Consider the following 71,555-nt stretch of genomic DNA (forward strand, 5'->3'; position numbering starts at 1 on the left):
AACTTGTAAAATCCCACCACCTGTGAAATATCACTACTGAGGTTGTTTGCATGTAGACCAAGGTCAGAGGAGTAGTATTTTGGAAACAAAGCTTCCCATGAGCATGCGATAGTGATGTCTATTTCCAGACACGCAGTTCTGTGTATACAGTGTGTATGTACAAAAAAAACACTCCAGCGCCAGCGCTGTTTGTAGCACAGGCATGACATAGATCAGCTCACCTGCTTCTCCCTTTGTCCCTGTGTAACTTTTTCCTATGGGCTTCTGTCGTGGTCTGTGTCATGTAATTCACAAACATGACCTCGCTGCAACTCAAAATTAGTGAATTCAGCCTTTCAATTAATAGACCCTTATCTTCAGCATTAAAATATTTTTTAAAGAAACTTTTTGCATAAAAATTTGCTGAATATTCAGAAGGAGATTTGATCAGATTTGGTCTGTTTTCTATTATGCCTTCAATATATAAGCTTGATTTCATTTTAAGAGATTATTCTGCTGAAATAGGCCTGATATATTTAGTCTGTGTTGATGAAAAAAATATTAAGTGAGTTAAATGAGGGGATTAGGATATGTGGTTCTTGTTCACTACATTTAATGCATTTTGAAGACCTATTGGTCTCTAACTTAAATATTTAAGTCTTGAATAAAGTTTCAGTTCCTTCAGTTTTTTTTTACTTATCAACTAATTTGCTTTGAGTAAACTTACTTCTGGAGTACAGTACTGTTAAAGTAAACATATCTTATATTTGAGGTTATGGAACCAACAAATTAACTCCAAAAAAGATCCCCTTTTGAAGCTTTCAATTCTGTAAATTAATAAAAAATGGCTTAACCCATTGCTGGAGATTTGCATTCAAGCGTATTGAAGACCTGCAGTAGCTGAGATAATGTGAAAAGCCCTGCTTGTTTAAAAAACATGAAAAGTGCAAAGTGTCATTAAGAGGGCTTCTGGAGTAGTATGGTAAATCAGTATAAATTGTGCCTTAACGTCTGCCTCAAAAACAAGAAGAAAAAGAGCTTCTCACAAATCTTTGATCTCTGTAACTGGGGCTTAAATAATGCAAATTAAAAGCAAGGACAAATCTAAAATGGCAGATTTACAACTGCTAAGCTTCAAGGCATTGCTTGAAATATTCAATACGTCTCTGAAGGTGTATCCAGGGAGTGAATGGCTTTTATTGTAGGCAGAGCTAGAGTGGATGTTTTGTGTGGTGAGAAGAACAAGGTGAGCTGAAAGTTTCTGTTTGCATAAGGGAATAAATACAGGAAACCAAGCAGACTGTGTCCTGGACATCTGAAGTATAAGTGCAGGCATTATAAATAAGTAATACAGTCTTGAAAAGGAGATTAACTTCTCTTGTCTTTATAAAACCTTTCATCATTTTCAAAAGCAGCACCTCTGATACCCTGAATCTTTTCTTTTCAGAATTTTTCAACAGTTTGAACTGAGTCAGCTGTAAGTGAGATTTTCAAAATTCAGACACACAGATAGATATATCTACTATATGATGTCAATGTATAAGTATGTACTGCAAAAGTGGTTCCACAGAAAGCTTCCACTTATCCTAATGGACACCAAGCCCTGTAGATAATGCTCTAAAAATACTGATATGCTGAAAATGGTGTGAGGACTTTCCAGATCTTTACTAGGGTGATTGACATGTTTTTGTTTGTTATATTAAAACGTAGTTAAAAGTCCGGAATATCAGTTTCCATGTGTCCTTGGCTGGGAATAATGGAAAATGACACATTCCAAAACAGGTAATAAAGATTTAAAGCCACCCCTGTGGATATACAGCATGATACATTATGTATTTGTATATTTCAAATTATTTCAGAAATTTCAAACTGTAACAGAAAACCAAAACAGTAACAAAATGTAATAATGTCTTGTCAGGGATTTCTTTATTTAACACAGTGACTGTGTTATTTTAATGCAAAACATTGAAAGTCAGTAGTCACATAATATTAACCATGAAAAGTAACATTGATTAATCCCTGTATTAAACCCCTTGAACCCCTTGAATCCTCAGATTAGATGATGTTAATTGTTGGTGTTCATTCACAGAATTCTTTGTATCATTGAGATAGAAAACAACACATCAGGACAGACTTGCTGTTTTGAATAGTATACATATCCCACTGTTTATTAGATCATGATAGGTGATTAAAACGCTTATGTTCTCAGTAATAAAGGAAAGCCCTGCCTAAAAATTATCCAAACAATACGAAATCTGGACCTATTAATAGATGGACTCTCATATTTCCTAAATACTTGTTTTAATCTGAAACAGCTGTTATCTTTTGCAGGAAGTAGCTAAGATATGTGTGTTGCTGTGGTGGAGCTCCATTGTTATCAGAATGGGATGTTATGAATACTTCGTGAAGTGTTTGATAAGATAAAGTGTCTGTCTAGCATCATGCAGTTAGTTCAGAATGTTTAATTGCACCCTGGGCCTAATTTTGTTTCCTACTTAGAATGCAGACAGTGACTGACAGACCTGAAATAATGCATTGAAAAAAGTAATGGGGACCTCTCTCTACAGATCTCTCTTACTGAGCACTGCAGGATTTAGTGTTTCGGACTATATACAAAGATTTACGGTAAGAAATTTTTTTTTACTGCTATTTGCATATTTTGTGATGTGATTAATTGTAATAATATCCCAACACTTTACTGCTGTTTTATTTCTGCTGACAGTAAAACTGGTTTATATTTGTGTGTACCTATTACTGAAGACAATTGTTGGAGTGATTTAGAATGGATCAGTAAAAGATAACTTTTTTGACTTGTACTGTATGCACTTTTCATTTTTATCTTCCATTTACAGAAATGTAGAATAAAGCAGAAAAACAAAACAAACAAGTATGAACTTAAATTGATTTAAGATTTTAGTTAAGAGCCATCTCCATGCAGGCATAGTAAAATAACATCTTTGGTAAGAAGGGTTTATTCTGATTATTGAACCATAAATCCCATGTGACTGAGTTATCAGATTCATTGTATTGTTACATTTTTTATAGTTATCAGTGCTACACTACAATCTTAATTACATTTTAACTTGACTGATACTTAAATTTAAAGGAAGGAAAGATCAAACAAGAAATCTGTGTTCAAGATACAGTGGTCAGAATCTGAGGAATGTGTAGTATGAAGTACAAATAAACAGAAACATTGCCTTAACACTGCCCCATTCTTGTTATAGCAGTTGGCATCCGTAAATGTATACATGACTGTTCATTTGTCTATTGTAATAGCATTACCAGTGCTAGTGATGTTAAATTCCAGTTTATTTTCCAGTCTTTAATGTAAACAAATAACGGTTTTTACCATGTAAAATATAATCGAAGCTCAAAATTCTAGATTGTTAATTGCCAAATTGCCAAATAAGTTCATCTTAGTTTAGGATCTTGTTCGGAATTTGTATTGATCAGAAGACTGAGAATAATTTTGCAAGTGCATACATATTAAAATGTATCAGTGGTTTTTAAATTTAGTGCAAACATTTATTTCTATTTCACCCCTCCCATCTAGTTTTGTCTTTCTGTAGATGATTTGACCTATAATCCTATTTTTTTATTGAAGTACAGTTTAAGGAAGCTCAATTTGCCATCCAGACTGAAATATATGTATTATTAAAGTTTACCATGTTAAAAAGTTTATATTATTTTTAGTTGTTTCCTCTGCTGTATATTTACACTGCTTTGTCATGGGTTTTACCATGATTTATTATACCTCCCTCAATTTTGCCATTTTTATAACATGAACCATGTGTTATTAATTCATTGTGTCTACTCTGTGCCTTTACCATAGTATTTTTGTAGTCTTTCTAAATACAAGAAAGGCTCATTAGGGGTATTGATGACTATCATTTAAACATGGTAACATAGTTCCAATTATAACTACAAATAGAGAGGTCTTACTGAAGTATATTAAACTATGTCTGAATTGTTCACAGTGTTAGAAATCATTTGTAGGTTAATACCACAGTGAGTGTTTAATTAATATAATAGCTCACAAGTAGCCATTTGCTGAAATTTATTAATAAAATTTCTTCTGGTAACCTTCATTTCTGCTAAATATGCTATGAATTATTCTACATGAATGTAGTCTTAAAGGAAAAAAAATATTTATGATAAGAGGTGAGGTTATTGTGGTGTAGGAATCTAAACAAATGATTTTCTTTTCTGAGTCATTCTGTCAAATGAAAATCAAGTAAATATTCTGTTAGCCTCCGTGGCTAAAAGGCATCTCTTTATGGCCTGAGACTGGGTAAGGGAGCATATTGTTAAGAATGTTTGTGTTTTTTGTGTACTGTGCATTTCAGTTCAGATATTCTTTACCTTTTAAAAAATGGCATTTAAAACCATTTCTTAAGTTAATATGTTATTCATATTGTAGTGTGGGACAATATCAGTTCCGTCAGGCGGCATTTTGTAGGCAGTTACTGTAAGTGTTTCTTAAATGTAGGAAGCCATTGTCATCTTCTACAAAATAGTTTGTGTAATTATTCACAAGACTATCATTTCAGAAGAAAGGAGAACAGAAAGTTCAATGTATTTTATGGTTTATGAGAGAAATATCACTGTCACGATTCCAGAATACAAAATGCAACCTGCTAGATGATTATAATAAATGTTTCAAATTTGGCTGTGTCCCCTTTGGATGCTCAATGAAGGAATGAATTACATTTCCACTAAGGCCTTTGGACAAATAGTGAGCCATGTTAAATATGTACAAGGACAAGTCATGAAAACAGTCAAGGAACATTGCTTTTCTCAGACCTAGCCTTTGTTCCAATCAATTTGTTCCTGTGAACAGTCCAAAAAGCTTTAGCTCCTTACTAACATTATCTTGAATCCTGTTTTCAGTTATTATTTTCCCAACTGCCCAGCTGTATACAGTCTCTACAACCTATTTGTAAATGTAGATCTGTAATATTTTGAGATGATTGAATTGATTTTTTTCTTTCACAAGTATCAGAGATAAATTTATGATTTTTAGGATGACAAAGGAGGTTTTCCGTTTCCTATATTGACACATTAATTTGCACAGCCTGGCCTTTTCATATTTGAGTCTTACAGGGACAAAGGTCTGGTTAAGCATGCAATTATGGAATTAATTATGTAACTGAGAGCTCAGCTGGAATGAGAAGCAGAAAGCACAGCAGTCCTCCAGGACCAGGGTTAAAAGCCCCTGCTCTAAAGCAATGCAGCCAATGCTTGGTGTCTGTGATTGACATTTCACTTTAATGCCAGGGGTCATTCATGGACATTTTAAAGGTAATAAAATGTATTCATGAGGTATGTTTTGCTTCTCTAAGCAGCCCAAATATAAACAGATTGGACTCCAAGCACAGTAACTGCAATTTGCCAAGATTAAATGCTGCCCATTTATATTGGGAAAGGAATAATTCACAATGACTGTTTTTATATCCACTTTAAAAAATGGACAACCTGTGATAGTTTAATACTGGTTTAATACTTATTATGTTTTACATGCAGTCTTTCCTGCATTTAATGTACACTTTCTTACAATATTGCTGACTAGCTAACCTGGGGGATATTAATTCTGGAACACATATATTCCTCCAGGTTCTGTCCATTTGATCTATGCCCCAAAACAAACCTAGTAAGAAGTACACTCTGTGGAGACAGCAAATGCAAAAAGTAGTGATGTTCCTTTTATTTTTCAGTGGAATACAATACTTAACAACTTCCCAATTTTATGTTCCGAACAGTCTCACTTTTTCCTTTGAATAACAATGATAGGGAATCCATCCCTGACACTCCATTTTACACGTGATGTTGACCCAGTCATGTTCAGTGTCTGAAGAGAATTTTAAAAATGATTTTGAAACATTGAAAAAAATATGGCCAGAAGAAACAATAAAAAATATTTTTAAAGTATTTATTCAAGCGTGCCTTCATGAAACAGTACAATTCTAAAAAAAAGACATTACTTGTAACAGTAGTTCTACTACTAATAAAAATATAATTATTAGTTGAAAAACTTGTCCTAGTGTTCCTGTATCTGTATGTCATTTTCTCACTACACACTTTATGAGTAAATCTGAGGGTTAAAACACTTTACACTGGCCTCTTTGGCACAACTTACACCATCAGATGCAAAGCGATTAAAAAATAGCTTCGACAAAAATAACTTTGAGGATACCTTTAGTTGTCATCTTTGGCCTTGAGAAGAAAATATAGTGTCTAGTTGCTTAACTCCGTTACAGACATTTAGCAGGTACTGGAGGAAAAGACAAGGCATTGACTGTAATTAAAAGCTACATTGAAAATTTCTACAAAATATTCTCCCCTCAGTAAACGTCCTTACCAAGATTTCAGCTTGGGCTTTCCACAATCTAGCAATGTGCCCCTATAAATGTTCATGTCATTATCCCGTTTGTCTATTTTTATTCTAGGATGTCAGCCACTGTAAAGTTGCGTTCATACCCTTTTAGAACATGCCATTTACATGACTGCTACATAAAACAACTGTAGTGGCCACTGATTCAGTTACCATAGTGTCAAAATGATCCTGCCAAATGAAAAAGACACTGCAGTAACCCTACTGCAGCTGAGGGGGAAAAAAAAAGAAACAACCTTTGCGTTGCATAAAACATCTTTCTTTGCCCAGGCAGATGGCTGCGCTTTGGAAAAGGTCATTCTTCACATGTCTACCAATCAACAGATTCTTCTGAAACAGATTTAAATGATTTGATGACGTCAAAGGGGGAGAAAAAACTTGGCTCTGGTGGAGCCTGGTAGGTTGTTTAAAAAAGCCTGGGAGAAAAAAAAGGACAGAGTTTCAGATAACATATCAAAGCTGAGGTGTTTATTTAAGTGGTGTCATGCCACTGGCATTAAGAAACAACAAATCCACACTGAACTGAATTGAGGCATGAAGACAGTTTTATACCTGGAACTCTAAAAAGAAATTAACTGAAACAATTCATGGTACAGTGTGAAACAGGTGCCAATCTTCTGTTTTTTTTTTTCAGTTTCCTTTGCTTTGTTAGAAAAAAATGAGTAAACAAGTGTCTTTAGCTGCCTGTATTGCTAAAATGTATGACGGGGGTACACGGGATAACACAGGGGACTCTGGAGCTGGGTCTGCTGTCAAAAAGCCCAATAGCAGTCAAGTTATAAGTAACTTGAACGTCATGGACAATAAACTTAATGTCTTGGATGCAAAGGTGGAGAAGATAGTGAGTAGCCAAGGAGACGTCCTGAAGAAACTAGATATGGTTTATCAGGGAATTGGAAACCTGGAAAAGGACATGGCAAAACTGCAGCTGATGAAGGACCCTACTGTTACCGCCGAGAGTTTTCAAAAGTGCGACTCCACTCTTTTCAGCGACATTAGAAGTCTGAACACCGAAACCGTGAAACTGTTGAAATGTCTTCAACAGGACGGCAAAAAGCAAAGGGAGAAAATTGATGGGATTGAACACTCTGTTTCCGCAATCAACAAAGTCATAAAATTTGTTGGTGAGACCTTCAGAAGCTCAAAAATAGTGGAGTATATTCTCAAAGGCACTGTTCCCTGGAGAAAAGGCAGTCTTCTTGAGAGTAACGAAGAGGTCAGTGAGGTGTAAAAAGCACACCGTTCGTAGCTAAACATTTTATATTATTCACAGTCTAAATAAAAAATTCAATTCATAAGCCAATGAGAGGATGTTTAACATTATGGCTTTTGTTAAATTAACTTCAGTTTGATGGTGGCCCTTTTAGTTTCTCCTGTACTGTACTCTAAAAACATTGCCAGCAATTTGCTGGGAATTAAGAAGTTTCTTAATCAGTGATCCCATTATTGTCCACTGTTCCAGATAATTAAATTGTTTGTACTTCCTTTTCATGAAATAAATAAAAAGTCATAACAGCCAGGGCAGAGGTATGAAAAATATGTAGTTTAAATAAGACAATATTACATCACTATCATAACCATAGTATGTTAGTGATGTTATTCTCTTGAATGAAAATTCTTAGTGATTCACAATTTTTATTTTTAGGACCACCTACCTGTGATTATACTTTTGCTAATGTTATTGCTTAATTCTGTTAAATGCAAGTTATAATATGTCATGAAATTTCAAAACAAATGACTCCAAATAGACAGAATTGTCTTTTTTTCATAAATGAAATCAATCTAATGAAGTGGTATGACTACCATTCTCTGATATAATTAAATTTTTCATTTTAATACATGCACATTCAAATTAGAATAAGATGACAGCTTTACACTGAGACATATCTGAGTAGATATATGGTATGAACATACAGTTGAATCCATTTTATGAGTCATATTTTGAGATCATGCCTTTGTGTTAAAAAAATCTCATTTGAAAACAGTATTAAAAAGTTACTATTAGTATATGATCTTTTATCTTTTCAAGGCAATCAAGTAACTCAAAGATCATAGACCATGCTTTAGTACTTTAGTGAAATGTTATTTACTCTTGTTAATAAACTTTTTCTATAGCACAAAATGAAATTAGGAAATTAAAGGGGATTGTTAATAAAGGGGATAATCTCAATAAGATAATATATGATGTTGATAATGATGTATTTAAATATAACATTAAACCATGAAAGTTCTTTGTAACAAGAAATAATTACATATTTTTTGCTACTATAAAAAGGAATAAGTTGGAAGTTACTGTTGAGACCATTGTGAGTAATATTTAATGAAAGTTGGTGACCCTCCATGTTAAAACAGAAGATCTATGCATTGACAAATATTTCAACAGGACAATCTGCAAAAATTGACAAACGTGATAGTAATAACCACCAAATGAATGTAGTGTAATGCCCAGTAATAATGGCTTGCTGTAAAATAAAGTCCTGTACAGTGGTTTCTTATTGGATTATCTGATCTCTGGATTTGTCACAGGGCCATCAGCAATTCAGATATATTTTTTTCTATGGAAGGCCTGACTATTTTGTAGTAAATACCAAATAACAATGAACTCACAAATCACAATCACAATGTAAGTTGCATTCTTGTGATACAGGAAACAAATGTCGGTATAAATCCAGTAGTTTAAATTACTGTTACTGAAATCATCCATTCCCTGGGTGATCTGGCTTTCTCCCACAGTCCAAAGACGTACCGGTAGGTAAATTATTTTCTGGAAAAACTGCCCCTTGGTGTGAGTCTGTCCGTGTGTCTGCCCAGCGATGGTGTCAAGTCCAGGGTAGAGTCTGCCTTGCATCTGTTGCTTGTCAGAAAAGTCTCTGATGATGAAGATGGGTGGATGGAAATGTTTGATTTTGGAGAATTAGTATATGTTATGTAGATTCTTCTTTAATTTTATTTTTCAATTTAATAAAATAACAGGATGTCTACTTACAATATTAAGTATGAATAATTTTATATTCAAATCACTCTGAAAAGCACATTTACTAGGAAGAAGTGAAGAAAAGCAAATGCAGGCCACAGTACTGAGTAGTACTCAGTAGAATAGAACATTTTATAAAAGCCAGTGAGATAATTCCTTGCATCAAAATGAGTCATAAAATCAATCATGACATAATAATTTATTCTAAATAAAATAGTACTCATGAATATTACGTACGAATAAAAGTTTATAAAAATATTGTTTAATGTTCTTAAAAATAATGACATTATATAATCTTTTATTACCAAAAAATGTTATTACAGATACATGATGTGGGGATACTAAGGCTATCATAATCAATTGCTTCCCATGTCTGAAATAATTATTAGATGTTAAATCCGTCTTAAACCTTTTATTTTCTGAGCAGAAAAAGGACAAATCAGAAGAAAGAAGTGCAAAACCTAGAGCTGCATGTAGCAATAGAGCTGTTCAAGCTGAGATCAGGAGATCTTTTCAAGGTATGCTGCAGATACATTTCTTATTCTTCTTGAATGTCTTCCAGTTTGATGGCATTATCATTGGCAATAGAACAGAAAAAAAGAGAAATATACAAGTTTTGCATTTAAAATACCATGAAAACAATTTAACAGCTATATTACAGTATATCATCATATTGTATTTGTCTTTCTTAAAATATTATTCATTTGCCAAACGCCATAGTACGAAGAAGGAAAAGTATCAAACAAAGCCTCAATAGCACATTGGACTAGAGCCTGTTGTGGTTTCTCTAGTATGAGGTAGACTAGAGAGGCATGTGACTCCACTGTGGATTAGACATCAGCATATCACAGGGATTACTCCTAGCACTGCTGGTCTCCACTTACACATCTGTGTGGACAGCCACAACTCAAGGTACAACAGCAGTGTCTGCACTGGGTACTTGAACCCACAACCTCTCAGTTATGAGTCTAAGGACATACTCACTATGCTTCATAAGAAACAACCTTCCAACTGCCTTCAGATTTAAAACCTTTCTTTTTTGATTCATCTAGATGACAAAGGAGTGGAGAAAATCCCTAAGGTGGAAAATGCAGATGCAGTTTCTACTACTGAAGCTCCAGTCCACAGCCCCGCGGAGACAAAAGCACACAGCGTCATTGCCCTCCCCCAGGCCCCAAATGAAAAACAGCGCCCACAGTACGATGAGAATGCACAGATTCTCCCTGCTGCGGAGAAGCTTTCCAGCAGCGACTCTAAAACCAAAGTTTCCCACTTACCCGAGAAAGCGTCTATCAGGAGCAGGGAACATACTCAAACTCAGACTTTTACTGAAGAGACGCATAACGTTGGAGTAAATACAGAGGAACAGGGGACTGTTAATCAGCCAGAAGAGGTTGAAAATATTAACATCACTATTGTAGCCTGCAAACCTGAGAGTGATGTCACAGCATGTACTGGACAAGATCTCCACAAGGAAGCTGCAGAGACTCTGGAGAGGTACAGACGTAGATTCTTTCTACATTTTTTAAAACATTTTTCTACATTTCAAAATAGAAAACCACACCTTTTCTATTTACCTGTACTAAGTAACTTTATTCCTCATTAGTAGTTTGGAGTATGAATCTTACTGACCAGTGCATGATATTGAGGTGTTGTTTGATGAATCAACAAGACACTGTAGTAACAATATTTTCTAACAGTCTATTCACCTGTATATATGTAGACTTTAGGTACTTCATATTTAGGAATAACAAAAGAAAATCGGTTAGCATCAACTGACACAGCACAGTGTAAATAGAAAAGTTATTTTTGTTATAGCTAAAATGAGCAGTTTGTTTTTTCATGTTTCAGCTAAAAAGAACACACAAGTCTATTTTTCTTTGAAAAGTTATTGAGTTTGAAAGTTTTCAAAGAAACGTTTTCATTGAAATTGTTACCATATATACAAAAGCTTCATTCTATCTGGCTCTTTAATGTATCTACTCTCTGAAAAATGTTTGCTTAAAAACTACATTTTAAAGGGAAAAATAAATATTTGCCTTTTAGTACTTTAAAATAATGTATCTAACCTTAAAGAGTTTCTAACTGTCACAAATAAATTGGTATGGTTTGGCGGGTGAGTACACTAATTATAACATCTTTTATTTAGAATACCTGACACAACAAAGAACATTCCTGCGACTGGGTTACAAAGCAAAAAATCGTCATCTGAAGAAAAGCCTCCAACACTTCCATCAAGAGCTGCTTTGGAACACAAGGAGATGGAGCAACACAAATCCTCAAAACCTGCTGTATCATTACCAAAAAATTATGACTCGTACTGTAAGAAAGATCTTAAAAGTGCCTTAATGTCACATATAACTGTTTCTCCAGTCAAACAGCAGCCTAAGCCAAATGCCCAGCCGGTCTCCAAGGATAATGGACCACAAATGGACAGCAACACTGCCACAGAAAATAAAGCTGAACAGCTGCCTAGTCATCCCCAAAGTGAACCATTCCAGCTGTTGTCTGCTGGAACAGCAGAGCCTGAGGCAGCTGAAGCCAATGGGAACCAAGTCAATAAGGAGCCCTCAGAGGCTAATCCATTAGCTGTTGCCCTTGAGAATTCCCAGGAGGAGGAACTAATTGTCATTGGTTAGTCTCATATATTAAATGCTTTTAGTGCCCACACTTAGGAAAAGAATGACTACAAAGACTAATAGTTTTATCCTTATTATTTTTATAGATGACAGTCCTCCTTTGCCTGCACCCTTTGAACATCGCATTGTGAGCACAAAGCAACTTCCAGTTAGCTCTTATTACACTGTCAGTTATAAGGAAGTGCTGGGAGGGTGAGTTGAAATTAAAACAATTTACAGTGTTCTATTTGTTTTGTCTTGGGCTAATCTAGTTTTTTTTAAGAAAGTGTACAAAGCACAGATACAGCAGTATTGACTGAACTGAACAGGAAATTGAGAAACGTTGTAGACGTGCCTGTTTATTAAAAATGTATAGCAGGTATTAGAGGTTTTGTTAATAAAGTAAATATATTATTTAATAATGCATTACATATTTGGATGCAAAGTAAAGATACTAAACACTACATGGTGTGTAAGCCTGGGGAAGTTCCCCCTATGTTGGGAAATTATTATACATTTGTTGTCTACGTCCTTATTTCTCTGTCTCTAATGCCCTCTAGCAAAGTAATCATTTCTTTTAATCATTATATTAACAACATTTAGTGTTAGATTATTATTATCACTTCATTTTGTTTAGTCATTCTTCATTTAAAATGTGTAAGGCTTGCATTACAAATTATGTTCATTTTCTGGAAGAAAAACATGAAAGTAGTTCACAGCAGGAAAGACAAAGTATGCTTAATGAAAAATGGCTCAGGATTTGATGAGTGTTGTGCCTCAGGCAAGTGTAGCATTTGTTTCCCAAACAGAGCCATAATAGTAAGGGGTAGGTTATTTTTTTCTGTCCATTTAGCGTTAAAAATACTTTGCCTACACCTGCTCAATTACCTCTGCTGACTTTGTTGATCTAAGTAACATTAAAAGGGCACTTACAGTGTTCCTTTCCAGCATTATCAAATAAGCAACCAAACATTGGCAGGCACACACAACTCCGTGACATTCTATATTCACTTGGACACATCATAAAAGGGGTGAACAACTGGCAAGGAAGACAAAGTTAATCCTGTTTGAGGTCTTCAAATAAATGTACTGGCTTGCTGTTTGATTGTCATGTACAGAGTTATTTTTGTAAGTGATAAGCACAGCTGTTTTGCAGATCTTTCTTTAGTGAGTTGCTTACATTTAATTTATACAGTACTTAATTTTAAAATGGATACGTTTTGTGAGTGTAATGATAAGCATTACCATTCTCTTTTCAGGAAATGCAGATGCCTAAAATCAGCATTTTATTTTCAGAGATCACATTCTCAGGGTGAAGGGCTTTGTGTTTTAGAGATGCTGTTTTGGGGCTTGATATTTGTGAAGTCCTTGGAAGAATTTCAAAATGTGCCTCCCTCTGTCTTGAATCACAGTACCTGCAAATTTTCTTTTCTGTGTCAGGGGACGCTTTGGCCAGGTTGTCAAGTGTGCAGAACTCTCCTCTGGACTCACATTAGCAGCAAAGATAATAAAAGTTAAAGGCGCAAAAGACAGGGTAAGGACTATATCACAGATATCTGGATAGTTTTGCTGTATTAACAGTTCCTGTAAAACGGATATATGAGGTCAGTGTGTGCATTTTGTTTATAGTTCTTGTTCATACTGACATGAATTGATGGTCAGGTTTCTCTTGGAACTTGCTAACTTAGCCACTTAAACTTATTTTTATCTCTATGGTAAAATGCAGTTTTGTAAGGAAAATACAACTGCTAATTCTTTCTCATCATTGCATGAGAGATCACAAGAATTACAGCTGTCTTATTACATCACTTAGCAGGCTTTGTTTATGCACTTTTTTCTTCTCTCATTAAAGCTACTGTAGTTCCTGGCAGTACTTCATGATCTTTTGAACACATTTTTATTATGTGGAAATGTAACTGTTTTGTAACTGTTTTTATCCTGACATTTGAACAAAACATAATCTTACACAAGCATATGACGTATCATCTACATAATTGGGCCTTCTTCCAAAAGCAAAGCTGGGAAAAGTATGTATGGTTGAACACACTTTAAGAAAATAGCTGATAGCATTTAGTGTTGTGATCAGTTAGCTCATAGAGCCCAGGAAGTAAACCATCTGGGCACAATGTAGAGCAGCCAATCAGACCTAACCTGTATATCTTTTGGAGATGGGAGTAAACTGGAGTACAAAAACAATTGAAATATACCATTACAATCCTGCCAAATTCCACCCCTCTTGCCAGACACATTCTTCCGTTAATATCCTCTCTCATAGGCTTCCTAACTAAATGTATCCCTGGAAAGTTGTATGACCATTTGGCTTTATAGTTAATCCAGCTAACACGTTGTGGAGCAAAAGAAAAAAAGAAAAAAACACTATTCATGTTGAATCCAGGAGAATACATCCGAACAGTAAAGCACAGTTAATATTAATCCGCAGCACTCTTGATATAGATGCTGTTAGCACCACCTGCTGTTAGCACAGAAACAGAGATGGATTTGCATTGCTCAGTAAACTGTTGTGGTATACTGTACTGGCCATTCTGTGTGAGCTTGTATAAGCAAAATGTTGACTGGAGTGAAATTGTAAACTCTGCCAGAAAAACAGAATTTCTGTTTTATTTTTTTGTTTAAATTATAGATATTATTATAATCAAAAGGTAAACACTTTATAATATTTATTGGACTTCTGTACCCTAAAGCATGATACAATACACTACTGTTATCAAATGCCTTATTAAAAGATTTGGCATGTTGCATGTGATGTCTTTTATTTCAGATTTAGAGTGAGCAATTATATAGCAGCTTTTTAGTGAGTGACTTTAAACAAATTTGTACTGATTTATGCTTTTTTGATTTATTATTTTTCTAATTAAGGAAGAAGTCAAGAATGAAATTGGTGTCATGAACCAATTAAACCACGTCAATTTGATCCAGCTCTATGATGCCTTTGAATCCAAGAACAACCTTACATTAATTATGGAGTAGTAAGTTCTAATCTGTATGACGACTTTTACACTTTAGGTTTAGTTAAAGGATATTATGCTCACAGAATTTGATTACTTGTGTAGTCTGTCAAAATGAATAGCTGTTGAAGGGTATTCATGAACAATTTGAAAACCTGGGGAGCATGCCACATTTGGAGCATTTTCTTTTAATGTTTAATTTATCATAAATTATTCATATTTCTTAAAGACAAAAGTCATGTTTTAAGCTGTACTCCCTCAGCCTTTTATGCAAACTTTAGAACAGTCTGAGGTCAAATCAAATGTTGCACTGAGTTGATTTAATTAAGGTTTACATAATATCAACGCATTGCTTTTACCATTACATTTCAAAGTCTGCCCTAAGCAGAATAATAGGATGTACCATATAGACGATACTTAGATTTCTGTTACTTCATACTTCATTCTGTAATGGCTCTAAATATGGTAACTTCAATAAGTAAATGAACACCAGGTTCAAGTATCTGTTAGTGTTTTTATATATATATTCTAAATACACCACCCATTTAGAAGTCATATATCAATATCCACTTGACCTTTGTGCTTTATGTGTGTTATCCATGCCTCCGCTGGCTTCCATCCAGTTTGTAAATGTTCTCGCAGTAGTATTTGTGCACTTCAGATTTCAATACCTGTCTATGTTCTTAATGTATTCAATTTTCTCCACTGAACCTGTGACATTTTCTTTGCATCCTTACATTTAGAATGTCTGCTCTCCCTTTTATTTCCCCTTGCCCTGAAAGAAGTGTTACAATTTTTGCTTCCAGTCTATTTATTTAATGTCATGTTTTTGCAGTGTGGATGGTGGAGAATTATTTGACAGAATTGTGGATGACAATTATCACCTGACAGAACTGGATGCCATTGTGTTTACACGTCAGATCTGTGAAGGTGTGCAGTATCTCCACCAGCAGTACATTCTCCATTTAGACCTCAAGGTACTATCACATTTGGGTTTAAAATGTTCCCAATTCGTGCTTCATTTCAGTATGGTTTTAAATGTTACCTTGGACGTCTTCACTGCTGACTTTGATATGAGTTCCTTTTTTCTCTTTTTTTTTTTCAGCCAGAGAATATCTTATGTGTAAACAACACAGGAAATCAGATAAAAATAATTGACTTTGGGCTGGCGAGAAAGTAAGTGCCTGACACTTAATGAATAACTGTTTTGTGTGTTTGCTCACTGGGATATGAGTTTAAGAGGCTACAGGACCCAGAAGTCCTTTCAGTAAAACAAGAGTCAGTTTTTGAGCAAACCGAATCCATTCCGGTGTGTGAAGAATAAACAGTAGTAACACTACAGTGTTAATTTTAACCTTCCATTTGGATTAACTCCTTCATCCCCATGAAGAAAACTCCATACAAACACAAGCTGTTGAAGGTTTCATAGCAACAAAGAGCATTCAGCCTCTGTTTGCGTAGGTGGCTCCGGAGGTTCATTTGAAGCTGTTTTTTTTTCTCTGAGATCATTTTCTGTATCAAAGACTACACCTGAAAATTTGGAGAGTCATGAAATAAATGTTCCTTAATGTCATGATCCACATCTGAAATGTGTGGCAGTTTACTTCACATTTCCAAGACTGTAAAAAGACATTTTCACTTGTCATTGCCTAATAAATGTAAAATGAATTTAGAAATCTAAAACATCAAATAATTATACACGTGTCTCGCTGTCTTTATAAAATTGATTACAAATACAGGAGTCTTGTATATTTAAAGTAAATTAATTATAGAATACCAATGCTGTGAGAGTGAGCTGCTTTTCACAGATAGGGTCTACTTACCACTTACTAGATATAAAAGTTGTAACCATAGTTGTCTTCTTGTACATCACAGTGGGAAATGACATCTTCTATTTGTGTGTCTGTATCAGGTACAAACCTCGTGAGAAGCTGAAAGTCAACTTCGGCACACCTGAGTTCTTAGCACCAGAAGTGGTGAATTATGATTACGTGTCATTCCCCACCGATATGTGGAGTGTCGGAGTCATCACATATATGCTGTAAGTGCTGCTGTCGTATACTGTATGTCCAAAGCTTTCGTTGCCTGGAGCAACATGTTTACGCAATTGTACAAGTTGCTGGAATGTTTAAAACAAAAGGTTGGGGGAAAACATCATGTCTCACATATGAATTGACAAGTGTTAAGCCATTAAAATAATTAACTCTTATGCTTAGGCTTAAAACAAGTGATGTAAAAAACCTGTCAGCAAGGAAGAAGTCCTTGAAAACATCACCATCTTGCATTCCTGTTTTCTTTTTCTGTCCACACAAGACATTATGTCTCTACCATTTCCTGCTCAGCAAATAAAGGCTTCTGCCTTTTCTGGCTATTTACTCTAAGTGTCACTTTTTTGCTTTAGTTTAATAAAACATGTTTCTTGTGCTAATTCTAGGTTATTCCCTGACTGTTTAAAGAGGGTCTCTCATATTTTTAGATTTTTCAGACAAGCTATGGCCCTAAATTACCTGCTGTTACATTGTCATTGTATTTCCGTTACTGAAAGGTGGTCCTTGTTAACATGAACGAACCTAAGATTTCTGACAACTGCTACTTGAGGTAGAAAGAGCTCACCAAGAAACAAAGGCTTTTAATGTGCCTTATTGTAACAAAAGGACTATAATTTAATCATTTAGAATACAGCACAAAAATAGTAAGACTTTGAAAAATGAAGAGAGCACAAAAATAAGCAAATATTGTGTGATGCACTGACAAAAATATGGATTTCAGAACTTTTAAAAATAATATATATAATATATATATTATATCTATCCGTGTGTGTATCCATCATGATCATGATCATACTGCCTTGTTAGATCTGGAGATAATCCCTGTTTCTATGTATGTATGTTAAACAGATCTGTGAAATGTTCAATGTTAAAATGATTAAGCAAATATTTTTTTCTTCCTTATACAAGACAACTGGATGATATTAAAGTCTTTTAGTTGTTAAAATATACGTTGTTTGAGTGCTCTATTCCGTTTTCTGATAAACAAATGTTATGATTCAGGCTCAGTGGGTTGTCTCCTTTCCTGGGAGATAATGACACAGAGACGATGAACAACATCCTTCATGGCAACTGGGACTTTGACGCTGAGGCCTTTGAAAATGTCTCCTCTGAGGCAAAAGACTTCATTTCAAGGCTGCTCGTCTTAGAGAGAAGGTATCATGCTTACCATGCTTATTGTCTTTCCTTCTGTAATAATATACAGTAGGCTTCTTCACCTCAATTCTCTGTACTGGAACCGTAATGCTTTTAATACACCCCCCCCCACCAAATAAATGGTACATTATTGAATCTATACATTTTACATACATTGTGCCAATCATAAACACATGGACAGATGGACTTAGCTGCAATTAAATCTCTGTTTTAAAATACAGAATAAAATTAATTCTGACACACTGGATTACTGTTTTTACACTTCTGATTGCTTTTTTCTCACTCATTTTAGATGCTACATGTCAGTTAATTGGAATCACAGAAAAGCATTCAGAATATAATCAGGTTAAAACACATACGATTCAGTTTATCTGGTCTTAGGAACAATTGCTCGGGTGATATTTCTAATTTTTTTATACGAACGTGTTCTTTAGTTTAAGCATGTAAATATTAACTGACCTTTCATTACATTTCACAACTGAAATGCTCTAACATTAGTAAACTATTTATAAGGATGTGAAACTCTACAGTTGGGGGTTATTTATATTTTAATTATATGTGATGGCCTAAACAGAAGGGCACACTGGGGGGTTTTTGCCTCATACAATGTGGTATTTCACAGGCCCAGCTGGCAGGAAGCAAAGCTAAACTGTCTAAGCAGGTGATAGCATTATTGACACAAATGAAAGGGGCTTTCTCTGGACATGCTATAATTCACCATTAATTATCATTTTCATTCATGACTTTGGGTTCTGTGACGTACAAAACTGAGATGGAGGCTGCACAGGAATGTTGCTTACAGTGGGGAAAAAAAGTAGTCCTTTGTATAGAAGAGTGAGTCACACTATCATTTGTCGGATCTGCATTTGGCCTTGAGTCGTCTACATAGCTCACTAAAACATACAGAGCAAGTTTTCGGATAAAGTATAATTTAAGTGATCAAATAGTCTGACTTTAACACCTATAAATGTGAAATAAATAGGTAGTGATTATGAGTTTTGAAATTAAAAACACATTGTTTGATCCTGTTTGATCCATTGTGTGAATAACGCAGAGGGTACATTCAGACTATACTCTTTAACAATCAGTGTGATCATTTAAAAAATTAAAAGATGAGCATATATTGAAACTGCATTTGCTGTTTAGAATGTACTGTACACTGTACTATTTTGAATAACAGGCTGTATTTAGAACAGATGTCAGTCTCAGATGATTGTGCACTCTATATTATTTTAAAACCCTATAATTAGTTGATGAAAAAAGCATTTTAGATATGACTATTGCTTTTTTGTCACACAAAATTTGTCAGACGTAATCTATTGAAATGCTTAATGGTATTAACAAAACAAGCTATTTTTACTGTGTATTCTAGAAATTAGAATAAACCTTTTAAAATGACAAGATAAACAGTGGATAACAATGGATGTGAATGAATGCTAATCAGAATGTACCTTTTTATACCCCTACCTCTAAAATATTGACTACAATTAGAATTACATGACAAAACGATGCTGTGTTGTACTCTTTTCTCCAATCTTCAGTTGCCTTTTTCTTATTTTAACAGTAGCCGTTTAAGTGCTTCTGGCTGCATGAAACATGAGTGGCTGAACAATTTGGCAGACAAAGCCAAGATACGAAGGGTTCGTCTGAAATCCCAGCTGCGCTTGCAAAGATACCTAGCGCATCGACAGTGGAAGGTAACAAGCTGTTGTAGGTTGGAACTGAAAACATAATGAAGAGCAGTTTATAATGTTTTGAGGACAAAGTGCACATTTTTCCACAGGGATATTGATAGAATGCAGAGATTTAACAAGACTTTGTAAATATATATTTTGATGTTGTTAAACAACCTAGATGTTTGTTTAAAACGCAAACGTTTTCCTATCTCTGAAGTGATGTGCTTGAATAACTAGCTGTCTGAAATATAATGCTCAGAGGATGTATGATGTATTTTTAAAGAAGCTTATAATATTTACGAAGAAGCGTGTAAGTTAGAGGCGAAGCCTCACAGCTCCTGGGTGCTGGGTTCTAATTCAAACTGGAGTGTTGGGATTTTGCATGCTTTTCCAAGGTGGAAGGTTTACTCCAGGTACTCCAGTGTCCTTATAGTCTGAAGACATGCTGCCATTGTTAAGTAGTATGTCTGCATATCCTGAAATGGACTGGCATCCCACCCAGGGTTATCTTGCCTTGCACCAGTTATCTGCTGGGCTATGTTCTGGCTCACTCTAGTGCTTTATTGGACTAAGTGGTTTTTGACAACGGATGATAAATATTGTTGCATTTGCGAGGAAACAGCTCACGAACCCAATTGACTGCTGTTTCTCAATTGCTCTCTTTGCAGAAACATTTCTATGTAGTTGCCGCAGCAAACAGACTGAAGAAGTTTCGCCAGGGCCGATCTGTGAACCCAGCATAGGCGCTGAATCCTACAAGGACAAAACTAGAATGAGTCTGCAAACTCACTTTGATGTGATGTTTTTAGAGAAAATAGGACTGAATGTTTCTTCACAGCAGCATGCACACACTTAAAACATCAAAACTATTGCTAGAGTTTGTACTATTGATAAACTCCAACCAGATCTGAATAGCCTTATGTTCATATAACCCCGTTCACCTTCCTACCCTAATTTGTTTCTGACACTGATATATTCTGAGCATCAAAAGAAACTAATGTATAACTGCAAAGAATCCTCAGTTTATTGGAAATGGTTTTATAACAGGTGCACTTGTATTTTAATGAACAAACATGAAATAGGTACATTTTATTCTGATAATTAGCGTGTCATCAACAGGGAGACTACTGTCACAGGCCTAGTAGCTTTTGTAGCTACAGCTGGATGCAATACATGGTTTTCAACAATTTATAGATACTCTCTTTGTCGGATTCTGTCTTGTTCTTTTTTTAAAACCTGGACAAATGTGCCTGTTTACTTGTGTCTGAGCAATATTGGCATGTCACAACACACACTGTGACTCCTATCTGGCAAGCTGGACATCGATGGTGTAAATGTTATATGAGCAGCATTAAGGACATGCGTTGTCCTACTGGAATGTTGACAATTCAGGATGTGCTTGCAGGAAGGGCAGCAATTGAGTGTCCAAGAGTTTGATCAATGTAGCCATGCAGTTAGGTTTCCATAAATCACTACAAGAGACGTAGAACATTTCTGTCTAGACAATCACACTTATACCTCATCATCAATTTTAGCAAAGTGCAAGATTTGTGGTCTCCTAGGTCATAGCCTCGTATTGATGGACTGTATTCGGCTGTAACACCTTGCCAGGTTAGATTCTGCTGGCTCTGAGATATTGAGTGATAATGGACTTAGTTCAGCCTCCAACATACCTATAACACACAGACATTCTCTTGATTAATGTATCAGCTTGGGTTTTTTTTTCTAAAAAAAACAGGCTTGATAGTGAACAGGTTAATTTACCTGTGCCCAATCATGTCTCAGTAATGAAGAGATTTAGTGCTTATGCAACATTCAAAGTTATTTGAGTGTATCAGGGTCAGTCATGAATGATCAATTAAAAAGAACATAAAAACCATTTAATATGTTATTTTGGATTGATGCTTCTTTTGATGTAGATTATATGTTCATTACAGGTGTGCATGCACTTTTCTATTCATGCTAATTCACCTAAATCTAGCTTGTTTAAGTGACATATTACCTTTTTAAATTTGCCATTACCAAAATGTACTGTTTTAGCCCTATGTCATACACTTATTTACAGAATGCTTTATTTTGATATGCAAGCAAAATACAAAATATATGCATTAAACACTTGCTATTAATTGTTAGAACTGCATTTGGGAGTCTATTAAGATTGTTGTAAATATTGTACTTGCAAGATATGATATACATATTTTTCCTTCTGTGAAGGCAGTTATGACTTGCTAGTGTGTGCATGGTAAGTACTAGAAAAGACTACACTACAATTATCGTTGTACATTAGTGAACTTAAGTGCATTTAGAATATTTTGCATTATGCCAACACAGGTTTATACAGCTCTTATCTGTGAGAGGAACATAAAAAAACATTAAAGTATGGGAATTTTAATTACAGTTCTTTTAAGTACGTCAGTGGTTTGTAGTGACAACAGAAAGATGACGACACTTTTTGAACACATTGGTTACTCACCTTCATGAAAAAGGAAATAGTTATATTTAGTTTTTATGATTAACATAATGTCCTTTTTACATGCAGCTGTAAAGAGCTGTTTAGTCTGTATTCTGTTATTCAGACAGTCAGCATGTTCTATCTTGTCTACTTAAATTAGTAGGGGTATTAATAAATATTTAAGTAGTCTATAAATATGCAGTTAATTGAATTTCGCCCATTATAAATGTTTTCATTAAAAATGTTACATAAAGGTTGTTAGGATAAAGCTATTATACCTTGTCACACACTTTATAAACCTACAGTAAATCCAACAGAGCAGCACATCTTTGAGGCAGAGCACTATGTAAATAAGAAAGGTGTTAAATACTGAACTCTTAAATGTCAATAAGAATATCTTCCTTGCTTGAGAAGACACAAAATTAGTTTTAAAAAGAAAATAATTTGCATATAATTTTATTAATATTTAAAGCACAGAATTAAAAAAAATGCACAGTCTTTGAGTTCCTTTTATGTGGGGTGTTCTAGTTGAAAGTAAAAGCTGTTTGTAGAAAATAAATGTTGAAGTCACTTCAGTATGTAAATTGAAGTGAAAAAAGTATTTTTGCTTTTTTAAATTGGTCCTGTCCAGCTGAAATAGAGCATGCATTTTAAATAAAGTATAAATTAAAAGCATCTTATGTAGTGTCTAACCAAACTACAGTAAAAATAATTATTTTTAATATATGGAATTATTATGAGCAAGAGCTGGGTGGCAACTCAAAAATCTTGTTATAATGATTGAGTGACCCACACCACACACCTGCTACTTTCTTACAGTTGTATACTTTAAGTAAATGCTCAATACAAAGATTATCCCCGTTTTCAATTCATAGCTATGAAATCTGTCAAATAAGGTCTCAGAGTATGTAAATACAAATTACTAATGAAGATTTGAAATATTGCGTGTTATTCAGTTGCCCACCTTCAGACCAAATACAAAGGCAAGCAATGCTGTACTGTTTGTATACTGATGAACCCAGGTGTGTCAGAATTAGTTTCTGGAGAGCCTAGTCTTCTGGTTTTTGTGCAGACCAAACAATTTAGATGGTTATTTTAGGCATATATGGAGATGATTCTTATGGTTGACCCAAAACTATCACTGCCCTAAAGGAACAGTTATGTATAGAAGTGAGCAGTCATGAAAGTATTAGAAGTAAGATGTATTACAATCATGCTATTATTTAGACCACCAATGAAACAGATTTAGAGGCAATAAAGACCAAAAGACCTCAGGCTCTGGATTAACCAAATCTGACACCCCAACCTTCACAATCCATCGCTATGGTCTTTTGACACCCCTCCTCCATTAACCACTAGGAGGTGCAAAATTCCAACAAAAAGATTTTAACTAAAACTGCAATGGTTCAAAGCTAAAACAACCAAGCACATTAAAGACCGAAAAGGCAAATAAGTAAAAAATGATAATTCAGAACACTTCCTGGAAGTGTCACTTAATAAAACTAAAGTATAAAAAACAGTTGTAGAGATGCCACCAGCAGAACACAATTACTTTTTTTTTAAATCATGCCATATGGTACGCATGTAATTGTTCTGCCCACTGTCAGTAATCTCAAAAGCTCCATGTGAAAAGCAAATTAAAAGCAACGTATAACAGATAAAAGATAATCCTATTAAATCACTAAATGAATGCAATTTTTACAGCCTCAACTAAAACATCAAATTAAAATTCAATTGCAAGTAAGACTTCTGCAGATTACGTATCAACTTTCTTGGCTTTCAGTGCATTTTCAAGAATCCTTCTCTTCCATTCTTCATAATCCTGCTGCACACATTCCTCAGAATTACTCTTTTGCTGCTTATGAGAAGTTAATGTCTCCTCTTCTGTAAATATAAAAATAAAATTGACTTTCAGTGGATAGTTGCCAGTGTATGGTCAACCACATTACATACTATATGCGATATCAGGTCAACATAAAAGGGGCTCTTAACATGCTCTTTGAAATTTCCTTTTATTAATTTGTTTACCTTCTTTTTCTTTTATGCACTCCAACAATGTTTTCTGTCTTTTCCTCGCTGTTTTTGTTTGTTCATTCTGTTGAATGCACTCACCTTTGTGGAGAAAATAAAGGCTGTTAATGTTCTGATTTAAGAGGAAATATGAAAATGTTCTCACCCTGAATAATTATGAGCAAACATCGGAATCTGATGGTCAAAGTAACCCAATTTTATTTAAATATTCTATTTCTTTTTATTCTATTTCTTATGCATCAAATTTAATCTAAAGGCAGAAACCACTTCTAATTTGGAATGCAAATATTCTTCCACTCTCATCCTTTAAAAAAACTTGATGAATCTGTGCTTAATTAACTATTTAACTTATTAAATTCTCACATTTTAGCTGATCAACACTTCGAGTGAAAAGTACCAATTCTTCTTGAGGATAGACAAGCAGTGCAAACAATCCTGGATATTCCTTGCGGTTCTGAAATCAAGACTAGAAATGACCTTCTGCCTTGAAATACCAAACAGCATGTTGCTAATTAAAGTCTATCAATAAAGCTACAAATCAAAAATATACTTCTTAACCCAACAAAATCCTTTATTATTCATTGGATACTTGTATATTTTGCAAAAGATACAAGATTTAGATGGACAATGGACATATTACAACAGATATAGTGCTTTCATGAATATTTTATAATCACAAACTGGTTGAGATTCAGCAAGAAGACCATACAGAATTTGTTTCTGGAAAAGGAATAGGGCAACATCATTAGTCAACAACAGATAAGTCTGTATACTTTTAGTGAAACAACCCTCCACACACACACACCTCACAAAAAAAGAATTCCCTTTAGACCTTCTTAAAACAATCCAAGCTTGATAGCATTGGTGTCAAAGCATAAATTGGTGTGAATTTAGTTATGATTCAGCAGCACTAGCATCAATTTAAGTGTGAAAATACATGCCCCATAAGCAGGGGATTAATAAAACATATTTGAAGTTATGAAGTGAAATGTTTTCATCTCAGTACTTCAGATGGCAAAACCCCAATTTACAACTTCTTAGTTCTGGGGCATTAGTTACTTTACATCCAGAGGACACAAGTGAGTACTACATGGAAGTGCACTTATAATTAAGAACAGATGGCAGTCCTTTACGCAAAGGGTTGTGGGAATATGGAACAAGCTATCCACCCATGTCGGTGAAGCCAATACTCTGCCTTCTTTCAAGAAATAGCTGGATGAGATCCTTGCATCAATTTGCTTCTAACTACTAAATGGACTTCATGTTTTATCAGACACAACAGTCTTAAATGTGACATAAGCTTAGGATTTAAGAAAATCTGAAAATGAACCTCACAGATTTTTTTTTACTTACTGCAGATCTGTTGTCCAAATTTCTCCAGTTGAGCACAAAGTCGGTCAAAGATACGCTTCCCTGCACCAGACATGGCAACCAGCTTCTTATCAACTTTGATCTTCATGCATCTGTATGAAAAATTACCAAGACTGCATAAGAAATACTGAAATATCTCAAATATTATTGTGCCATCCTGAATACTCTTGTCATTCTGAATACAGTACTGGACAAGATGTTAAAATAGATTTCCACTAAAAATTATCCTTTGGCAGTGATTAAGTAATAATAGCATGTTGTAATTATTTTAAAATATCCTCTCCCACTTAAAGCATGTTATTAGTAACTAAAATCTCAGGCTATAATCATGCTGGCTGAATAGGCAATGGCTATTTTCTTGATAGAATGTTATGCACTGTGATTCACTCTTTCAATTCTAAGCTCAAAGGTTACAGGCAATTTATTTGTCCTTGTAAATTCATTTACACCAGCCCTTGAGTTGGGAATATTGGTGGAGTGGATTAAGAACAGCAACCATTTTGTTTGAGAAAAAAAACAACACAGTCTTACCGGCAAGCTGTATGCAAAGCTGCTGTTGTGAAGAGTGGCTTTGATAAATCAATGTCTTTCTGCTGTGCTTCAGGTAGGCTGGCTTCATATCTGCAGAACAAAGGCAAGCTTAAAAAACATTCAGTTCAACTATGTAGCAATACAATGGTGTAAACAGAAAACAGTAATGTAGATACATTTAGAGAAAAATAGAGTGTACCTAACCCCATCAAAGGCTTAGTAAAAGGCCAAAACTGGCTACACTATGTGAAGGAATTAATAATATATAATCCATTCTCTCACCTTTCCAATATTTTTGCAGCGGTAGTAACAGCATCTATACACCCATACTGCACAGCTAAGTCTCTAAGGCCTATCTGAGATTCCAAACCAAGCAAGCACTCCATGGACTTCAAAAGGCTCTGATACATCTTCTTATTTAATCCAGACAATTTGATGACGTACTCCTATTCGAAACGAAAAGAAAATGCCGTCACACAACACAGGTGATCATCTGACCTTAAGGATTTAATTCTCTTTGAACCTACACACTGTTTATGATATTCTGTTATCTATAGGTATCGCTTATTTGCATTGTGTCCCCACGAAAAAAGCGTTTATACAATACCAGGCGGACTGACATCCTCATGCAAAGCACGAATTTAAACATCACTCTGATTAAATAAATTAAGAGCCTCTTTCCAGAAGCGGGTGCTTACATTTCAAAACATGTAGAGTACAAAGGGAGGGACTTACATTTTAGAAAATTAAAGCTGAAACTACTGTAACCTACTTATCAGGAAACCTACTAATTATGTTTTGCCTACGAAATCAGTAAAACATGCATAGTAATGCCGCCAGGATTAACAAAGAGCAAACAACCACAAAGAATCTTACTTTATCCAGTGGGTGTTTCGTTGCAGTCGCAGCCAGCTCTAAACACACAACTGCCTTGCTTGTTGCAGTCGTGTGTGAGGAAAGACCTGCACATTTTATCTGGGACAGCCGAAGGTATTCTTGAGCTTTACTGTCAATTCAACAATGAAAAGTTTTTATGAGAAGCCACAAAAAGATCGCTCTTTAAGTAATTTCTACTCTTTATTCATTTGTGATACTTTGTACATACCACGGTTATCCAAGGCTCGCTGACTAGCCGATTAAACACGTGCTTAAACAACGTCTGTAGTAAAACCACGAAATCGCACCGACTAACAGTGTACTTACGTCAATATTTTATCAGATGTTATACCCATTTTTGATGCCAACCTTCCAAATACTTCTTGCTCCATTTTCTCTTATTGATGTACTAGATTGAAACACAACCAGTTAAAAAAAAATCACCCCGTTTTAAAGTTTACATATGAGCCTGTAAGCACAACTGATCAACAGCTGTTTCGCGGGGAATTTTTACAACGCTCCGCCCCCTGTAACTTCTGGTTGGCGTGTATATGACGTAATCGCCTTTGGCGGCGCAACCAGTCTTCCGATTGGTTAGACTAAAAGCCACTCAAACAGAAAGACAGATAGTGACCCGCCCTGTCTGGAGTGGGGGTAGTATGACGACCGCAAAGGGAGTATTCATGTTGAAGTGGAAATGTCCTGAATAAAACTTAATGTTTTGTCAATCGATGTACGTTTGTTACATTTATAGACTTGTTTGTAAATTAGCAATTACGTGCAGCGGATTTAAACACTAAAGCGGTATAATGAGTATGTACAGCGTAATCAAGTTTAATAATGTCTGTTTTTCACACGATATTAACCCACATAAAGGAAAAAACACAGATGTATATATAGGAGAATATAATGGGAATAGCTGAGGGCACTGCTTAAAGAAATATGTATTTTTGTAAAAACAGCAGTGTCATGAATAATCTCAGTTTTGCAATATTTCCTTTACATCTGCAGAGCGTCTGTAATTCTGTCATCCTACGATTGGTTTACCTAACACGTCAATCGGTTCTCGATAACCAATCAGCGAGCCTTTCTCACAGAGTTTCTGGTTTAGCCAATGAAGACAGGTGTGTGGGAGGGAGTGCGGGGGTCACGGGGTTAGCTGGCAGAAGTCACATGATTAGGAACACTGAAAGGGGGGTTGAGTTTCCTGAAACATCCTGGTAATCATGGTAAGTGTAGATATTGTTGAAAATCTCGTTTTAACGTCTTTTGAAGTCACGGGTTAAGGTTTTATCGCATCCGAATCATTGCATAAACCCAGCGTCCTTTTCTGCAATGCATTTAAAATAAAAGTATTTTAAAAAATCCCTTGCATGTACGGATGGGTGTTGTAAAGGCCTCGTCTCAGGCAGGCCTGTTGTTTTTCGTTTGCTGTCAGGAATGAAGTACATTAAGCACACTCACCTCCGCTGCCTTTAAAATGTAAGGTTTTAATTAAATTACAACAGAAACTAAATTGCTGAAAGCTCATGTGATGTTTTGCAAAGGGGTTTATGTTTACATTTCATGACAAGTTTTGAAAATGAAGAACTGCAGTTCCAGGCTATGGAAAAGGGGGAGGAGGGAGAAAGTATTTGCATTTGTAATTTACAGTACTGCGGTGTATCTGCGAACTTTATATGTTCATAAATAAAGACATTTCTCTTTAAGACGTGGATTGAACACGTGGTATATAGGAAACAAACGCATTCTAGTTTTTTATTCGTTTCAGTATTCGTTGCAGTATTCATTTCAGTATTTTATTTTTATTTGAAATATGTTTCGACATGCATTAGACTTTCCATGTAAAATAAACGATCTCGGCTCCAAAGGGCTCTGAACGCAAGCAGATACCTGATATTTCAGGTACTTACTCCAGCAATTCTGTAATGTTCTGTATTTTTGGGATATCAAACATTAAGACCATCACTGTGTTCACATTCACACTTGCTCATTATTTGCATACCTTGATTTGCAAGTTATTCATCATTGTCGGTTGCAGACTTCATATGTAGCTAACCTGTTTTATTTTATGTTTGTCCCAATTTCTGTTTTTAACGAAGTCCCAATTCCATACATCGAAGTGTTGCTGAAACAGTTAACTAGTTTTCAGCTGGAATTAAAGGCTACAGCATTCGTATTTAGAGAGGATATCACAGATGGTATTAAAGCAGCCACAGGATTAAAGAATGTCCTTTCTTAAATAAAAGCACATTCCCCATTAAATGTGTTAAGAGTTGTGTTGCTGATAATAAATAGTTTAATCGAATTATCACTACAAAAATGCATTTTAATTTGTATCTTCAAACGTTTGCTTCTGTCAGTGCTGGTTGATAGCTGTCAGATGATCTGTCACTTTTCCTGTGTATATCCTTATTGGTGTAGTGTTATCCCAGTGAGCTAGCTGAATAATAGTACTTGGGTGTCGAATGGCTTTTGAAAGCAATACCAATGTGTTAAATATGCAGAATACTTTACAGTGAAATGTTAAAGCACCTTTAGAAAGTAATACCAATGTGTAAAATATGCAGAACATTTTACAGTGAAATGTTAAAGCTTTACTTTTATTGCACCAAGAATGAGTAGTAGGTGTAATTAATGCCATCCCATAAACAATCAATATGTCAGAACAAAAAAAAAACATATTTGGTTGGGGAAAAATGAAGATGGAACTTTTTACCTCAACATATGTACCCTCTTCTCCGCAGTACATATCGGTATTCAATAGTTACATTGTGAAACATGCCCTCTTGAGACTTCCAAATACAGAGTTCCTGAACTAGAAATGCAGGAAGTCTGTAGTAATCTGGGTTTCATAACGGATAGAGGAACACAGAAGAACCTGATGATTTTGCTTGACAGCTGCATTTTATTTCTAACCTTTTCCCTCATGTCTTAACATTTTGTTATGTATTATTTGTATATAGCGGTTCCATTATTTGAAGATAAATACTGGGGGTTGTGTAATGGGTTGGTTAACTGAAATACATCATGAATCAAGTCCAGAAATGAAATGCTTATTTTCGTGAAAACCCTTGTGAACTTCTTCCCTGGTTTAAGAAATTAGATGGGTTTTCAGAAGCCAATCTGAAGAAGTGTTAACGGAGGCCTGGCGAAGATAATTAACTTTGAAAGCTGCAGCTTGCTTTGTTGCGATTGATCGCATGTGTCCAAAGTAATTTTTCAGCCAGAGGTTGTTTGTTTATGATTTCAGCCTACCACACAGCAGTCTCCACAAGATGAGCAGGAAAAGCTTCTTGATGAAGCTATTCAGGCTGTCAAGGTTCAGTCTTTTCAGATGAAACGCTGCCTGGTAAGATGTGGTGCCATTATGTATTTTCATGTACAAAAAGATTGTTTTTTTTTATTTTTGATAACTAATATTGCGTTTTATAGGACAAGAACAAGCTCATGGATGCTCTGAAACATGCATCCAACATGCTTGGCGAGTTACGAACCTCCATGCTGTCTCCTAAGAGTTACTATGAACTCTGTATCCTTTCATCAGCAACCTGATTTATGTTTTTCATCTTCAAAATGCACCGATCATGACTGAATTACTTGCATTGATTAAAAATACTTTTTTAACTTTTGGAGTTCCCATAAGTTATATGATTTTTGTAAAACAGTCTACATCTTAATGTTTGAAGTGTTTGAATTAATCAGAACACTGCTTTTGCATATTATTCACAAAACCATCAGGAAGCATGTTAAACAGTCTCTTGAGCTAGAAATAGCTGTTCTTCCTAACCTTCTAACAGATCTATGTCTTTGTATCTGAATACCACTGTGCATTAAAAAGGAATCTGTGTTTGATTTAAACATAATGGGAAATATTTTGTGGTTCTGAAATTCAACAAAATTACTTAAAATTTTAACACATGTATTTTCCCAAGGAAATTATTTCAAATTTGTGGTATTCACAGTGATATTTTAAGGTTTTCTATTAATCTGTAATCTAATTGTATTACATTTAACATTCATCCTAGAAACCGATATTCACAACTAAATGTTATAGTGCCTTTGAATTGTTTGTGGTGTTGACCATTTGATAAGTTATTATTATTTATTAGATTTGCCAAAATGCCTTAAATAGCAGATCAGGTAGATATGTTTAAACATTTGTTTTGTAATCAGCAATAATAAGGGAAATTTAGAGAAGTTAACAGCTATAATTGTATACATTCTGTCTTGATGGTGTGTTAGCTGCCAGGTCATCTGTAAAAGCTTCATTTTGATGACACAGTAAATGTGATGTTAACAATTTTAATAAACTGACATTATTCATCCAGAATACTGTACCTTAACTCAGTGTGTAGACATGGCAATCTCTGATGAACTGCATTACCTGGAGGTTTACTTGACTGATGAGTTTGCTAAGGGCAGAAAGGTGGCAGATCTATATGAGCTTGTCCAATATGCAGGAAATATTATCCCCCGCCTGTGAGTTTCCAATCCCAGCAGTGTGTTTTCTTGACAGCAAGTGAGATGATGAAGTTTACCCTTTCTAAAAGAAAGTCTCAAGTGTTTCTGGTTTACCTCTGGTTTAGCCATTCCAAATGGCTCTTTCAAACAACTTCATTTCTGTAGCACGTGTTAGGAAAATGTATCTGAAAATGTGACAGTATTATGCATTTTTGGTCTCAGTATCACATACACTGATAATTTTGAATACATTAGAACATATCTTGCAGAATATTTGAAAGATCCAAGAAATAATTAAATCAAATTAATTCAACTGTAAGTCCTCAGGGGATTAAGATTGCATTTCGTTATAAAAACCCTTGAGAATAAGATTTGAATGCAGTGCTAGTCATGTTTATTAGTAACAAAATACTGCCCGTCTGCTTTTATTTTTGTTTGTATTCCCATGCATGTGTCCAGGCTGTATCACCCTGTTTGATGTTGCCTTCTTTTTCCTGCTGACTTCCAGTTACTTGCTGATCACTGTGGGTGTGGTGTATGTGAGATCATTTCCTCAGTCTCGCAAGGATATCCTGAAAGACTTGGTGGAAATGTGCAGAGGAGTACAACATCCCCTCCGAGGTCTTTTCCTTCGAAACTACCTACTCCAGTGCACAAGAAACATTTTGCCGGATGATGGGGAACAGCCTGAGTAAGGCTGTTTCATCCTTCTCTTTCAAGTGGCATATTTCATTTTGTCATATTCAGACCCCTACATCAGCCTTGTAACATTAACTTTGCCATTAGAGAGTGAAGCCAGGAGTACTATCCCTAATTTCTCATCCCCTTTTCAGTTGATAATATCAGTGTGTTCAAAGAAGTAAAGTCAGTTGTAATTATTACCATGCTATGTTGGAAGGAGAAATTGTGATGCATCCTCATTTTAAAAGAGAACTTTCTGAATGACCGGCTCACTCCTTTTTTTAGAGAAAATTAATTTTAGTTTCATTTATGATTGCAGTAGGGTATATGCTTTATTTAATTTGCAGTATGAGAATTAATTTTATTTTGGGTATGGTCTACAAACCCCCTTATATGGGTTCTGAAGCTTATTAGATAGTGTAATGGAAAGTTTCCAAATTGTCCAAAAACATATGTCTGTATTGATTACAGTGCGAGCACTCCTTATTGCTTAAATTGAATGTTAGTTAAACACAGATGTGTATTTGGAAGTCTTGGCTTGTTCCAATTTCAGTTGTTTTTTTTCCCTCCCCAGAGAGGAGACGACTGGAGATATAAATGACTCGATGGACTTTGTACTCCTGAACTTTGCGGAGATGAACAAACTGTGGGTGCGAATGCAGCACCAGGGCCACAGCCGGGACCGTGAGAAGAGGGAGAGGGAGCGGCAGGAGTTGAGAATCCTTGTTGGAACCAACCTGGTTCGGCTGAGCCAGCTAGAGGGTGTCAATGTGGAAAAATACAAACAGGTACCATGGAAAGATCAGGGTTTAAAATTAATAAAGACATTTGAACCTTTTCAGTGGATTTACTCATATTTTTTAAACCATGTTGTTTTTAGTTTTTTTATCAGTATGTTTATCAGTATGGTTTCCTTGACTTGACCTTTTACCTCTGACTTCATCCCTATTGATCTGTTCCTTGTACAGGTGATTAAATGTATCATTTGATTCAATTACTTTAGGAATGCATGTGCTGTAATAAGCAGTGTTTTATTGATTTAAGTTTTATTGAATGTAATGAGACAAGGAAACAATTTCTAAATGTATGCCTTCGTTTAATTTTAAAACTGTATTTTATATTAAGTCTTTGGTTTACATTTGCAGTCTTTTAGGAGTTCACCAGGATTCTATTATTTTTGTAATTATTAGCCTTAATGGCTTCTTTAAAAAGCAAACATGGTACTCTTAAGCAAAGCTTAGGAGAAGGTAATTAAAATTAATAGTAATGCTAAGCAATGGGGATATAAATTATGTTTTATTAAAAATACAAAAAACAAATTAGAGAGACATTCAATATTGCCATTAATTAAGGAGTGTGTACAATGATTCTGAATGGAAGCAGAGCATTACTGGGACTCACGCTCCAGAGATGAGGCTATATCAAGAGGGTAAGCCTCTTGAGGTTTAGTATGGAAACACTTTACTTCAGAGTTATTTAGAGGGGAAAAAACAAGAAATGTCTACTTTGATATGCAAACTGTGCTTTGGCTGGGTGGTTTTCATCCTTGATTACATTTTTTAAACTTAATTGTCAGCCTGATCAAGGACAGTTAATATTCAGGGGAACATGCAAATAATTCAGGTGCTATTGAAAGGAAAAAGTATTGAGATGAATGAGCTTTACTCTTCTGCCCTTTTTAATTATCAGTTACATTTGACCGTTAAACACACGTCCCAGCTTCTTGGTTATTGAATGTCTTCTAAGGGATTCAATGACTATTAACATCTTAGTTTAAAATTTGTATTTTTATGCTGGGGTTGCAATTCTAAAAAGAAAAAAATGCACTTAAGTTACATTGTTAATTAAATAGCAAAGTGGGTGAAATTGCTGAAAAAATGTGTTGACTCTTTGGAGAACTTTTACCACCTTCTAAAAAACTGTTTTTAAAAATGTAGCTTAATGATGAATTAATAGATCAAGATATTGTATGACGCTCAAAGAGAGATGATGAACATGGAAATCAAATATTACTAATGTTTTTCCTTTTTTAACAGTTTTCCCTGGAACCAATCAGGCTTTAAGTACTTGTTTTATAAAACATCCGTTATTCACACCTTGTATTGGAAAATGAGTAATCCAAGTGTTCTACTCATTTTAATGTATCGCATTATGAAACATCTGTCTCAGCTTATGTCAATTGCTGGTTTTTTTTTCAGATTGTGCTGCCTGGGATCTTGGAGCAGGTAGTCAATTGCAGAGACGCCCTGGCTCAGGAATACCTCATGGAATGTATTATTCAGGTAATTATTAACATTGAACCTAAACATAGGCCTTCTCATAATTCCACAACCTGATTCACATAACAGAGTGCCAAGATGGGCATTTGTGCATTTGAAGCTCTTGAACTTGAGATGTTTTTTTTTATTTGACCTTTACCTGTAATTCTGCTTTATGTCTAAACCACATCACACTTGTAGTGTTTTTTTCCTAAATTACTGATGCATAGTCACTAAAGCTACAAGTGTTGGTATACGTAAATTATGGTGCTTTAGAGCTTTTGTGTCCAGAGGCCTTGCATTTCAATACAGTACCTCGGAAAGCTGTCCAGAGTGTGTTGTTGACCTCCTGGAAATAATCTACTGAACACGGTCATCAGCTCTTCAGCTGCACTTTTTATGGCTGTGATATCTCTCCTTTGTTTCAGGTTTTTCCTGATGAGTTTCATTTGCAGACTCTCAACCCATTCCTGCGTGCCTGTGCTGAGCTACACCAGCATGTTAATGTCAAAAACATCATTATTGCATTGATTGACAGGTAAGACAAATGATTTATGTCAGTTATGCAAAGCTGATCATTGTTTAAGAAAATGTCCAAGTTCAATTTCTGTTACAGCCTTGAAAAACAAGTAAATCTCTGTTTTTTGGTTTGTTTTTCAGACTTGCTTTATTTGCTCACAGAGAGGATGGCCCCGGTATTCCGGCAGATATTAAATTGTTTGATATTTTCTCACAGCAAGTAGCTACAGTTATACAGGTAAGAAGGCTTATTTAGCTCTCCGGGTATCTGAAGTATATGAATGCATATTAGACTTTCTCTTTTTATCCTCTTTTTTTTCTCTTCTTTTTTGTCCATTGATTTGAACTTTCATTCAGTTTTGACCTTTCCTTTTTCCAGTCACGACAGGACATGCCATCTGAGGATGTGGTTTCATTGCAAGTGTCCCTCATTAACTTGGCAATGAAATGTTATCCTGACCGAGTGGACTATGTTGACAAAGTTTTGGAGACAACTGTTGAAATATTTAACAAATTGAACCTTGAACAGTGAGTAAAAGGCCATAATATTTATGAATTAATTGATGATGAGGTAATGATGAGCTCCTTAATAGTACACTGCTTTTTAAAAGTCTTACAGATTTTAGACTCATTTTTATGTTATGAGCATCAACATATTATTTAAAGCTTTTATCTACTAGTTTATCTACTGTTGTTAACAGCTCAGTTTTGGGGAGCAAAAACCAAACTGGTCGTTTAGTGATCTTTTAGTTTACAATAATGTACAATGTACACATTATTTCATGAATTAACACCCACAATTATCAAACTAGATGTTTCCCAGTTCTTATATACATCTACAATATTAGCCTCATGTAGTGTCTGGCTGAATACCCTTCATGAATATGTTTATTGATGCACTTCCTTCTGCGGTGAGGTCACTTTAAAGCACAATTTGCTCTTAAGTGGTTTCTAGAGACTGAAAAAAATGTAAAAAAATAGCAACACTTCTTCATTCAAACTGTTTTTTTGAAAGCATGGTTTTTATTTTTACAGTAGACATGTCATAACAGAATATGCAGGCAACCTGAGTTGGATTATTACAAGAAAGCACTGATGTGCTGACCTAAAAAAAATCATCTCATTCATTTCCCAACATGGATTTCTTTCCTCAAAATAGAAAACAAGTAACATCTTTTAATAGGTGCTATTCTGTTCTGTATTCACATTGCTGGTAATCTGCTATAACATCCTTGCAAGATGGATGCTTCATCACCCATGTTATTTCTCACTGAATCTTTAGATCTGGGGCAGAGAATAGTTAAATGTTTGTGCAAATGCTAGATCAATTGAAGAAATTCCTAGTAAGAAGACATAGGCTATATTTGGGTGATAAAACTGCTAATTGTGTTTTATATTTTAATGCTTTAGTGTTTTGATATATTAGTAGACATTATTATTTAAAATATTTATAATATTCACATCCTTTATGCCTGTAGTCTGCTGATATTTTTAAATTCCTGTATAAGTCTGAATTTATAAACAGAGGTTTTACAGGCTGGAATCTGGCATTGCTTTTTTTTCTTATTTTGCTGTTTTTCCTACTTTTGTTTGAATGTCTTTTTTTGGTAAATTGGATTCTCTAAGCTCAGATAGACAAAATACATGGGGTGGTGTGTTAGGGTTTCAAAACAGTAGACAGGCATGACGCAATAGTTATGTTTCCAGTTTTCACCTACTGGCAAAAATATGTAGTCAGAATGATAATTTATTTAAAAATATTACTGGTGATATTTGTTTCTGTGATTTTTCAGGAAATCAGTTTTAGATTGTTAGGTTTTTAGTTGGAGATGGAAAAAAAACTGGGGTATTTTGTTTTTGGTGCACAAAAGCTTCTAAAAGGTCCAGGCTGTGCAATTTACTGCTTTAAAATGTGCTGATGGAATATTTACTCTTCAGCACGATTCTGGACATTGACCAGCTGTGGAGCACTGCATCATCCACAAATAATATATGGCATTTTATGGTCCCAAGGAATTATAATGGTCTAAACAGATTTTTTTTTCCTCTCTGTTAAAGTATCGCCACCAGCAGTGCAGTATCAAAAGAACTGACAAGGCTTTTGAAGATTCCAGTTGACACCTACAACAACATTCTGACAGTACTAAAGCTAAAACACTTCCATCCAGTGTTTGAGTACTTTGATTACGAGTCGAGGAAGAGCATGAGTTGCTACGTCCTTAGTAATACCCTGGATTACAGCACTGAGATTGTCTTGCAGGAACAGGTAGGGTTTGTTTTTGGTACAGTTACATTTTTAAAACAGTGCGTCTAGCTTGTGCTGAGATGGCTCTGCTGATGTTTCTTTGTGTATCATTCTTACGAGCGGAATATTTCTATGTTTTGCATAATTACTGCCTTTTTGGGTGCTTGACTAACATGCCTGGTTTTCATTGAAGTCCTCTGAGCTATTATGAAATTGAGTATGATGAGCATTTTTGTGATCATAGCATTCATCAAAGATTTTTTAATATTAAGAGGTAAATATAACAAGACGCTAATCAGTTTTAGTGGCAAAAACTCAGTGTAGTTATCATCAGAAAAATGGCAGTTGTGGCAGATTGATTACATTTTATTGAACAGACATGACAGTTTAAATGTGCTGATTATCATTTGTGATCAGCAAGGTTGATCAGAAGGGAGGTGCCATGAAAGTTGGGGGACAGTAGCAGATGTGGCCACCTTTGTGAGTGTTTCCAGCTCATGCTTTGCATTGGTTGCAAATGAAATAGAAACCTGAAACCACGTCTGTCTTCTAGCTCTACATTTAAGTTTTTGCCAGGCCCAGCTGTGTCATGGGAATGTTTCCAGACTAGCTATAGGCCAAGGTCTGAAACAGTTTCAGTTTGTCCCTGCTTCTAGGTAATCATGGTAAACTAGGTAGTTATTATAGAAACTTTTTACACGCTTATACCATTAACTAAACCAACATAGGTTTTAGTATAAAGTAAATAGAACAATTTTCTGCCAAAATAAAGCTATTTTTACAAATAGGTTTCATATTCACATCATGTGAACCCTGTTCCATTTTATGAAAAATGTGCTCAATTTTCCAAAATTTTGTCATACAGGTGGAGCCTTAGGTAAGCAAATTGTTTTGGGAATAAAAGGGTATTTTCTGATTTATTCCTGGGAAGGGATTTAGAAGATTTTCTGCATAGACCTAGTTATTGATTCACAGTCCTATTAGTGCCATTGGAAGATGAGTAACCTACAGTTAGCCATGCTGTGAAAATCAACTTGATGGCAGGTGATGACCTTCAAGTGCTTTTAGTGCTGGTATATGATGATCTGTTTGTGCAAGTCAGGCGAGCTGCCTTCTGCTTTTCTGTTGATTTATTATTCCTGGACAGTATTAGGACGTTTAAAATTCATTGGACATAACACTTAACCGCATTTTGAGATGTTTGCGGTAATTCAGCTTAAACTTGAAGCTAATCTTCCAGAACAGTTGGAGTATGTTAATTGAAGTTATGTATTCATTGTCTGGTGTATAATGTTGTATAAATATATAATCGATTGAAATATACTTGTTTTTGGAGCTGCTATCTTATAGGTTTCTAACCACAGCATAATATCACAAACTTGAGTTGAATATTTCTGTTTTCATTTTTAACATGGTAGGTGGATGACATCCTGAACCTGGTCTCGACACTGATCCAGGATCAGCCTGACCAGCCTGCTGAGGACCCTGATCCTGAGGATTTTGGCGAGGAGCAGAGCCTTGTGGGAAGGTTTATTCATCTTCTGCACTCTGAGGACCCAGACCAGCAATATTTGGTATTCAGTCTTAAATTGTCTGCTCTGACAGTTAAATATTACTGAAATAGGTGACAGAAGTACTTGGTATCTCACGTTTCCAGTGAGCTAAGAATCTAGTTTGTGATTGCTGAAGGACAATCACTTCATGCTGAGTAACGATTTTTGTTTTGTTTGTCGCCCCACTGTAATCAGAGAAATTTCCACATTTCCTTCAGTCCCTTTTTTATCAATCTATTTAATAGAAGCTGAATTGACTTGTTTTTTGTGTACACCACGAGAAGCTTTTCCTTAATTAAATTATGAGTAGATAGACCTATGTAAAGGAGGGTAATGCAATGTTTATGGATAGCAGGTTTTAAATTGACTGCTGTTATAATTAAATTGGACCATCATATTTGAACTTGTTACAGCAAACATGGCTGGCCTGTTGCCTTTGATATTTCATCCTCAAATAAAATAAGAAACTGTCTTGAAGCATTATTTAATGTAGGAGACATTTCAGCAAACTCGGAGAATGTTTACATGGCATAATGAATTATAAGGTATCAGAAAAGACCTGGATTTCTATACACAAACACTTTTATGTTCAGGATTTTTTTATTTTACAGATTTATAAGCTCGAGTCATCTAAGAGTGTGCACAATCTATGATTTCCCAAATAAGTCATTTTAACTTTGTTAGAATGTTTTTAATTTAAATGTGGGCAGTTCTCATGAGGTTGTTGTTTTCATCTCGTTCAGATTTTAAACACAGCCAGGAAACACTTTGGTGCTGGAGGGAATCAGAGGATTCGCTTCACACTACCCCCTTTGGTATTTGCAGCTTATCAGTTGGCTTTCCGTTACAAAGAGAACTCCAAAGTGGTGGGTGTTACAGGCTTTGTTTTTTTTATAAGTTCTCAATGGGTCTGTAGCACTTGAGGTTCAACATTTGACTGTCTTGTTACACTCTGCACGGAATGTACATTTTTATTATTTGGTTTCTTTTGGAGAAATTCCTTTTGATCTTTGTGTTTTTGGAGTATGTTACTGTTCTAGTACTCAGTTTTTTTTTCAATATTTCTATAATCACTTTTAGAAAGGTCTTTGAGTGCATTTTAGTCCCAGCCTATTCTATATTTTTCTTCTTCTCTGTATCATTTCTTTGCGGTGATACTAATACATGCAATATAATTATAATAATAACAATAGTTAATAAGGTCATAATAAATCAGACTCAATATAAATAAGTGCATAGGCAGCAGATAAAAGCCAATGCTGTTCAGAAATTAAGGGTTGAGGGAAAAATATGTGTAGTCCTTGTGAGGTTTTTAGTTTAATTTCAAATAGGAATGTGTGCATGTGTGCAGGGTGCCTGTCTTTTTCAGTATGATAATCCATTATCTTCAGTTGTTCATAATGGATGTAAACACATTCTCTCTGATAGAAAAAAACACTGCTCCCCATTTGTATTAATGTTTTTTTTCATTCTCTCTCTATTAGAAGGTTTAACTTTTTTGTGTAGGATGCTATCACCATCACCATTGATAAATGCTTTCAAATACCTTGATATGCAGATATAAAAATACATGAACAATGTAATTTTTAAGTAATGTAATTTTGACCCCCCCCTCCCTATGAAATAAGATAGAGTGAAGAGGGAGTAGATGGGTTGTCTGTTCATTTTTGTTATTTGTTCCACTCAGGATGACAAGTGGGAGAAGAAGTGTCAGAAGATTTTTTCCTTCGCCCACCAGACCATCAGTGCACTGATCAAGGCTGAGCTGGCTGAACTGCCCCTTCGGCTGTTCTTACAGGGGGCGCTAGCAGCCGGGGAAATTGGCTTTGAGAACCATGAAACTGTGGCATACGAGTTCATGTCACAGGTAAACCTGGAGGGCAAGCACGACATGCTTAATTCATGTTATTTCTGGCGGTGATACGGAATTCAGCACTGAGCCAGGCTACGTTTAACCTTCCCAGTAAAGAAGTCTTCCGCACCATCTATGCTAAAAGTTTCAGATCAGTATGGGTGCTCTCAAAATACATTAAGATGGGTAAATGCTTTTACCCATCTGGATATAATGTATATATAAAATAATTTTATTTTGTATTAGTATTACCTTTTTTTGCATAATTGTAAATGCTAATTGCACTGAATCGGGAATCATCAGAAATCGGAAAAGTGTGGAAAATGTTAGATTAGTGTGAATTAATCCAAGAAAGCAGAGATGTAATATTGGAACATATTAATGTTTTTCAGGCCTTTTCCCTTTACGAGGATGAAATCAGTGATTCTAAGGCACAGCTAGCAGCAATCACTTTAATAATTGGAACATTTGAAAGGATGAAATGTTTCAGTGAAGAGAATCATGAACCTTTGAGGACACAGTGTGCACTGGCAGCTTCCAAACTCCTGAAGAAACCAGATCAATGTCGCGCTGTCAGCATCTGTGCACATCTCTTCTGGTCTGGCAGAAACACAGATAAGAATGGAGAAGAGGTATGCGATTAATTGTTTGCTTTTATGCACCATATGAATATTATTTAGTTTTATGTGGAAACAAGCAAAATTAAAGAGTATGTGATACATTAGTACTTCGTAAACACAGCCTTCGGTGGCTGAAAGTCAAGCTGATGGGTATAGAATACACAATGGTTTTGTTTGGCATTCGTGCCTTTTTATTTTTAGCTTCTCTGCGATGTGTAGCACATTATGTGATCTTTAATATAGTGTCATATTTTAGTAAAAGCAAAGAGTTCTCGCTTTTAGTTTTTGAAGTACACAACTTAGGATTCTTTCAAAATGTTTTTCAGTAACATTTCTTAAAGCTGTGAAAAATGCTAATTATAAATAATAAGGAATAATACTTAGAAAAGTTTTTAATTTGACTAGCACTGCTTTGAATGATTTGAGTGCTGTTCGAATTCTCATGGCTCGTGAAATTCAGAGTACTGAAGGACAGGAAAAAGTGTAAAAAGGTGTCTAAACAAAAGCATGGAGACATTTCAATACTATAAAGGCAAAGAGGGCATAGTTGCTGGACTTTCCACTTGATTCCATCCCTTGAAATATATGTTTAATTATTTGGATAGATATTGGTCTGATGTATCCTTTAGTATATTTTTCAGTCTCACCAGCTAACAAGAACCAACAAATAACATTTCAGTGGTTCTTAAGAAAGATTTCATGCCAATTATTTAAATAAAGTAACCATGTTTATGTGTGTTTATATATATTAAACATCATTGGTTTTCAGATTCATGATGGGAAGAGAGTAATGGAGTGCTTGAAGAAAGCCCTAAAGATAGCCAATCAGTGCATGGACCCATCATTGCAGGTCCAGCTCTTTATCGAAATCCTAAACAGATACATCTTTTTCTTCGAAAAAGAAAATGATGCGGTAAGACTTACATATTTTATTTACTATTTTCTTATGGGATATTAAAAATATTAGTTTTTTTCCGCAGTTGTGTGATTCTGCCGCTTTGATAACTTACTCTTTAAGGAACAGGGAGAAACATTTAATTGGAGCAAAGCTGTTGTACAGAGTTTTTTGTTCTGTGCATCTTGGTATGTAATATGGAGTTTGGTCTTGATCTTTTTGTTTTGTAATAGTCAGGGAATGTTGATAATAGATCTTAGACTGATTGATCTTTACCCAACAGAAACCCCTACTGGCACCTATGAATGTCATTAGGAAAGTAGCAGTTGATCTTAACCATGTGCTCAAATAAAATAAAGTGCATTGTAAAACACATGCAGTGGAGTATTTTGTTGTCATCCATGGTGTGTCAACAAGTTCTATTAAATAAAATTATCGTAGGTTTGTTCCATTTTATAGAAAATAAATCATACAAAGATCGGTGGTTTTGCGTTGAGTCTTATTAAATAATGGTCTATATGCAGTCATCTTTGAATAAGGAACTTAAGAAAATGTGGTCAACAAAAATAGTGCAAATATATGTTATCTGACACTGATTTTTCAGGTCACCGTGCAAGTCCTCAACCAACTCATCCAGAAGATAAGAGAAGATCTTCCAAACCTAGAGGCAAGCGAGGAAACAGAGCAAATTAACAAACACTTTCACAACACACTGGAGCATTTGCGCCTGCGGAAAGAGTCTCCTGAAGCTGATGGACCAAATTATGAAGGTCTTGTTCTGTAGAGGGCACAGTGCACTAACTATTCCATCCAGTGGCTAAATTCCTCCCCTTATCTGCCCCATTTTTTTTGGTTTGGTTTTCTTTATTTTGACCTACTACATTTTAGTGTTAGATTTTTGTAGAGAGTGCCTTTAAAAGGTGTAAGGAACACAAGGCTTCCATTGTCCTTTGGCCTAGCACTTCTCTCGCATTTCTCCATTTACTGTTAAAACTGCAGGTTGAAACCAGTGCCCCCCTGCTGCTCCCCACCCCAATCCTCATTAAGGCAAACTAATTGCAGAATATTCTGGTTTCATGTATTTAGCGAGATTCACAGATTCACAGGTTTGCCTGTGATGTTCACCCCAGTTTGTGGAAGGATAACATTCTAATCTAATGACTTCATTTGTGTTATGTATTCTTGCTTCTGTATGTCTTATTTGTCCTGTATTGTTGTGTTCCAAAGTGGCAGCAGATGCACATTTTAGTGTTACTTTGTGGAACAGCGACAACTGCAGAATATAAATGTTCTTGGGACAACTTTTTCTTGGGATTCTCATTGCATTCTTCACTTAAAGCAGACAAGTATGTTGTCCAGGTTAAAGTACATTAATGCATGTATGTATGGAAACGTAAAAAAAAGAAAAACAGATTTGTGCTATAAGACCTATGTATGGTACATATGAGTGAATATACAAGCTAGACATTGGTCACAACATGTTATGGTCAACTTTGATCCAAGAAACAAAATATGAATGTTTTTGTTTGAGTTTATTTTCAATCTGGATTTTTCTTCTATAATGTATGTATAACCTTGTTGTAAATCAGTAAAAATACATCATCGATATCACATTATTTGCACAATTAAACAATAAATTACAATTAACCATATTATTGAACAGCAAGGCATCCTGCTGAATTTTATTTCTCACTTTGTATTATTTAGAACCAATTATTGCTAAAAGTTTTATACTTCCAGGGTTACAAAGGACTCACAGTATTTTCAGTTAACTGTTATCCTGACTAATTTTGCTGAAGTACTAATTCAGTCATAATGTTTTATGATTACATAATGATATATGAAGAGATTTAATGTGTATAAAATCTACAACGTTAATAAGAAATTAAGTCCAATTTTAAGTTGGACTACGATGGTTCTCTGCATAACTATTCTTTTAAGTGATTCACTAGATTCATTCACTAACTATCCCATACAGTCAAGGATGAAGCCAAAGGTGACTAATAAGGCCAAAATGGCATTCCATATTCTTTGGCTGTGGAGATAGATTGTTTACTATACAGTCCAGTCATGTTGAGTGCACTTCTGTGCTCACGTTTAGCTTCCTCATGTGACATCTTGGTGTTTCAAGGTTGTGGGCACCTCTTCAGATATTCATCACCGATCTGGTACAGTCAGGTAATCTCCCAGGATTATACTGAGTATCAAAAGAAACATGTCTCACAACAAATTCTAAGTAATTTAAAACTAACAAATAACTACTATCAGGAAGATGATAGTAAATGAATGATGTTTTTCTTGACATTTTATTAAATAGACATCTTATTAAATAGACATCAATGGATAAATTAATTTTGTATATAAACATTTGTCACCAACAGGGAATCTGCAGTGCTGTCACAGGCTATTAGCATGTGTGGTTGCTAATGGAAGCAACACAAGTTGTATTGCAAGCTGTAAAGCTTTGCAACACTTTGCAAATACAGTCTCGTGAAAGTCTGTCCCATTTATTTTACAGAGCCTGGACAAAAATGTACAGTACCTATTCATTGTACTAGATGCACAGTAGATGTTCTAGTAGGACGTCTGTTTTCCTACTAGAATGTTGTATGCTTGAATGAGCCATCAAGAGATTGAGCAAGAAGGTACTAGAACTTGATTATTGTAGTTCCTAACAGACAGGTAGTCATCAATCATTACAAGTGAAGATCTGTAGCAATTAGACATCTACCTGTTGACTGATTTGTCATACAATGTAACATATCTTTCAGCACATCCTGATGGACAGCAGCAAGCACACCACAGGTGATCTGTACCCATTCTTGATTCCTCACAAACGAGAGGACTTTGAGCAACTGCTGGCTAGAATTCACCTGAAGTGTTACTCACACCACCTCATTCTGTTGTGTCAGTGAACACTGGAGAGCACTGAGCCCCCGTGTGGTCATCTGGTCTGCGAAAGATGACTGTTTAGTTGCCTTTAAAGTGATGTGTGGGTTGTTGCAATGTGGTGTTTGTGATACAGTGGAACTGGCAGTGTGAAAACAATCCCAAAGATGGTGCATGGTAATATGTCAATCTTAGTGACATGTTGTGACTCACACTGTCCCAGATTGAGGTATGTTAATGATGTCTGTAGTGTCCTACTATCTTAGAAGTTGCTAGCTACAAAACCCACTGAGCATCACTCTGGATCTTCCTATACTGTATTACATGGCGCGGTGTTGTGATTCATGGTTCATTGTTGGACTGTGTTTGGATGTAATGTCATGTTAGAAATTGATGGCTGTGAACACCCTAGTTAGAGATTAAGAGTCCAGCCTCCAACAAGCCAGTAGCAAAAAGCTGTTTTTCTCTTGGGGGATATTGTTTTTTCCCTGTGTTTTTCAATCTTTATTTTCACCAGGCTTGACAGAGCTGAATTCATTTCATCACCTATGCTCAATACATCCCTCCACTAATTCTGTGATTTAGTGATAAAGTAACAAACTCTTTATTCTGCAAAAGGTATACTGTATATGCTTAAATGTTTCTTTTGATGCTTAGTATGTATTTCAGAGACAAAACCAGTTTTCAATTCATGTAGTCTCTTTATTTTTGGAAAGATTAGTATTTCAGGTTAACAAAACATTGTAAACCAAGGTAGAAATGTTGAAGTAAAATCTTATCCATATTCACTTGTTTGTGGGAAAAAATATCAAATGACTAACTTTATTCTTCCAGGCAGTTAATTTACAAAAAATGACAATATATAAAATAATATTCACATACAGTACATAAACATTAGAACAAAATTGTGAACACAATACTTTTTTTATTTCCATGAATTTGTAATATACAATTTTTTTCAATGGTTTCTGGAAAAATTAAGACAACTTTGTAATCCTTTGCAGTGAGCATTGAGCCACCTATTTCTGTTCAATGGTATGAACAGGAATACTAAATGGAAGGCTTTTTTGGAGGGTGGAGGATTAATAAGTCCTTACTGGGTAAGCTGCGTGGCCTTTAAGTCCCTGATATGTGATGCGATATGCTTGTGCGTATTCACTAAGGATACCCTGGCCACATTTACCCTACCAAACTACAATGGCACAACACTAAATTACCCAACAATAATGCTAAATTTGTTCAGAAGCCAAAAATTGCAAAGCTGCAAAGAAACAGATTTTAAGCCCTAAAATGTATATCAATTCAGTGGATGTCTATAGTTTAATTTCTTTGTTCTTAAATCATACAAAACACATTTATTCTGTCCATACTGATAAAATGAGAATTTTTTTTTTCAAAATATCTAATATTAAATATATTTAATATCTGGTTTTAACAAAAGTCTTCTAAAATTTTCTCCTATAAATGACACAATTTTGACATTTTTTAAAATTGCAGTTATAAGCAAATCTTAATTACAATAATCTGGGTAGAAAGATTTTTTTTTACAGTGATGTTTAATAAGATAGCATTTGGTAACAGCATGACTCTTCATCTTCTGTAAAGGAACATGTTATGTAGTCAGATGCTGACCACCAGTTGCCTAGAAACTGATTTTGTTTGCAGCACTTGTTGGGGGGGGTTCGATTGGTTTGATTACATGGCTCAAGTCAATATACTTCCACAAATTTAAGGACTAAAGTATAATACATCCTCTCACATAATTCTGAGACGTTTCTTTTAACAACTCTCTCAATGTAATGCTTTTTATTGTCAAATTGTAAACATAACATGAGCTAGGGCTTCTAAAACGGAAAAAAAACAGGTGAACATCTCCAAAAACGTTAGTAATCATCCTAAATTATACTATACATATATATCAAAACGGGGTGGTGAATGGTCAGATTCTGTGATGAAATTAATGGGATTCCACAGGGATCTATTGTGGAACCACTCCTAATTTGGATTGGTAATCTGTAATCTGGTACATTTATTAAACAATTCAGTTTTGCAGATGATGCCACAGCATGAGGATTAGCCAAAGGGATTTTAAAAAGACCAGGAAAACTCCTCGCAGATAACAGAGTGTTATTAGAAGATTGAAGAAACATGAAACACAGTTGAGCTGTCTCAACTATGAATACAGTGCTGTGAAAAAGTAAGTACACCCCATGAAAAGGTATGTGTTTTTCAACATATTTGCATGTATGGATATTTGATCTTCATTTCAACAATATTGATAGATAAAGGTGATCTAATTTAACAAACAACAATTTAAATGATTCTTTGCAATCATTTATTCAACAAAAAAATTGAAATGCAGTTGTCTGCTGTGGATAAAATAAGAAAACCCCCTAGCTTCAATAGCTGGTGTTGCCCCCTTTGGCAGAAATCACTTCTTGTGGGCGTTTCTTGTAATTGTCCATCAGTCTCCACATCGACTTGGAGAAATTTTTGCCCACTTCTCCTAACAGAACTCCTTCAACTGTGTGATGTTTGAGGGCTTTCTTGTATGTACTGCTCGCTTCAAGCCCCCCACAGCATTTCCATGGGGTTTGACTTGGCCATTCCATAGCCCTACATTTCTTCTTTTTTGAGCCATTCTTTTGTGGATTTGCTTGAGTGTTTTGGGTCATTGTCTTGTTGTAAGGTCCACTTACAGTTCAGCTTCAGCTTTTTGACAGATGGCCTCACGTGCTCCTCTAGTACTCTCTGGTACAATGTGGGATTCATGGTTGACTATGATGGCAAGGTGGCCAGGCCTTGAGGCAGAAAAGCAGCCCCAAACCATAATGCTTCCACCACCACGCTTTACAGTTGGTATGAGGTTCTTTTGGTCAAAGGCAGTTTTTGGTTTTCGCCAAATATGACGTCTGGCATTGTGGCCAAACGGCTCTAACTTTGTCTCATCCGTCCAGAGAACATTGTTCCAATAGTCCTGATCTTCATCAAGGTGTTGTCTGGCAAACATCAGTTGTGCATCTATATTTTTTTTTTTAGAGCAGAGGCATCTTCCTTCCTAACCTCGCATGTACAGTAGGGCAAAGTTGTGCAGTCTCTTTCGGATGGTTGACTCATGTACTTTGCCACTGACTGAGGCAAGACTTGCCTGTAAATCCCTTGATGTTCTCGTGGGGTTCTTGGAGACTTCCTGCAGCATCTTTCGATCAGCTCTTGGTCTGCATTTGGTGAGACAACCTGGCCTGGATAGATTGCCAGTGGCTTGAAATTTTCTCCATTTGTAGATGATCTTTCGGACAGTGGAGTGATTGGCTACACATTGCTTAGAAATGGCTTTAAAACCCTTCCCAGACACACTGGCATCAACAATTTTCTTCTGAGGGCCTCAGAGAGGTCTTTTGATCTTGGCATGATGTAGCCACACACCTCAATTGCTAAGACCAAACCTTTCTGATGTTTATATAAGGCAGTGCCCTTACGTTACTCTCTAAAGATGTTCTAAACATTTGCACCTGTTTTGATGCACCTGATTCTAATTTTAGGCATTTGATGCAATGATAAAGGTAGGGGTGTACTAACTTTTCCCCCACAAGGAAATTGCATTTCTGTTGATTTACATAGTACAAATGAGTGCAAAATGTAAAATTTAAAATTTTTCTTTAAAATTAGATCACCTTTATCTAACGGTATTGTTTTAATGACGATCGAATATCATTTTGTCCAGAAATGTAAAAAAAGACAAACCTTTTCATGGGGTGTACTTACTTTTTCACACCACTGTAAATTTTCAGTCTCACAATGGAACTACAGTATGATTCCACCTTACATCTTGCAACAAGGCAGTATCTATGCAAATACCAACGTTAGGAAAATTAAACAGATGTCACATGACAATGAAAAATACAAACATTTTAATTGCACAAAACTACATAAATTTAATTTAAACATGTATGTACTGTATGTAACTGCTATGCTTATACACAATCCAAGTTATTTTTTTTCAAACATAGAAAAACTACCATTCAGGATACACATCTTACATAACTCAGTGCACATTTATAAATACAAACAGCAGGATTTTGATTTGATTCCCTCTAACACTTTACCATTGTGCCGAAGAAAACAATCACAGTAAAAAAATAAGGGTCTTTTTAGCACTTCTGCTCAAAATAGTGAGGCTGTATTTTTATTTTTCTGGGACAGAGCAATTTCATAAATGCTTTTCTGAAACTCATGTGACACAGGGGGTACAGAACAGGATTGATGGAGGAGTTAATCCACAAAAGCCAGAACGAGATCTCATAGAGATAGTGTTGCACACACTGGCCATGACAGGCAGCCCGGATGATCATAAGCAGGGTATAAGGAGCCCAGCATAAACCGAACACACAGACGATCACTGCTAAAGACTTGGCCACCTTTTTATCCCTGGAAAGCCTAAAGCGACTTGCAATGCTAGTGGCCACATCAGACCTGCGCTGTGTTCCATAAAACTGTTCTACAGGTTTGTAACAGCTGTCACCATGTTGTTGAATTAGGTCTTCCATTTGTAAAGGTGGCAAGTCTATGGACTGACAATCGATTTTCTTAGCACTGCTCTCTCCCACTGACACTTTGGCACTGGCAACCTGACAGCTCTTGGTTTTCCTCCCCTCACTCCTTCCAGCTGCAGGCCTGACAAAAAACACCTGCCGATTCTTGCTACTGCCTTGAAATTCCATTTCACAGTCTCCTGGCCCTGCTGTCAGGTGATCGTTCCTCATGAGGTTGCGCTTCCTGATATTGATGTAGATGCTGAGGTTGAAGTATGTTACACTTATGAAGGGTGTGAAAAACTCCACTGTTGAGGCTGTCATAAGAAAATACCAGTTGAAATAAAATTCAGCGTAGCACTCGCCCTCTGGTACAATGCTCTTCCCAGCAATGTGCTCCCAGCTGATAATGGCCGGGCCATAAAGCAAAAAGGCAGCCAGCCACACACTGGCCATCTTCAGCACTATGTCTCGCGTGATCCCTTTCTGGCACCTGTAGCTCACCTGATAGGAAAGGGAATGCAAACAGGTAACATCAACCAAAAGTCATTAAAGAAATGATTGTATAATTTAACAGAACTGAGTGAAAGCCATTAAAATCAAAGTTTTGTGTTTCCTGCATTTGTATTGTAGAATACCAATGCAGATCACGTCCAGAACAAACTGTTAAAATATCTGTTTTGAACATAACAGGAGAACAAACAGGTAGTAAATAATAATACCACACTAAAAATGACCATCATAGCATTCAAAATAATATAGCTTCTTGAGCAGTATAGTAGCAATCTTACAGATATAAACTTTAGCACTGAAATACAACATTTTTGAAGCTTCTTATGCTTCAGTGCCAGTATGTGTTTATATATATATGTATAGAAAGGAGCATTGCATCTTGTATAGTCCATATATTAGGAAGAGTACAATATTATTATACATACATATGTTCTAAGTTTTTACTCTGAAATGGAGGAACACACTAGCAATGCTAAGTCTTGAGCTTTTGCGGTTTTCTTACCGCTCTGGTGACTGAAATAAATCGGTCGAAGCTGATGAGGACAATGTTGAACACAGACGCCGAGCAGAGCATGTAGTCCACCACGAGCCACAGTTTACAAAGACCTCGTCCAAGTTTCCATTCACCAGTCAGAACATACGGAATATAGACTGGAATGCAAAAGCCACCTGAAGAGACAATTCACAAAAGAAACTCTATCGCTTGATATTCCTTGACAACAACAATGCGTTGATGAATGACGAATATTAAAATGGTACACGCTTATTTTTTATAGAAATGTGCGTTTTCGTGCAGGTTGACACGTCAGTGAAAAATTCTTAGAATGAAAAAAAAAAACATTTCGATAATATTGCAAATTGCAATACTCACCCACGAGAAAGTCAGCTATAGCTAAATTTAGGAAGAAAAAGTTGCCTTGAGTTCGCAAACTTTTCTCCACAGCAAATGCGAGGATTACGAGTGCATTGCCAAGGACTGTGGCGAAGACGAGAAGAGTCATCAGTACTGCCAAAAACACAGAGACGGATGGAGAGAACTGTCCATGGTAGAGAGCCCGTGTGTTCTCCAAATCCTTTGCAGAGACATTTCCCAGGGGAACGAGGGTGTCATTCATCAGCAAAACGTCCGATTCCATACTTAGTTTAGCAGGTGTCGTTGTTTCGTAGTTTAAAGATGTAGAATAAAACGCGGATTGCATTGTTGCGGTCGTTGGCAAAATTTCATTCTTAAGCAAGAAATAGAAGCCGGTATTAAATCTATAGTAAGGGACAACACCAGCGCGTAAATGGCAATGCGTAAAAGGGGTTTGTCGGACGCTGTGGGGTAACAGTGGAAGTCTGAGACCTTGTAGAAACCGAGCATCTTTTATACAGGCAAGGACGCCTGCGTATTGTGGGTTGATTTTGAGGCTTTCAGAGTGAGTGGGTGAGTTCTACGCTTATAGAAATAAGCTTTCTCTGAGAGGTGCAGTCCCTGAACACGGGTTGTAACAACAAGCATTTTACATCAATCAACAGCACGTCTGAAGAACTGAAATGTAAAAAGAGGACAACGAACAAGATTTAAACTATATAGTTTTGATCAGTTTATAAACGTTTATTGCTTCCTAACGATCTTAACCCATTACAATATGCTTCTCTGCCAAATCCTTACATTAACAATTCAGAGCATGTCTATTAGTTTTCTGATACATAAATTGACTCTGGTGTGTTGTTTGTGAATACCTTTCAAATCCTTAGCAGGGGATGACTTATAAACTGAAAAAAAAAAAGATTTTTATTATCACAGCTTCTGATTCTTCTAATTAAATGCCATGGCAGATGCACTTGTTTCCTTTGCCATTTAATACAGTATGAAGGCTGTCTCTTGGCTCTGCATAATATTTTGTGTTTTGACCTACCATTATTAACTCCAAGTAATAGTCTTGGTATATTTTTTAGATACATACCAAACCTTAAAATTCTGTGCAATCCGTTTTGGAAAGCTAAGTGCCTTCTGTTGAACATTTATTATGCCATCATTTACTTTATTATTAATAAAACATATTCAAAACCCATACAAAATATCTTGCAAGGAAATGACCACCTCCTAGTTACCAGATAATAAGAGCAAAACTCTGGAGAAAAAATCCTCTGATCTTATAAATGTGATGCTTCTCTGTGATCTTAGACCTAAAGGTTGAATGTTCCAGCTGCATTTATAAACCATGACAAGCTGTGCCAGAGACAGTTATACTGGCAGGTGTTAGAGAAATTGTGAAAAGACTGAGATCAAAGTAGTTCACTAAAGCCACAATCATAAGTTATTATCCTGTTTTGAGTCACATATATTAACAAGGACTCATCTTCGAGTTGATGCTGTGTTTAATAAAAGTGATCGAAAATGGAATTCTTTCTGAAGTTTTTCTTTCTTTTACTATTTCTGTTTGAGAAAGAAAAAATGGAGGAAAATGTTTAAGACTGTCTGTATTAAAATGATTTCAGTCCAGGAAGATATGAGGGCTTTGTAAATTATTTTCTGAAATTCATGGAATGGCATCTTGATAATGAATCATAAAAATAAACGCAGGCTGTGGAAATGACAGAAAATTTCTTTTTTCTGTATGTGTGCCTTTCTGCTTTTTTGTATGTAAAACATAAGGTTAATGTTACACTCCATCAAAAACACTCATTTGAGGATTTTGAAATCCCAGGCTCTTGCTGGGTGAATTTGCTTTTTATTCTTTTTTAGAGGTTATGACAACCTCTTTTAGGTTTCCTGTAAAAAAGTCTATCAATGTATTCTTATTTGTCCTTTAAAGAGTGGTATTTCTTTTCTGTGTCAAGGTGCAATCATTTTGGAACCCTAAGGGTATAACCTAATTCACCAAACTATTTTAGTAATTTTAAAATCATCAAATCACAATTGATGGGTGCTTTGTTAATTTGTACAGGAGAAAGTTCAAGTTCAAGTTCAGGTTTATTGTCATTATACTCATATACAGGTATATGGTATAACAAAATGCTATTTAGCTAGCTCTCAGACGATACCTAATACAACAACAACAACAACAACAACAACAACAACAACGACAATACAATTCTATAATAAAAGAAAGACAGAGACAACAGGCAGTGTGCAAAACAACAAAAGAGTTTTTGGTAAGAAAGAAAGAAGGCACTGTGAGGTTCAGATCATAGGTGAGAGGTGAGGTGAGAGTGAGAGAGGCTGGGAGTTTAATAGTTTGATAGTGCGGGGGTAAAAACTGTCTCTGAGTCTGGTAGTCTGGGCCCGAATGCTCTGGTACCGTTTTCCAGATGGTAGAGGGTCATACAGTCTGTAGCTGGGATGTGTGGAGTCTTAGATGATGCTTAGAGCTTTCCTCAAGCACTGTTTGTCATAAATGTCATAAATGTCAGAAAAAATCTTGAATAAAAAGTTCCCATGGCTATATGCAAAAGATGCTGTTTTCAAGATTTGCCCACAATCATTGCTCTTGTATTGCTCCAATCAGTGAGTTCTTTTTGATATTGTTTTTGTCTGCATGCTTATTCAGCAGGGTACTGTAGGGATAAAAAAGCTTGTTGAATAAAGCACCCACACAGTTCATAAAGATTAAATAACTCTTAGCAATAGCAAAATGTACTCACAAGAATCTATTGAAATACAATCCGATTCAGTATATGAGAAGGTGTTAAAGGCAGGCAATCACCAAAACTTTGCAGAAGAAGTACAATCTATGTTATAAATTGAAGAATCCAATTTTCCTGTCCTGGGAAAGGCTTTTTTACTTCTTGCTTGTCTAATTACCTGCCAATCACTCTGTTTCTGTTAATTTAATCTCTGCCAATGATCTGCACAGCCTGCAGCCTTAAAGGTGATCTGTTGATGTTATTTAGTCATGGAATCTTGAATTGTGGGTTGGGACCCAAAACTGATCATGATTGTCGTTCTGGGGAATCACTGCACTGGGCACAGACAGGTGTGAATCTCCACTGCTTGCCCAAGTGTCTTATTTTGCTATTCATTTATGTGCTTATATGCAATCCAGTATGGGGGAGACCCCACCTCCAGAAACGCCCCAGTACCAAAAAGATGGATCATGAGAAAGCAGTGAGCTTATGTGATGTTATTGTGGGTCTTTCACTAGTAAAGTTTATGAAACAACAGGATTAGCATCTTTTAAAAGGTTGATTTTTCAGTCCACCATCTCTATGAGCAGAAGCATTTGGAGGTCTGGCCTTTTTCCTATTATTTCCCATTTTAACATATTAAGTATGCCAGGACTAAGGTATTTTAAGGATTTGTAGGTTATTCAAATGTTCCCTCATGGTTGCCCGATTAAAAAAAAAAGAAAAGATGTATCGTATTTGGATGTGTCTCATTGTGCTTATCTTGAATTTCACAAATGGGAGGTCACTGCCCAAACCAGTTGCATGAAAAATGTGGAAAAACGTTACACAGGCAGAGACATCAATGTCTTTGTTTAACACGAACACCACTGACAATAACAACTCAGCAGAAATTACTATTTTTGTGACATCTGAGCTGTTCGGGCAATCTGATTGATCATGACATATTCTAATTAGGTGAGTAAATACATGCTAATTATAAGAAACAAAACAGGGGAATGACATGTCATATCTCATCATTGTGAATCACAGGTCTTGTAAAAGGATGGGACACGTGAAATGTCCTGTCAAGTGTCCCTTCCTCCCCCAACACAGCAGCATCACTGCATGTGCACCTGTGTTTTCTTGTTAAAGGATATAACTTGCTCTCACCATTTAATAATGGTATCACTGCAGGTACACAGATGTGGTACAGTATGTGATAGGTGTTACATTCACTGAATGGGTTTATTTAGAAAAAGGTTCTCCTGACTGAAATAAGTATAATCAGGGATACTCTGGCATGTAGCCTGTATTTGCAGCACAGAGTTACTTTTAGCAAAGGGGTAAGAGGGAGGAGGGGCAAAAAAAGTTTTATTTTTGCATATACCCTGGCAGAAATATTTTTAACAGCTTGTGCCCTGTACAGCAGTTCCAGATGCTGTGCTCCTTAACAATACAGGGCATGGTGAAAGATTCAGTTAATTTCCTGAGAGCTGCCTGCCTCACCCCAGCCTGGTATGAAAATGAAATTTTCTAGTACCTTTTTTCACTCAAAACATGAAACTCTTCTGATTAAAACAGAACATTATATAATGCATGCAACAAACCTAAGCAGATAACATAAGTAGATACTCAAAAAATGTTTTGGAAATAAAAAATGTGCTGTGGGAATGTTTTGCTCAAATTCCTCCATGCGATCCTCTATACTGATAGTGCAGAGTCAAATTTTTCAAATTGAAGATATATGTAATTGTAAATTATTCAGACCTCATGCTCTTACTTCTTCTACATCCAAGACAGAATATTTAGACACAAACGTATAGTGACTTATTACTAGTTACTTACAGTCCATTTTGCAGAGGGGTTAAACAGTATTTATATCACAAACACTTTGTTATTTGGCAACAAAAAGGACATATTCTGATCATCGGAAAACAAAATATAGCCTACAACTGGTTAAATCACCAGGTTGTAAACATATCTAAAAAAGAAAGATTTTACACTAGTATACTGCCAAAATAATAGGCTATAATAAAAAAATTGTGTGTGAAAAGCTTTTCTGTGGGTCCTCTCATTTTTTAATGTTATGCATTTATTTTTGCTTAAATTGATGGGTACTTATTATTTTTAATTAGGGCAATGCACTATTCTCTAATGTAAACACCAAAGAATAAAATGTAATTCCCTTCATTTTATTGAAACAACTGTCACAAGATGTCACAAAATGAGTTACATTAATTTTTTAATTAGGCATACATTTATTACATATGCAAATATGGCATTGTTTTTTTCAGCATAACCTTGATGAATGCATATAGCTAAGTTAATGAGTCTAGCTTAGAAGTCTGATTTTATGTTTTTAACTATATTTTTTACTACTATAGCATAATTAGTGGATCTGGAAATCCCCATCATATTTACCATAGAGGTTTACCGTACTGCTCTTAGTACTGTAATTGTTGATCTTTTACATTTTAAAAATGTAAAAGGGAATAAAGTTGACTGGGAAATCATCTATACTTTGGTGTATTTAACACAAACACTGCTGTCAACATGTCAGCCCAGTTTCAAGTCTGATAATGATATTGAACAAGTCAACTTTATTCATTATCATATTACCAATGATTAATTATCCCTTATTAAGTAAACCTTTTACTTTTGTTTTGAAAGAAGAGGTACTTAGAAAAGCTTTTTTAACAACATGCTGCCTCCCTTTAAGCTCTTGAGAGGCTGTATCAAAAAGGACAGTCACACCTACTGCACTGCAGTAAAAGCCAAATGCTTACTGAAGCCTTGTGTGACAAAAATGTTTGAGCTCTGAGCTCCTATTTTTGCATTGAAACTGTATAAATGAAGGTCAATAGAATATGCTGGGTGAAGATTTCATTTTTATATGAATCCAGAGATGCTGTTCAACACTGTTTTGGGGAAAGCTATCGATATATGCAGCAGCCTAGCTAAAACATAAGCTTTCTTTACAAAGCTATATCAATAGAGCTCATCACAGTTCAGGAACATGGTACTATTTTAGTGCTCATGACAAGCTGTGAGCGATAGGAGGCAGGGGATTTGAGGAGGCCAAAATGTTCTTCACTATTTCAGACTAATTTTTATCTGTGATGCAGGAAGGGAGAATGTCTGTTTAGTTGCTTGAGGGAGGTGACATTTGAACTGTCTCATCTACTTGCCCTACCTAGAAAGGACTTTGTTTTTTAAAAAAAAGGTATTTTAATGAAAACATTACATAAATAATTATCCACTTGTACTTACAGTCCAAATGTGGACTTAATAAGTCATTAGAAATGTAAATGGACACATTCCAACATAAAAGGCTTACAAATGCTTTTGTTAAATTGAATATTAAGTTCTAAGTCCCTTCTGCATATTTTTTGAAGACGGATCTTCAGATAAATACTCAAACTTAAATGGAATTCCACAGGTATTAAAACATCAAGAAGAATGTTACTTTAAAGTAATTTTTTAAAATGTAAAAATAAGAGAGAAATTGAATTCTTTTTTTAGATTCTTCTGGACCATTTGTAATAGTGGGGCCTGGGTGACCTGAAGAAAGTATTTAAAAGAGAAATAGAGGTTTATATATATATACACTGTATGTTATAGCTTCCTCCTCTTCAACTTTTTTAGAGCAGATTTCATTCATTTCGGAAGGGGTATCAAGGCTTTATCCCCCAATATTTAAACTACGATGAGCCCTTGCTTTTTGAAGGGTCCAAAGTATCATTTCAGATTTGCTCCGAGCCCCTGCATTTTTACATTTATGTTTTAGGTCTCCTTTTATATCATTCCTCAAAAGATTCCATGAACTAATATAAAATGTTTTTGAATGGTCATTTGTATGCTAAATTCAAAGCAAATTATACAGTGCATTCAGTTCCATGAAGACCTGGACAGATTCTAAGTGTATTCTTTCACTGAGGTTTAAACACCTTTCCCTTTGCAAAATGAACAGCCTTAATGCTTTAATTTAATTTTCTAATTGATTGTGAGTGTTTATTTTTTTGCATAGCTAACATTAATAAGCTATTAACAAATTATTTCATTGAATAATTGTGTTCTACGTTCAAACATTTCCACTCTTTGATTCTGAGCTGAAGAAAACATTTCTCCTTAAAAGAGGAACAAGCAGATGATGTGATAATTAGCAATTATTCTGTGAAGTAAACTTTAAATGTATTGTGCAGAGGATGATTCAAAGGTCCAATGAACAATGTACTGAAGAAATGGGTGTTAGTTTAATAAGCATTAGAATTAAAATGATGAATATTTCCCTCTAATGGGGCTCTTTACATATATTGACATAAATAGTAAAGGTTAAAAAAGCCTTCTTATGTAGATATTAAGACCAATGAATATGCCTCTCTTAAAAAATTCTTATTATATTTTGTTATAACACATTTAAAAGTATGTCTTCCTTATGTAAGACTATGAAATTAGATGTTTAGATTGAAATTGCCATTCAGTGAATTCTGAATAACTCCATATTCTATGCACCTAAATTGAAAGGCTTGAAATACTTTTATCCTATAAAAGCTTAAGGGGTATTAATGCTAATTCTTTATGAATGATATACTACATTTTTACAAATTATGAGCACACTCTGTTTTCAGTAATAGATCACTAACATACTGTATACCCTGCATGTTTCACAGCTAAGATCTGCTATGTATTGGTCATTTTCTAGCACTCAGCAAGCTGTGTTTCATCAATAAGTTACATTAAGTTTATTCATTTATTCAAGTATCAAAAGACACTTTAAACCAAATACTTCTGGATGAATAATTATGACATAAAGTAAGGGTGACCTCTTATTATGGCTCATTATGAGGGTTTACACCATAGAAAGGGAAACTATTTCCAAATCCAAATGTATAAGAATGGTATTTAATTAATTATAGAGCAATATGAATGATACAACCACAGTTTCATGTAGGAAAAACTTCCTCAGTTACTGTGCCTCTACACTGAAGTGTACAAGCAGCCTCTGCAGAAACACCAATGAAAAACAAATGCCAAGCATTTCTGAAATGTGAAGATCAATGTGAATGGAATCCAACTGTGAATGCATTTGGTCATGTGTCAAGAATTTGCAGTTTCAAAATTAGATCAGTAAAGAAAGTATACTGTAGCCTTTTCTGCTTCCTATAAAGACAACTACGATATAGGATTATAAAATAATACATAAACCCAATGAATCTTGGACCTAGTCCAATGATGGAAACCTTTAATGTAATAAAGAACTGCTGTGGCTCCTTCCTAGTATTGTAATAATTAGTCTTTTAAACTGTAGTATTTCAAAGTGTAGTATGTCTTCTCCAACTGCTCATTTAAAATGCCTAGAAAATCTCAAGAGATTTTAATTCATATTCAAAATGCTTCCTGATTCTGAATGTTTCAAAAAATACAAGATAAATAAATAATAAAAAACATGATGCAGCTGTTCTGTATCATGAGCGTAGTTCTCTGAAGAGCCTGATCCTCCCTCTTAACTAACCATTAATCAGTGGGAATTCAATTCACATCTTTTTTCTTTTTCTTGTCATAAAATAAGAACAGCATTTTCCAACACAGTAAAGAAGCACCACTTATTGTTTTTTTCATCCGTTTTTAACCTTTTAGTTAAACTAATTCAGACAGCTTTCTTACATATTGTACGATGAATGGACAGGGACGTGGGTTGAGCTGCCTGAGTTCCTTACTCAGCAGCTACTGTAGATGAATATAGTCATTAATTCAGAGCTCAGGTTTTTATTATGAGAACAAGACTGAATAAAGACAAAACAATTACCAGAGCCTAACTGCTTCCTCTCTGAAAGGCCTAGCCATATAGAGTTTATCCTGGAGTTCCTGGGGTGTTGAGAGTACGTGGTGTCTGATGTAAGTAATTAGGCGTGTTTTAATGGGTTACTTTGAACCCTATTGCTAAGCTTGCTACTGAGATTAAGTTAAGAATTTAAGAACAGGTAGATCATTGATCGAGAAGACGTAGTCTTCCATCAGCAACGTGCTGCCTTCTATTTTTCTGGATAAGATGGGAGCTCAATCCTTTTTCTTTTAGCATGAGGAGTAACAGATCACTGATTATAAAGAGATCCCACTTTTATTAATATTATATCTAAACATGGATTCCCCAACATTGACTACAAGCTTTCTAGGTGGTGATACGGTGGATTCAAAGACAGAAAATGACTCATCTCTGAATTGCTGGAAACTGCTTTTCCTCTTACTGTCAGTTTCATAATTTAGTCTACAGTATTGCAAAACTCGAGGGCCAAAAAAAAATGGAAATATCGTACTAAAATAGCATAGTACAGTACATCACACGAACCAATTCAAAATATACATTTTTTCACATCAGGACTTAGATAAATAACATTCTTGGTTATACTTACTAATACAATCAATCCACCATTAAGGCACAACATGTACCTCAATGACGTGTGGCAGCCATTATATACCACTTGCCTCACTACTAACACACACCTGATCTTTTAGAAAAATGGAAAATTGCTTGATTAATTGAATTGAACTGAAGGGGTTCTTTAGGCTGTACATGGTTAAAGATCACATAGTTTTGTACAAAGACTGTACTATGGGTTCTTTAATGACCAAGTAGTCAGGACCTTGGCTTAACACTTCAAGAAATAAGAAATGTCCAGATTACTTTTCACAACCCTAATACTTGATGAATTGTGTTGCTTTAAATGTAGGCCTGAATATTTCTTAACACTGTTCCATTGTGTGTCATTGCCATTACATATCACACATGCCAACATCTTACATTTCAAATTCAACATCTTACCTCTTACTGATTTCAAATTATTTTTTTAAGGATAAGAAGAGATACTCCCTATCGTATTTTATTACTAACAACTATTCAAATTAAATGTACAGATGTAAATTTCATTTTTTATAATAAAAGCTGTATTTGTTCTTTTGGGAAAATTTGGGTGCTAATGACAATTTGGAGAGGAAAGCTTTGTATGGTCTGCACACAGAAAGTAATTTTTTACTTAACTTGTATGTATTTTTACCTCATGAATAGACATGTGGGTAAACATGAAAGGAAGAATCTTGCCCTTTGAATGATACTTGAAACACTTACATTAGGTAGTTCCTTTGTAGTCCTTCTTCTGAAAAATAATTAGAGTGCGTAGGCTTTTAAGGCAAAATATTTACAATCTACTGTGCATGATTCTATTAGAAAATCAAATATGCAATGATCAAATGACAATTATCATAATTAATAAATTTATCTTTGAACATTATTTTGTATATCTTATTATAGATAGATTTTGGTTATTTATTGGTCTTTCAGATTTTCCAATAATCACAAGGCACAGAAAATGAAGATACATAAGAAAGTAGCACTCTTTTCTCCAGTTTTGAGAGGCTTTAATGCACATAATTATGTTAGAGTGAATCACAGCAGGGATGATCGGAAAGAAACTAAAATTAGTTTTAGCCTGGAGAAGTTCACTAGGGTGTATAAAATGTATCCTTAAAGGGATGTTGCATTTGCATCATGTATAAGATGTAGTGATGTATAGGACATTTTACTGTAAGTGTCAGTTATTTAACAAAGTCTGCATTGTAAACGAAAATGGCAAAAGCTAAGAAATATCTCCAATAAAAGGGCATTTCCACCACAGCTGCTGATGCCTTCAGGCTGCCTGTATTTCATGAAGATAATTTCAGATGCCAAGCATTGAACGCAGAGGAAATGTAGTACAGATTTTTTTCTTTATCTTTGCTATTACAATCTTCCACCTCAAAGGCACAAATATTGGTCATGTCCATGAGTTGAAAAGACAGTAGCCCAGGTCAGAACACTTCTTTATTTCGATTGATTGGAATCCTTCTGGAGAAATCGAAGGAAGACAGGACAGGGGCTGGGAAAGCATAGTTCTAAAGATTGCCCTCACTTTCCTTGTAAGTAACTATTACAGGATTCAGTCACTCCAGCAGGACAGTGTGAAAAACATCCCTGTTGACAAAAAGTCCATTTTGTTTCCTGGACATTTAAACATGCACTAAAACACTGAAATGTATTTATGAAAAAGAAGAGTTCAATGTTATTACACATTGTTTCAAAGGAGAGTTTTGAGCTTTGGAACATTGTGAGACTGCTCCTTTGGGTTTGACATTTTTGTTTGACATGTATTCCAGTAGGGCACTCAAAAGTAAAACAGCGAAGGAGAACGAACTTGACCATGTACGTGTTTTCCATTGATTTTTTTTTTTGCCTCTGAGTTCTTTTTTAATTTTGATATTGAACGAGACTCGATTTGTTATTCAATTAGATAAAAAGCTCTGAAAGGAGAAGGTTTGTTTTTCAGAGCTCAGGCTTGTCATTAGGGATGGGATATATCCCCCTCTTGAAAGGCAGAATGGCTTTGAACATTGTGGTTGCTATGGCTACATTGGGCACTAGAATACATTATGGTCAGGTTTCCTTTATTGCTACTGACACCTAATTGGGTTGTCATCACCTGCTAAAGATTGGCAAAGAATTACCAGTCTAAAAGTCAAAATACATTACTAAAGTTTTAAATCACTGAAAGACACAAAATAAGACTTTATCCTATCTTTCTCTCAATATTTAACCCCTTTATCCAATAAAGGGTCATGGGGGAGCTGGAGCCTATCCTGGCAAGCAATGGGTGCAAGGCGGGATACTCCCTGGACAGGACGCTAGTTGTTCTGTTGATATACAGGCATTATTGAATTGTCATGTTAACAACTGAACGAGACAGAAAGACAGAACAAACGCAAACAGACAGAACTCTGCCATCAGCCACAAATGTCAGATTTTAAAATCAGACATTGTTAGAATAATAATAATAATAATAATAATAATAATAACAACAACAATTATTATGATTATTATGATTATGATTATTATTATTATTATTATTATTATTATTATTATTATTATTATTATTATTATTATTATTATTATTACTTTTCTTTATTGTACACCTTTTGTTGTTGTTGTTGAAGTAAAATTAATCCTTGGCTAGAAATAGGATGACATGAGCCTGATCAGTAGTGCAGTGGGAGTGGTATTCTGTGACTCACTCCCTGCAGCTGTCTTCTTCCTGTGTTACAAGTGTCATTCCACAAAACCATTGTGCAGGACACCTGCTGGCTCCCTGATGCTTTTTCTGAGTCTCCGGACTAACATGCAGCCAATATTGTGGATAAAAGGGTTGACCTAGTCTTCAAATGGACACTGTGGAGGGGAATTTCTAATGGTGTGTGTTAACGCCAAATCCCATCACAAGGCTGAAATGTATGTGAAAGGTGTGACAATGATGAGCATGCTTTTTGCGAGGTCAGAACTTACTGAGATAAATTCACAAAGTACTGTAGTTTATTCCAAAAACCTTTTTAGACCCATTTTCATCCATTCATCCATTTTCTAAAGCCACTTTACATAACACAGGATCGCAGTGGAGTTGGAACCTATCCTTTAAGCAATAGGCACAAGCCAGGGTACACCCTGGATGGAACGCCAGTTAATTTACCCTATAGACTGTGGAAGGAAACCAGAGTACCTAGACAAAACGTATTAAAAACATAGGTTTCCATTAGACAAACTCCATTCAGAAAACACCCTAGAAATTGAACCAAGGGCCCCAGCACTGCAAGGTACCAATGCTAACCACTGTGCCACTTGCCACCCTAGCCACATGTTTCTATTTTTAAAGAATTTATATTTTTCTAATTTAAGTCATTTATTATACTTCAAATATTTTAATGTTAATGAAATATTGCAATATTTAAATTAATACCTGTCAATCTGTTCTGTAGACCTGCTGGATTGTGGCTCTTCAGTACCAGAGTTGGCCACCTAGAGCCTAGTCAACATACCCTTAGAAGGTGGGAGGAAATTGAGAGAACATGCAAACTCTAGTAAAAGTAATGAGTCAGGAATCCAACCCAGCAGCCAAGAGCTGTAAAGCAGTAATATAAATATCTACCACTCAGCTGTTCTGCTTATGAGCAAAATAATTAGCAAATATTGTTCTTACTACTACTTTTATTACTATTTCATTGTAATTTTTACATCACACTAAAGCTGACAAAATCAATAATGTCCTATTTTATAAATTGCCTTTCATATTGTTTTTCAGGCTGCTTATCCGGTATTGTTACAGCAATCTGCAAACATATAACACTTGTTAATGTTGTAAGCATTGTAAAAATAATCTTCATACAGATTAGCATAATCTTTTATTAACGTTGATCTTATATGGTAAAATTGTGTTTTTACTGTTTGCTGGTTTTAAAAACGTCTCTCTATTGCCATCTGCCTGAGAAATGAGAGAAGTTCAGCAGGGACCATTTCCAATAGTTTTTAACACAGGATTCTTTGGACCAGAGGATACAAAGCTGCCACTCTGCTGTCTCTGGGAATGGCAAAAAAATTCATCGTTCTGTTCTTGGCTGGCCATATGAAGACCCACTGCCACACATCCAGAATAGTTCCACTCTGCTGCTCCAGACAATCAAATTAGAAGTAAAATGTTGCAGAGTCTGTGGGGTCCGCTTCATGCTGATTAATAAATTACTGATTCCTAATTGCAATCAAAACATCTCTGAAATGACAGTGTGCAGACTGAGTTGTTACACTGAATGAAATTCACCCATAATAAGCACATGAATCATTTATTTAGCCACGGAAAATAATTTTATAGATTTATTGTGGTACTTTCTGTCATCACACTGGTTCTTGTATCAGCTTCCTTTTGGGTTAATATTTAGGATAAGCCTAGAACTACAGTAGGCTGGTAGTAAGAGCTTGGCTAGTTGGGAAGGGACTGGGGATAGATCTGAGTAAGGATCAGTACAAAGTTTAACACTTTGGTGTGTGTTCGGGTTTTTGTTATATTACAGTTATATTTAGTTTTCCATTAAACTAGGTTTTGTGGGATAGAAATAAAGATTAGGCAGGAGCGAGGATGACTTTTGTTTTGTTTTAAAAGTTAGTTTCAAGGGTTAGGATTATTATTCATGTTACAAAATTGGCTAGGGATTCAAATTGATATTACAAATGATTTTACATTGGTAATATCAGACCAATGATTGCTTTTTTGAGGTACTATATTAAATTAAACTTAATTCAATAGATACGTTTACTTGTCCTACTACAGCTCCACCACCAGTAAAAAGAATGTTCTTGCTGACATTCTAAACTGAGAGAAGTAAAATGGATTGGAGAAGTAAAACAGCTACAGTATTTCTGCTATCCTCTGCGCAGTTAAAGCTGAATATCTGAACATTTTAAGTTCTGAACAGAGACGATAACGAATGGACCTGATACAAGTATTAAAAATCTTCAAGGTCTTCGCCAAAGTCTATGTCAAATCTGAATCAACAATATTCCAACACTACCCAGAGACGACAAGTGGAAAATATGTGAAAGTGCATTTAAAACAGACAATAGGAGGTAGTGCTCCACACAAAAGGTTGTGGTGTTATCAAATAAGCTACCTGTTATCTTGTTGAAGCCGATATCTTGGCTTCCTTCCAAAAAACCAGCTCTATGACATCTGTGTAACAAAGGAACAGATAAAGGTTTATTCCATGCTGAAAGGGAAAGAAATGATGCACCTGAAGAAGGTTCCACAATGATTGCTCTGTGTTGTGTCTCTTTTCTTTTTTTTTGATTCTGCTATCCACTTGAAATTCTTGTAACACACTAGATGAGCAGAATGGCCTCCTCTTGCTTATGTTCTTATGTATCATGTGGCACAACTGTTTTTGGTTGTGTTGAGGCCACAAAATTGTACAGCTCCAGGTTTCTTCTCCAGAAAAGCTCTTCTTTTTCTGAAAAGCACCAGCAACACCATTCATCTTCAGGCATCTCTCAGCAGCTGCCTTCTACCATTGGAGCTTGGCTAGAAAAAAACCACAAGTTCAGCTCTCCCCCTGCAGCAGCAGTAATGTAACTCACGTGTGAACATGAAGAAGGGCATCCTCAGGGTTTCTACCGATGGGTTCATTATGAATCTTCTTTCCCTGACTGAAAGGTTTCTTTAGAAAAATGTGTTTTGCATTGATTTTTCAACTACAGTCTGCATGAAAGATTATTAAAGATCAAGATACACTTAAAGGCAACAATACCCTCCACTACAGCCTCTCAGTGTCAGAAGTAATGGAAAAATCTTGAGTTTATTGAACTGCCATAACCCAAAAGCCAATACTTTTACATCTGCAGCTGTCACGCCCTCTGCAGCCAGAGGGCGCTCCTACTCTGTGTTGTCCCTAGTTTCCTGTGCTTTGCTGTCCTTCCTGTGTCTCTCTCTCTTGGGCTATATATTTCCGGGTTTCTCATTCACCTTCGCTCAGCATTGATGTTCGGATGTCCTGAGACCCGCCTAGCATCCAGGTTGCCCCACATCCGCTGCCTGAGGGCATTGGTTTCTATATGACTCCTGAACTGCTGAGCCTGGGGTAATCTCCCATTCTGCTGCTACGCATATGGGTCTTTTTCTGTTCTCCTGCCTCTCCACGGTTCATCCCTTCTGACATCTGTGACAGCAGCCCTTTAGCACTAAATGAAATGCGGAGATTTCAATATGATATAGATAGCTCTCATGCAGCAGTTCACAATTACTGGCCTGACAGAGTACTGATAATTCGGTTTGACCATTTCCCTTGTATTTTTTTTGGGGGGGGGGGGTATTTTAATAGCACTGCCCCTGCATGGTTCATATAAAGAAAGTTGCTTCTGTTAGTGCAGAATTAAAGGTAAAAAAGACTTTGCATGAATTACATATATCCAACCACAACACATAAAACATTTTTGTTGAATACAATTAAATATATAATGTTTTTATTTCAAATAAGGGTTCATAAATATCTTTTACTTTTATGTTGTTGACATATGTTATATTAATTAATTTCTTAGATCTAATTAATACTTATTTAATTTTTGGTCATTCATTAGTAATTCGCTTTTGCCTGCTATAATAATTCTGTTAACACCTCATCTCCTGTTTTGTAATGTATTACAGCCCTGTGTAACTGCAGTTCTTGTACGCCATTTTGGCTCTTTAGAGCCGTGCTCTTGTTTTTTTTTAGTCAATGACGTCATGAGCCTAACCAGAAAAGGAAATTGCGTTTTCATGTTGTTTCCTCATTGGTCAGTCTTCTCTTAACCGGGGGAATTTTGAATTTGTTTGCAGGAGGAGCAAAGTATAGGATGTGTTTTAATGGTTTCTTTCAGTAAAGTCTGTTAGACGGTTGCACACTTTTTAAAAGTAACTTAGACTCGCTTTAACCTTAACAAGTACAATGGCTGAAGATATCGCCTCTGCAAGTACAATGCAGCCTGAAAGAACCGCTGACATTCCAGAGTTGCAAATTAAGCCTGTAGCAAAATGTGACGAGGGAGCGGCTACGTCTCTAATACAAAATGAAATACAAGAAAAGATCGATTTGGAAACAGAAGTTGAAATGGAACCTGCCGGAATCGATCAGATGCCTGGTGAAATTCTGTACATAAAGCAAGGTAGGCCGTTGTTTGTTGTTCAGATATAAAATGTACAGCCTAAAATAATTTATACAGCGAGAGGAGCGTCTCCTGTTTTTCGTTGAGGTTACCTTAGTAGTAATTGCAACATTCCAGAGTTTAAATCGATCATATTTAAACGGGTAAAGAGGTATTACCGAAGCTATTGCAGTTACTAATGCAATCAAATTCCGATTTTTTTTTCAGCTCTGTATTTGAATATCTTTCGTTGTTAGCAACGAGCTTAAAGGCGATTTTGTATATTACTGTCGGTCTAAGTTAAACTTTCAAACTTGAGGATTTGTCCAGAAACAGATCTCCCTTTGTTTAGAGTTTTTTGGTGAACCTCGTTGTTTTGATTGAAGGGAGAAGCACCGTTAATTTGGTCTAGATAAAAACTCTGAATTACATAGTGGGCATTCAAATACGACAAAGTGATGTTGCCTTGACGCTGTTTAACCAAAAGATTCACTTAAATCTTTCAAGTATTAATTTTGATTGTTTTGTGTTTTCTTAGTTCTTTTTCAGGAAAATGATGAAGATACTGAGGAAGATGATGACAGTTGTAGTGATTATGGCAGCAGTGACAAGCCAGGCACAGTTTTACAGAGGGCAGAATGCACAGGAAATGTTGCTTTCCCTGACATCTTCCAGACTAACCAGCTTCTGTTTTATGAGAGGTTTAAAGCTTATCAAGATTACATGCTAGGTAATTGCTTTCTATATTGATTGTTCTCACTTCGCACTATTGTTCCAAATTTCCCTTTGGTCTTTACCAATCATGGCCTCCTAATCCCCATCTTAGAATTGGCTTCATTACTCTGTTCTCCCCACTGAGAGCTGATGTGGGGTGAGTATATTGTGTGCACTTTGGCTGCTGTCGCATCATCTGGATGGGTGCTACACATTGGTGGTGGTGGAGGGGAGTCCCCACTATCTGTAAAGCTCTTTGAGTGGAGTGGCCAGATAAATGCTATATAAGTGTAAGGTACTAAGCATATTTCTTCAGAAACCTTTTCATAAAATTGAGGGATGCACTGACAGATGTTGATATTTTATTTCAGGATTGCTTACAATCCATCCTTTATGAAAACCATGAAAAGGTCTCTTTGTTCTTAAAGGTCAAAACGGCACAGTTTTGGTCAGCAGATACTCACATTGGTTTAAAAATATTTAATCTTTATGAATACAGAGTTGTGTGGCACAGTGATATGGCACACAGTGTTGCTGCGTTTTCACAGATATTTGGTTCTGGAGTGGTGTGCTGACTGTTCTTTGTTTCAAAGGAGTTTCCTCCTGTCTTCCAAAGACATGCTGAATTGGCATTTGTAAATTGCTCCACATACTTGCGCATATGTGTCCCATGATGCACTGTGGTGCTGTGTGGGATGTAGCCCTGTCTTGTGCTTACAGGATGTTCTGGTTTGCTGTGACCCTCACCAGTAATACTCGGATGTCTGATAATGGATAGACAGATTGCAGAAATTAGTCCTAACAATGTGTGTTTTGGTTTCCCTGAAGGTGACTGTAAAACCTCAGAAGTTAGAGATTTTACTGCAGACTACTTGGAGAAGGTTCTGGAGCCCTGTGGCTGGCGTGCTGTGTGGAGCACAGAAGTGTTTGATGTACTGGTTGAGGTATGTCTGAATGCACCATCGTGGGCACCTTCTTCACCTTTGTTTATTGCAAAAGTACAGAGAGCTTGAGGCAATAGAACTGAAAGTCAACTCTTGTAACATCTTGTACAAAGCACTGACAGGAAAACAAATTCAGGCATTTTAGGTGTCTCTTAGAAGGGTTAGAATCTTTCAATACTATTGACCATTTGGGGCACAACTAAATTTACTTGCAGTTAAAGTAAGGTAATTCTAATTTGTCTTGTTTTTGATACACTTAGCTGCATTGTTTGCCACTCACAATTGGAATGCAATTCAAAAATAGTTGTTTGGAATGTGCTACAGATCTATGGTTTTATGAGATCAGTAATGCTTTTTTTAAAAGAAGAAAATGGTAATGTTTCTCCCATTCCCAAAAAAATCACTCAACCTTATCTTGATCTTCATTTTATAATTTCATTTTTACTTTAATCATGCCTTCCTTGTCACAAGATGCTTTTCTTAAATCAGTGCACTGGTTTGTTCTGTTTTTAGTTCTTTTTATGCATTCAGTTAGCTCTATATTTTAAAAAAGTCCGGGGAACAATTGGGAGGTGTTATGCAATGTTGCTAAAAGCTTTTTAATTTAATTCTGAGATGGGTGACTCAGAAGTCCTTTCTAACTGTCATTGCAGGTGGTGGATGTGGAGTGTTCCAGTCTGAAAGCCAGGGTGGAGCTGGTTCAGCCTCTCCTGTGTGAGAGAAAAGGCTGTGAGCTCACAGAGGAGTCCATGAGGGACCTGCTGGAGGCAAAAGAACATCAAGTGCCTTTGCAGGAACTCAGTGTTGTGTTTGATGAATCAGGGGAATTCGATCAAACAGCACTTGCTTTAGAGCACTTAAGGTAAATTATTTATGCATATTTAGAACTTGTTTTACTTAGCTGGAGAAAATCCAGACAGTCCTGACTTTGTTGTTCTGTACTGAGGTTTGAAGTGGAGAATGATGAATGTGGTTCTTGAAAAGTGAAAGTTAATGAAAGCCTTGTGAATTTCCATGAAAACTTTTGTTGTATCTACAAACTGTTACCCCTTTTTGTAACCAGTGATCCTTATTATTCTGTAGTTTGCTTTTGTTTTTTGTAGATCAGTAAGTGGTAGTGTTTCATTGGACTCCTTTGCTGGGTCTCTCAATGATGGTGCTTTTCTCTAATGACATATAACGCCCTTAAATGATACACTTGCTAAAACGAATAGCAATATTTAACTGCTGCCAACAGAAACAAGGTGTATATATATTTTTCCAATTGGTAGGTTTTTCTACAAACATATCTGGAGAAAGTGGGATGAAGAGGATGAAGATGATGATTTCGATTACTTTGTCAGATGTGTGGAGCCAAGACTAAGACTGTAAGTTAGTAGTGGAAATACATTTGAATGTTTCTGGTGTTCTGAGCATGGATAGTGTGGTTATACGACATTCCACAAGATGGCAGTGTCTTCAATATGATTGATTCTACTGCAGTCTTTTTTTTTTGGCACTACTGTAACATTTTTACTGCTTTTTGTTTACTGTAGGAAGGACATGGACCATTTAAAATGGTGAATCCACACCAGTTGCTGGGGTTTATAAAAAGGCTGGGGGAGAAAGGGCAGTATATCTCCATAGTTTTATAACCGCAGAAAGAACGTTCATAATTTTTTCCCAGTTTCAAAATATATAGCACTCTGTTTATTTCTTGACATAAACCTTAAAGATCAAGGTTCTCTATAATTTAGATTTGTCCTTTTAAATGTAGCTATGTTTATGTAGCATGTGAGATGCTACATTCCCCCTTACAGAACATTTTCACCTATCCACCTTTTTATTCTGTGAAATGCAGTTTCTGTGCATTCTGCAATTTCCAATGCAAGACATTTACTTTGAATTTAAGTGCTGTGAATCCCTGATTAAATGTAATGCACTGTGAAAAATTAGTCCCACGTTGTTGTGATTGCTCACATTATTTATGCATGAAGAAAAGCAGCAGCACAAGATGCATCACAAGATGAGAGACATCACAAGACCAGGTTGTTGAAGCATTCTACTCGTATTCCTACTTACTTCAAGGATTTCTTATGTGTTTGACCTTGTAATACGAATACGAGGGTTTTTGGTGCAAGACTTCCTTAGGCACTTTTGATAAGGTCATTGAGTACTGGTGTGCTGACATATACAATATCATCCTTGCACACACATTGGAAATATAGAATAAAAGGTATCTTCATACGAGGTTACCTTTTAGTATTTAATGTATGTGCAAAGAAAGATGCATTTTCTGCCCGATTCCACACTGCAAAGCAGTCATAAATGTGGTATGCGCAATGAAACAGAAAATATAGATATGGAAATTGTGGAGAATGAGTGAATACAAAGTTTTCCTCCCCTTTTGTGGTTTCAGGTACTATGATATCCTGGAAGACCGGGTGCCCACTGGCTTGGTTGCAGAGTATCACAGTTTTCTCTTGAAATGTGAAGAGAAGTACCAAGAATTTACAAGCCTCAGAAACACCATCAACAGTGACTCGGAGTCTGAACTGGATAATGTTTCTATGGTGGAAGGCTTGAAAATGTACGAGGAGATGGAGTCTTTGAAACGCAAGCTGAAGATTATAGAAAATCCACTTCTCAGGTATCCACCGAAACTTTGAATCAGTGGCACGAATAAGGGAGCACATACAGAGGTGAAAAAATC

General features: G+C 35.7%; 5 protein-coding genes and 1 long non-coding RNA gene across 8 annotated transcripts in view; 3 read left to right on the top strand and 3 right to left on the bottom strand.

Moving 5' to 3' along the window:
* Positions 1–2,329: 2,329 nt before the first annotated feature.
* mylk3 (myosin light chain kinase 3) lies at positions 2,330–24,429 on the top strand. 3 transcript variants are annotated; one of them, XM_088614295.1, is made up of 14 exons: positions 2,330–2,604; positions 7,419–7,589; positions 9,775–9,865; positions 10,400–10,844; positions 11,497–11,981; positions 12,073–12,178; positions 13,406–13,499; positions 14,843–14,952; positions 15,767–15,908; positions 16,037–16,107; positions 16,844–16,972; positions 17,982–18,134; positions 19,699–19,831; positions 20,479–24,429. In XM_088614295.1, the coding sequence occupies exons 1-14, from the start codon at positions 2,527–2,529 to the stop codon at positions 20,551–20,553; spliced, it is 2,283 nt and encodes a 760-aa protein (XP_088470421.1). In that variant the 5' UTR covers positions 2,330–2,526; the 3' UTR covers positions 20,554–24,429. The 3 variants fall into 3 exon arrangements, with proteins under 3 accessions (XP_088470421.1, XP_088470422.1, XP_088470420.1); XM_088614296.1 differs by lacking the exon at positions 7,419–7,589 and having other exon boundaries at positions 2,332–2,604; XM_088614294.1 differs by lacking the exon at positions 2,330–2,604 and having other exon boundaries at positions 6,780–7,589.
* Positions 5,618–6,578, bottom strand: LOC148644491 (uncharacterized). The gene is made up of 3 exons (XR_015928742.1): positions 6,341–6,578; positions 6,176–6,253; positions 5,618–5,830 (listed from the first exon to the last, which is right to left on the bottom strand). It is a non-coding gene; the product is annotated as an uncharacterized LOC148644491 (long non-coding RNA).
* orc6 (origin recognition complex, subunit 6) lies at positions 22,703–27,587 on the bottom strand. The gene is made up of 7 exons (XM_088614299.1): positions 27,399–27,587; positions 27,072–27,201; positions 26,478–26,641; positions 26,196–26,285; positions 25,647–25,756; positions 24,291–24,374; positions 22,703–24,146 (listed from the first exon to the last, which is right to left on the bottom strand). Exons 1-7 carry the CDS (start codon positions 27,461–27,463, stop codon positions 24,019–24,021), a joined length of 771 nt encoding a protein of 256 aa, XP_088470425.1. The 5' UTR covers positions 27,464–27,587; the 3' UTR covers positions 22,703–24,018.
* Positions 27,588–28,196: 609 nt separating this feature from the next.
* On the top strand, positions 28,197–43,810 carry vps35 (VPS35 retromer complex component). Its single transcript, XM_088614297.1, has 17 exons — positions 28,197–28,300; positions 30,325–30,423; positions 30,507–30,603; positions 31,430–31,553; positions 32,044–32,226; positions 32,791–33,004; positions 34,415–34,498; positions 34,903–35,012; positions 35,135–35,231; positions 35,373–35,521; positions 37,052–37,259; positions 38,657–38,812; positions 39,535–39,657; positions 40,479–40,658; positions 41,036–41,275; positions 42,033–42,176; positions 42,763–43,810. The coding sequence occupies exons 1-17, from the start codon at positions 28,298–28,300 to the stop codon at positions 42,940–42,942; spliced, it is 2,391 nt and encodes a 796-aa protein (XP_088470423.1). The 5' UTR covers positions 28,197–28,297; the 3' UTR covers positions 42,943–43,810.
* Positions 43,811–46,835: 3,025 nt separating this feature from the next.
* Positions 46,836–52,225, bottom strand: hrh3 (histamine receptor H3). The gene is made up of 3 exons (XM_088614298.1): positions 50,964–52,225; positions 50,595–50,761; positions 46,836–50,083 (listed from the first exon to the last, which is right to left on the bottom strand). Exons 1-3 carry the CDS (start codon positions 51,289–51,291, stop codon positions 49,199–49,201), a joined length of 1,380 nt encoding a protein of 459 aa, XP_088470424.1. The 5' UTR covers positions 51,292–52,225; the 3' UTR covers positions 46,836–49,198.
* A 14,625-nt stretch (positions 52,226–66,850) lies between these two features.
* shcbp1 (SHC SH2-domain binding protein 1) overlaps positions 66,851–71,555 on the top strand; it is an 11,526-nt gene continuing 6,821 nt past the window's right edge. Inside the window, exons 1-6 of the mRNA XM_088613838.1 lie at positions 66,851–67,226; positions 67,744–67,935; positions 68,748–68,863; positions 69,517–69,725; positions 70,135–70,230; positions 71,262–71,492. Of these exons, the coding sequence (XP_088469964.1) occupies positions 67,010–67,226; positions 67,744–67,935; positions 68,748–68,863; positions 69,517–69,725; positions 70,135–70,230; positions 71,262–71,492 (1,061 nt within the window). The 5' untranslated portion in view covers positions 66,851–67,009. The remainder of the gene's footprint in view (positions 67,227–67,743; positions 67,936–68,747; positions 68,864–69,516; positions 69,726–70,134; positions 70,231–71,261; positions 71,493–71,555) is intronic.

This window comes from Lepisosteus platostomus, chromosome 20, assembly GCF_059453375.1.
Source record: "Lepisosteus platostomus isolate fLepPlt1 chromosome 20, fLepPlt1.hap1, whole genome shotgun sequence".
Taxonomy (NCBI): domain Eukaryota; kingdom Metazoa; phylum Chordata; class Actinopteri; order Semionotiformes; family Lepisosteidae; genus Lepisosteus; species Lepisosteus platostomus.

Bases quoted from the DNA above. Each gene is read 5' to 3' on its own strand.
- orc6 (XM_088614299.1), bottom strand. From the start codon at position 27,463: ATGGAGCAAGAAGTATTTGGAAGGTTGGCATCAAAAATGGGTATAACA. The intron at 27,202-27,398 runs GTAAGTACACTG...TTGAATTGACAG, and splicing joins ACATCTGATAAAATATTGAC to TAAAGCTCAAGAATACCTTC. The intron at 24,375-25,646 runs GTAAGTAAAAAA...TTCTCCACAAAG, and splicing joins ATTTGGACAACAGATCTGCA to GTGAGTGCATTCAACAGAAT.
- hrh3 (XM_088614298.1), bottom strand. From the start codon at position 51,291: ATGCAATCCGCGTTTTATTCTACATCTTTAAACTACGAAACAACGACA. The intron at 50,762-50,963 runs GTGAGTATTGCA...TTGTCTCTTCAG, and splicing joins TATAGCTGACTTTCTCGTGG to GTGGCTTTTGCATTCCAGTC. The intron at 50,084-50,594 runs GTAAGAAAACCG...CTTTCCTATCAG, and splicing joins TTATTTCAGTCACCAGAGCG to GTGAGCTACAGGTGCCAGAA.
- vps35 (XM_088614297.1), top strand. The intron at 35,013-35,134 runs GTAAGACAAATG...TTTGTTTTTCAG, and splicing joins ATTATTGCATTGATTGACAG to ACTTGCTTTATTTGCTCACA. The intron at 35,522-37,051 runs GTGAGTAAAAGG...TCTCTGTTAAAG, and splicing joins AACAAATTGAACCTTGAACA to TATCGCCACCAGCAGTGCAG.
- mylk3 (XM_088614294.1), top strand. From the start codon at position 7,032: ATGAGTAAACAAGTGTCTTTAGCTGCCTGTATTGCTAAAATGTATGAC. The intron at 9,866-10,399 runs GTATGCTGCAGA...TGATTCATCTAG, and splicing joins GATCAGGAGATCTTTTCAAG to ATGACAAAGGAGTGGAGAAA. The intron at 19,832-20,478 runs GTAACAAGCTGT...CTCTCTTTGCAG, and splicing joins TAGCGCATCGACAGTGGAAG to AAACATTTCTATGTAGTTGC.